The following is a 72,089-nucleotide window of genomic DNA, read 5'->3' as shown; positions in this document are numbered from 1 at the left end:
TACTTAATGCACGTAATTGTTAACAAATGGAAAACTTTAAGTTTTGATTTCCATTGTAGAAGGCAATAAATTGTGTATTCCAAAGAAATTGTTATGGCATTAAATTATATTTGGCGAGGTCTACAAAAGCATTAAATTTTACTTTTAAAATGGTACAAGAACCCTGTGTTTGTAAATAATTATTTCTTGTATGTATTTTAATTTGTTTTTCTTCTGATATGGACCCATTAGTCTGAAATAATAATAAGGAGGTTTGCAATTCATAGGCCAAAGAAAATAGCTTGTCAGTCCTTAAAACAAACACATGAACTTAGTGTATTTATTGCTCAAATACATTACAGATATGCATATTACAAAATAAAGCTTAAAATAATTTCAAAAGTGCCATTCATCACAATCAAAAATGACTCCCGGAACAAACAAAAAAACATTACACTTGCATATTTGAACGGCTATTTATCCAAATGTAAAACACAGATGCTTCAAACTTAAACATCTACTGCTGGCAAAGGTTTGGAGTGTTAAGGTCCTCTTTTCATTAAGAACAGAAATACACTATTATAGTGGCACAATCCAAAGAAGTGTTGTTCATAAACCATGTATAAACACAAATTTCTAAGCAAATTACTGTTTATAATATGTTCATTACCTACATTCCTGCACAAATTTAAACAATTGGTTAATTATTAGCATCTGTATTAATTGGCTAAATGAAACCATTAAATGACACATCCAACCTCTGATCAAAAAACATATTTCAAAGCCAATCACTGTTTCTAATCTGTTTATTAGTCACAATCCCTGCACACATTTAGACAGTTGGATAATTAAGAACATCTTTAATTAGCTAAATCAAACAAATTAGTGAAGGGTCCAACCTCTGATAAAAGCCCAACAAACCATTTAAAATTTTTCAGTTTAATTGGCAAAATGGACAGATCAACTTACCAGTTGCTTTTGATTGGAAAAAGTCTGGAAAGGTTCCTGGTGGTTTATCAAAAAACAAAAAAAGAGTACTCATAAGAAAGGCAAAGCAGTATGTCATCAAAGGTGAATGGTGCAAATTTGGTGAAGTACCCATGTACAGTTTGGTTGGATGAGTTATCTGGTCTTTAAAGATTTCTTAATGAACACAACGTATTGGTTTTTGATGACTCATTGTACTACATTAGAAGAAAGGAAGAGGGTTGTTTAGCCAAAGTGTTGTGCTGAAGTGAGGCCCAAGAGGTGTTCACAGAATTCCACACCAATGCCATCGGGGCCCACTGTGGCATTGTAAAAAGTACTGATGCCATCAGCCGTCGATTTTATTGATTTTAATGTCGATGAGTGTGGACATTAGAAATTGGGTAAGTAATCAATGAATACTGTTTGATGTGGACATGCATACCATTACAACATGAATCTCTTTTTAGGTCAAACACTGTGCAGCCTGCCAAGCAAACCAAGCTGACAATAAAAAAAACATGCAGATTATACACCAATTGAGGTAAGTTTCTGTAAATGACATGCTGGTGTTATTTTCTGCTTAAAGCAACCACATTGAACAGGTCACTTTTTTTCACAGGTGGTTGAGCCATGGGAGATTGTGGGAATGGATTTAGTGGGAAAGCTCACACCAACAAAAGATGGGTACCAGTATATCTGTGTTATGGTGGACTATCTAACGAAGTGTTGTGAGCCTTTCCCACTAAAGACCAAAAGTGCTGAGGAGGTCACAGAGTGTATTGTGAAACTGTTCTACAAATTTGGCGCCCCCAAAAGGCTATTAACTGACCAGGGCAAAGAATTTGTGAACAAGGTAGGATTACACTTCATTTACTTGTTGGAAATTGTTTATGAAATTGAAAAGTATAATTTGAGTCTGTTTTGTATGTGTATGTAGGTCAATATGGGTGTCTGTCAGCTGCTGGGAATCAAAAGGTCTAGTTGAAAGGCTGAATGGCACAATACAGAGGTAACTTACATTTAAATAAGAAGAATTATAAAAACAGTGGTTAGATTATAAATAAACTTAAAAATGTAGTTAAAATAAATACTTGCCTAGTGTATAGTTGGTAAATGAAGAATGCCTCGGTCTTGTCTCCACCATTCACAGCTCGCAGATAGATTTGTCAGAATTTCCATATAAATGTTATACTACTGTGACTCTTCTCTTATTTAAAGGTCTTTAAGCAAGCTGGTGGGAAAGCAGCCACACAAGTGGGCTGATTATTTGGAGGCCACAATGTTTGGTCTCCGCACCAAAAAACAAGTCACCACCAAGTATTCTCCATATTACTTGATGTTTGGCCGGGAGGCAAGGTATCCATTTGAGGTACCTGACAAATATGAGGTCAGTTTTTAACTTTGCTTTGTTTTGCGTTTTATATTTATTAATTTTAAGACTGAACTATGCAACATTTTATTTATAGATCAACGAATCTGTGGAGGACATTCTGGCTGAGGAGTGCATCTCAGAATTCATTAAAGGTCAAGACAGGATCTTCCAAACAGTTCGGGACAATATTAGTTGTGCCCAACAGAAGGCCAAAAAAAGGAAGCTGGAACAGGGATTGTCTTTAGACATTAAGGTTGGTGACAGGGTTTTGCAGAAAAATATATGAAGAAGGCAGAGAAAGGGAGGTAAACTGGACCCAGACTGCATTGGTCCATACACCATGACAAATGTAGGCGGCAAGTCTGTAGATTTAAGGGACACAAAGGAGACACATTACCCAAAATTAACAAGGACCATTTAGTTCACTTTTTGGAGGAACATGCTGGTCCTGCCACCCAGCCACCAGTCTGTGCCTCGGCCTCCCAGCCACCAGTCTGTGCCTCGACCACCCAGCCACCAGTCTGTGCCTCGACCACCCAGCCACCAGTCTGTGCCTCGGCCTCCCAGCCACCAGTCTGTGCCTCGGCCTCCCAGCCACCTGTCTGTGCCTCGGCCTCCCAGCCACCAGTCTGTGCCTCGGCCTCCCAGCCACCAGTCTGTGCCTCGGCCTCCCAGCCACCAGTCTGTGCCTCGGCCTCCTAGCCACCAGTCTTTGCCTCGGCCTCCCAGCCACCAGTCTGTGCCTCGGCCTCCCAGCCACCAGTCTGTGCCTCGGCCTCCTAGCCACCAGTCTTTGCCTCGGCCTCCCAGCCACCAGTCTGTGCCTCGGCCTCCCAGCCACCAGTCTGTGCCTCGGCCTCCCAGCCACCAGTCTGTGCCTCGGCCTCCCAGCCACCTGTCTGTGCCGCGGCCTCCCAGCCAAACAGTGCAATCTGTATGTATTGTTTTGCTGACATGCATGTACATCTTTATATGAATTACAGAAATGTTACTTTCAATGTAGACAAATGGATTGGAAATTAATGTTTCATTTGCACACAGTATTGCAAGACTATGGGCCAAAAGAAAAGGTGGTGTATTGTGTAGTAAAATTGGCCCATACAAAATGTTCACGTGGGATGTAGATCGCCTCAGACCTGGAGAAAGGCTTGAAAGTGAAGTAGGTGATGCTAGTCATACCTGTTTCTACATTGTTAAAAAGATAGTAAATAACTGAACTTTGTTCTCTTTTGTTTAGGTAATCAATGCATATCTGACTTTGCTGACAAAAAACTATGTAGGCAAGGCATATGTCATTCATTCCTTTCAGGCCACACAGCAAAAACACCAGTGTACATTTTACTCAAATTGAGTCAAATTTAACACTTCAAAAGTGTATATATGACTCCCTCCATTTTGGAGTTAAAATAACACTTTTGAAAGTGTTAAATATGTACACTACTCCAAGAGTAAATTTGTACACCTAGAGTGTTTATTTTTACATCCAACAGCAGTCTGTGGATAACCCTTAAAAGTGTTATCTTCTCCGACTAGTGTTAAAATGTACACCCATGTAAGATTAAATGCACACCAACAGAGAGTTTTTTTACCCAAAAGTAGTGTATGTATATCCCGTCGGTGTTATCTTCTCTGAAAAGTGTTAAAATGTACACCATTGTAAGATTAAATACACACCAATAGTGATATTTTTTGCATCCAAAAGTATTGTATTTATATCCCATTAAAGCGTTTTCTTCTCCCACTAGTGTTAAAATGAACACCCTTGTAAGATTAAATACACACCAGCAGTATTAATTACTCATGCACTAATATTAATTGTGTGTGTTAATTAAGTGATATTGATTACTTTTACTGTACTCATTTTATGTGATAAGCACACAATGATGAAACAAACATATATAAAATTCTTTTTATTTCTGAAAGTGTTTTTTTTTGTCGTTTGTTGAAAGAACAGTAATCATTTCAAAGACATGTATTGAATACATTAAAGACAGGTATTGAATGCAAAAGGAACTTCCTTTTCTGAATAATCAGTAATAAGTGCAAGAACATAAAACAATATGTAAAACTGCACTGTAAACTACATTTTAAAACAAATTTAATTCAGTACAAGTTTGCAACTCATTGCTAAACTCATTTAAATGTAAAAACTTTCTTTAATATTCTTTCTTAACATTGTACGCATGACCATACCATTATAAAAATAACAATACTACTCTTTCACCCTTAAAAGCATTCAAGTATCAATACAATTGGACTGTATTTGTTATTACATTTTACAGGTATAGAAACATTTTCCAACAAATGTAAAGTGCAGTATTAAACATCTTCACTTACAAAACAATGCACTGGAACAACATACAAATATGGTTCTTCAAAACCGTAGGATGCTTGTAAATCAAATGGTCTGAAAAAAGGAATATCCTCTACTCTTAACAGACCAAAAACATTCTGTTCTCTAACATGGTAAGCATGAAGATGCTCCACAAACCCTACAGTTTCAAAGTCTTTAGTCACCAAAACGTTTTGGTCATCTATTAAAACAATTTCAGCAATTTTACTAAAAATTGGTAGGTCCTTCTCAATTTTAGTGCAAACCAGTAGATCACTATTATATTCAGTTCCAGAATATTTTAACCATGAAGTTACTGTAATGTCACAATCTGAATAATTTGGATATTTGTTAAGAATAATGTCACTGTATGGCAAATCCTCAAGCTCTAGAGTTTTTAAGGGCCCATACTCAACATTTTTAAAGGGCAAACTTTCCCAGTGGTAAGCAATTGCATATTGATGTTTTAACGCAAGAGACTTTGTGATGTTTTTAAAAATTTTTACACTGTTTTTAAAAAACTTATGTTTAGCCTCGAACCGCATGGTCCATACATGTACTAATGGACCAATCTTGCGTATGCAACGCGGATAATGTAACATGTAATGGTGTTTCGGAATTAAATTCTTGTGTGGATATAACTCTTTAAAAAGACAATGATGATCCACAATAAGATGTTTTAGATAGTAGGTCATTCCTTCTGTGATTACAGGACAAAACACTATGTTTATAATCTGCAACAACAGAAGTAGTAAATGCCAGTGCTTATTTCCCTCATCAACAATGTCACCAAATATTAACGGAATATTCCGAATCAAACAGAATGTCTGAATGGCATTTAGTCCAATACCATTCCCTGCCTGGTCTAGATTTAATCTAGTCGGACGATTTTTTCGTTCCAAGTATCCATAATTAAATGAATAAACTCTGTTACATATGTCTTGTCTGGATATATTGCCAGATAGATACTCAAGAAGTAATTTTATTTCATATTGCCCAACGCCCTCCAGGATATCATGCATTATATCCGGAGCGTAATTGTCACAAATATGAAAATATTTCAAGTCATTGAGCAGACATGTGCGTTTAACACCAAAAGATGTAGTAATGGTAGGGTCAGCTAACAAATCTGCATAGTGCTGTTCTTGTAAAGCTTTGTTTCGTAATACAACATTAGTGTCATCTTCACTGAAGACAGACTGTGATGATTTCTTGTCCATTAAACAGAACCGACAGAAATAATGGCCACTAAAGGATTCTACAAACCCAAGAAGTGTATGCATCCCTAAATTATCCCCTGTAACCTGGGCAATTGTGCCAAACAAGGGCTCTTTGGAGAAAGGAACTTGAATTCCTGAACTTTCAAGTACTTTTAAATCTTTAACAAGGGGCTGTAAAATGGCATCAAATCCATAATTCTTAACATCTTGTGCATGAAATAATGACAATAAATGAATATTCATTAAAATTGAATTCAGTTTTGGTGGGAAGTTTCTGAGAATAAAGTAAATGGCTCCGATTTTGTGGATGCCATGTTTGGAGCCCAGGGGATTAGCAGATTCAAATTCATCATAAAATAACTGTATCTGGAGTGCATTTTGTTGTTTACTGAACAGTGGGTGGTTTTTATAATAACTTCCATCACAAAAATCCTTATAGACACTATTGCTACTCTTATTTGAATTTGACATGTGTGTCCATATCTTAGAATTCCTAAAAATAAACTGCAAGGTTTCCAACAGGGGAATGTAAATGAATTTGTCAGTTACAGGGATTTGATCATACGTCCGTGTCACCCGATTCAGTCTACTATCATATCTTACCCCTAATTTGATCTCTGTAGGGTCAACAACAGCCCATTTCTCTTTGAAGTATTTTTTCCATTTGTTTTCTGTACTCAGTTTTGAAAATGGATTATCAAGATTATCAAAACAATCATCTATTTTGGATGCTGTTTCAATATCATCTGCACGAAGCAGATTCATCACATTACTTTTGATATTTGAATGAATTTCATGGACAAGTTCTTCCATATCCGATACTACAGATGTTACAACACTAGTTGCTACTCCACTGTTTTGCAATCTAGCAATAATAGATGCACACATTTCTTGGGTTTGAGTAACCATCCTTTTGTCATTGAAAGTCTCTGTTGATTCAACATCGATATTTAAATCTGACATTATGTGATCATTATCTCTGTCAGTTTGATTTTCTGTTACAATTTGGTCATTTCTTAAATCTGGCATTATCTCCATCTGTTCATCCTCTCCGTCAGTTTGATTTTCAGTCACAATTTGGTCTATAAAGTCATTTCTATGTACACTACTCAAGTGTTTTCGAAAACCAGCATAGGTCATAAAGCTATGTTTACAATTGCTCTGTGCACATTTTAAGTTCAGTTTTTTTCCTGGATAGTAAGCATGAATAAGTTTCAAATGACGAACAAGGTCATTGACATTGGACAGTATCAGTTTGCAAACAAAGCAGCGAAACATTTTTGCAACTAGAAACTAGTTCAAAAGTTTAGCTCGTAGGTCCTTAACTCTAGGGGTTTCACGAACTGTACCAACATCTATCTTGTAGATTGTTGTCTGGATGAATGTATACATTGCATTCAAGCAGTGGGGATATGACACACCAAAGACAAAGTAGGCTTTAAAAAGTTCATCAAAAGCAGAAAGGGAAGACTTTGCCTGACATGGAAGAAGTTTTCCATCCAGAACGACGTAGAAATCATGGATGACATTCTTCGCTGAGCCAACTGCAAGGAGATGTGGTTGAAGGCCTTCAGTCGTCTTAATGTGTTCAGCTAGACTGCGGCAAGACTGAAATGAGAGAGAGAAAAAAAAATCAGAAAACACATAACCCAACACATGATCCATAACGTTTCACAAATGTGTCCATGCCAACCTTGTGGAACTGCAAAATATGGTCCACTGCCTCTCTGATGCTTATCTTTGTGGATTTGTTCCTACCACCACCAGCAGGTGGCAAAAGGTAGGCCAGGAGTAAAACAGAGGACATCTCACTGTCCCATCCTGCAAAAAAAGGGGAATTAACAGAAATTGACAAAATGCAAGTAGCAGACAAAGTTTTGTCATCATCTTTACAAAAAACATTACCTTGGCATTCGGAATCATCTTGTCCTTTACACTCGGCAGCTGAAATCAGGCTGTTCAGATGCAAGGTCGAAGTAAGTGTTTTTGCTTCAGCTATAATCTTGGGCTTTAGACTGTCCCACTGTTCAAGAAGTCTGGAAGCGGTCTCTGTTCCAAATTTGATGTCAAAATCTTGAAGTATCTGTAACAAATTGAAGTAAAACCTATAAACAAGAGAGATCCTAGACACCACAGTTTTATCATGAGATAATGTTTCTCTTCTCATTGAACTTATATATATATAGTATCTTACCAATCCTTTAGTGTCAAGAAATCTTGGAAAAACTGAAAGCACTGTATTGGACTTCTCTGCATCATGAATAAGCTGCTGCCTGTGTTTGAACGTTGCTTTCATCTTCTCAAAAATCTGCTCCCTTTCTGCACAATGATTCATGAAAGATATTGCTTCTTTGCACTGGTCACCCTCCAACTGCAGTACCGAGTGATTCAAAGTTTCTCTACGAGCTGTGGGCCCTCCACTGCCGTCACTGTCTGATGTTCCACTTGACTTAGCACCCTGTTTGCTGTGGTGTCCGCTTTGCCGCGAAACGGTTTTCAGCCGCCAAGATATGTATCCTTGGTTGCTCTTTGGGTCATAAAAATGTTCCTTTACATAAAAACAAAGATTAAAGGGAAGATAAAATAAAATAATTAAATAGAGAGATCAAATTAAATGTCTTAACTTGCCACTATTCTGGGTGTCAATGAGAAAGTACAGTGTTTAAAACCATAAACATTCCATTTTGATTTTTCTATTAGGTATTTCTTAACAATAAATAAAAATTATAAGTACTCACATATCCAGTTCTTGAGTATGGATCCTTTAGTGATGGGAACAGTGTTACAATTCCTAAAGCACAGCGGGTTTTTGTTTCTTTGGATGGGACACGCCTTAGAAAAAAAACAATAAAAATTTTGAAAAATCTACTAAACCAGTTTTTTCACAAAAGTTTAAATTATGACTTACCCTTCTTTGCCTGTAATGTGCGCAACCACAATGTTGACTAAGTGCCGTCGGGTTGAGTCTGTGAATTTTCCTTGTTCTGAATATTGAGCCAAAATGGCAGGTCCTCCTGCATTTTCTTCTAAAATGCCTCTTATATACTATATATAAAAAAAACTTTGGCTGTAATGTGTTCATAATATAAAAATGCAAAAAATAAAAAAAATAAATCTAGCTAGTAAATTTTACCTGTTTTGCCTCAAAAGCCTCATCAAAACAAGGTCTCTTGGAGCTTGGTCCGGCACTGTCGTCAGTCTCAGATGACAGTGAAAGTGTGTCAGTTTGTGAGCTACAGGACGAATCGAGGACTGGGCATTCTGGAAGCAAAATAAATTGACACTTCAACAAAAATATACAAAATAATTACATTTAGTTAATGAAATGCTAGTTTTAAATAAATTTAATGAGCCAAATTAAATGTTTGGATAATTAAATTGTGTTTAATAACAACAAAACTACATTTACTTTACAATAAGATTGTATTTGTTATCATTAGCTAATGCTAAAGCTAACATAAACTAACAACGATCAATACTTATACAGCATTTATTAATTTTTGTTCATGTTAATTTAGGAATTTAGTAATATTATTAAAATCAAACGTTTAAACTGTTAACATTAGTTAATGCACCATGAACTAACATTTTTTTCAATAATTAAATCAAATGGCTAAGGGTGTTTGTATATCACAGACACACTTACCAGAATCTTTGTCAACAACTTTCCATAGTATATCATCTGATCTCTCCTCCAGCAGGTCAGTGAATACATCCTCATCCACCTCCACGCCAGTATCATCTTGTAGTATCAGATCTTTGTCACTGATTGAAAATTTCCTCTTGACTTTATGGATAAGATGAGAGAGACAAATGAGCAACAAAACCACCATGATAATAAAATATTTAAATTAATTTAAAATGAATACCTTCAGTCATTAAACTGGTGTAATCTGCCCCATCAACTTTAATCAATTTCTTCTTTCCTTCATATAAAACTTTGAAGAGCATTGTTACTGAAAACAAAAACAAACAAGTAAATGAAGATAACATATTTGCAAGTTTAAGGATCAAATAATACACATGGTTTCCTAAGGTTTGTTTGATGAAGCAATAGGCCTACTTTTTATTAACTATTTCTCCGCCAGCTTTATTAAAAAAAGTTGCCATCCAGCCCCAGCACGTTTTGCAGGAAACAAACTCGTAAAAACGCCTAGGAAGTGTTAACTTTGATACAAAAACTGACATGTATTCCATAAGCTATCCATATGCTTACAAAGCGCAAAGGTTTTCAGTGAGAACAACGTCTGTTCACCTCAGAGAAGGCGCATAGATTTAGCCAAAGACAGTGAAATTGGCTGCACGATACTATACCTCAATGTATTTAAATACGTTTACAAAACTCCCGTTGTGATACTACAACTGTAAAAGTAAAACTGTATCAACAGGTAATATGGTTTGATTAAACACTAAACCCCTGGTCAGAGCCTGACTCCACCCACTGGCAATATCTGAAAATGGCAAGAAATGTGGGCAGATCCCAACAGAGATAGAGGGGACGAACTAAGCTCGTACCAAGTGTGTGGTAAGATCGTAACAAGGGCGTGGTGAGCTTGAACATGCTTTAGTCCATGGGCCCAGGTCAAAATTTTCACTAATTGGTACCACTCAAGGTGGCAAATTCTAGTTTGATTTTTTTTTTAGTCCATATCTCTAGATGATATTTCAACATGATAACCTTTTGTAACTGGTAGCTTTGTCACAGAAATCAGCCTTCAATGACACTAACCGTTGAGCCAAAGAATTAAGTCATTTAACTTTATTTGAACAGAACATGTCATACAAAGAAAAACAAAATAATTCTACATGGTTCATGAACTTATTTGGTCATTGCAAACTGTTTCTGTTTATTCATTATCATCGTCGTCATCATCATCATCTTCAACCAGTTTCATGGCATCAGTATCCTCCTCCCTTTGATTGCTGCAGGTTTGTAGCTTGCACATTTCTGTGCACTTTAATTTATTGGCAAGACAGGAACAGTCAGGAAGCTTGCAGGTCCGTGAACACTTGCAGGCCATAAGCTCCAGAACAGCCATTGGTGCTGGTGGTCCCCGCATCCAGTCTAACATCAGCATACCTGTACAAATAAGTATGAGATATTATTCATTATTGGAAAATGTATTTATTGTGTTTGTTATAAGCATACCTTTGTCATCAGTTGTCCATCCATGTCCTTTTGGTTCGGGTATGTCTGGCTGTCCTTCCAGACAGTGCCTCCAGACAGCTGCCTGGTAATTGGCACGCTGAGTATGCAGCTTTAAGCAGTCCCTGCAAGGGGGAAGTAGGCTGGACTCCACTTCACCCTTTTTGGTACAGAATAGCAGGTAACGTAGTTCATTGACATCACATGCACTAGATGATGGTGCATACATCCTGCAGACAAATGATTCCATGTTGCTGTATAATTCCTCTGATATATCCCAGGAAGTTCCCAGGGATTTGAAGGATTCTTGAAATGTCCTGTTTCCTTTCACAAGTTTAAGAGCGGTAAGTTTTCCTCGTCCCGCAAAAGCACTTACGCTATCACAACCCGTAAAGGCATGTACCCCTATAAGAGCATCACAAATGTCATCTCCAAGGAGCTGAGCAAGGTTGCTGATGTTGATGTACCTTGTTCGATTCTGAGTGCCAGATTTCTGATAAAGGGGGCAGTTAATCTTCTTACTATATCCAAGACAAAGGATCATGACATCCGTATCCTCACTCACAATAACTGTGGTTTGATAGCCATTCTGGCTGGCATGATTTGCATGTAGGAGCATACGGGTATCCGCCTCCTCATGGGAAGATTTCAGCTCTTCAACAACATTCCAGTCTTTTTGGGTCAGACAATAGCATCTCTCTCCACAGGTTGCAAATAGCTGCTTGTCCTGAAGCTTTACCCGGTTCTCTGCTAGCTTCCACTGGTCCACAATGAATGTTATCAAGGCTGTTTTACTGTCTCCATTACTTAACAGCTTTCTCCACTGCACTACATTGTGTCCCGGGGCAATGTTTTTCCATTGAGTGCTACTTGCTGAACCACGATTGTATCTCTCAGCATTCTTGATTGATGTTTTCCAGTACACATCAAAGACCACATCTATCCGCTCACTGTTTCTTCCTTCGTGCAATATTAGGTTCAGCACAGAACCAGCAATCTCTCCAAAGGTCTTGCCATCACCTTTTAGTTTCTGAACAAGGCTCATTCCATCAATGATGCATGCAGAGTGTTCTCCAATATCTTCAACTGATGATGCTGATTTCTCTAACTCTCTTGCAAGAGCAGCCTTATTAGTTTTCCGCAATGAGCCATCTGGATTTGAGAGTGCCCAAGGCAATGGACCAAGTGGATGAGCCAGGACATCTTTAATGTGAAGTTCTCTACTTTGCGAAGCAATTATCATATGCCCAAAGAGATTTCTGTCAGCTTTCAAGACCACCTCTTTCTTCTGTGCTTGTTTTACTCTAGCACTTGTCTTGATGCTTGAGAATGTCTTCAGATTCTGTTTTCTCATTTTGTCGTGAAACCTGGTTGAAGGTGACTCTTTCTCTAAACGTTCACTTCTGAACGTTTGATATGCCTGCTCTCCAGTCCGTTGAGCTTGCAGAAGATCACTGGCTATGTCTGGTGACACAGCCATTCCTGTGGAAAGACTAATGATATCGGACTGATCTGGACCTAGAGGGTTGACCCAGCTTCTCTCCATAAGTTCTACAAAGGCATTTACATCTGCCATATCCTTCTCTATCCTAGGCTTCTGTAAATCTTGATGACTGAAACACTCTGTATACTCATTCCCTGTCATGTTCCTGAGTTGCCTCAGATACTGACTTCTGTTTTCTGAAGTGAGATAGTATCTGGTGACTGCTCCAGATTTTAGGCTGAAACCCTTGGTTCCACCAGCAGTCTGGGTGTCCTTGTTTACGGTCTCCTCAATTGTCTGGTCTACCGGAATCTTTCCAAAGGGATTGTTCCTTCCCAACTGGACAGAAAAGCCACCTTTTATAAAGTGTGCATGAACACCAGGATGATCCACCTCCAGGCGAGACATTTGAGCATAGTAGTATGTCAGATATCTGGCATAGTTTAGCTTATCATAAGCAAAACACCATGGAAGGATTGCTCTAATTGCTGCAAGATGCATCATCCACTTTCCCTCTCTTGATGCTCGAATAAGACTGAGCAAAATCTCAACCATGTCCACATAAGACATCCAGAAGGCAGACAGGGGACCATTGTTTTCTCTAAGGTATCTGAGGAAGTCATTGAATCGTGTCAGAATGTGTTTACATGAATCTTGCTCGAGGATTCCCTCAAATTGGGTCTGAGATATTTCTTCACACAGGTTTTCGACTGCTTGCAGAGTTGCTTCCAAGTGAATAAGATCTTCCTGATGATTCTGTTCTAACCATGGATGAAAACCTTTCCATGCTAGTCTCAGAAAAGCCTCATAGAGCAGCTTGTGGAGCCTTACTGCTCTATTATACCTGTGACCATCAATAACCCCTGAGATTGAGCCATCAGCTATCACTCCTGCCTCTACACAAAGGTCTCTTAGACCAGCATCTGCAAACCGTTTTCCAATTGTTGCCATGAAAGTACAGGTGGTATGGAAGACCCCCATTCTAAGGATGATGTTCTTGAATAGTTCCTGGTGTTTCCAGGTAATTTCTGCAGCTTTGGCATATAATGCCTGGTCAAAAACAACAACAATGTTGTTGAGCTGCAGAGACTTCATGATGCTTATTGACTGGTGAAGTACCTCATATACTGTTGATAACTGTGTAGCAGGAGCATTGATTTTGGGCAAATAGCCTACACTATCTTCTTGTACACTTGTATCGCTGTGGGTGAGGATGTTGAACCCAGTCCAGCTGCAAACATTTTGTTTGGAAAGACGAGCCATTAGCCACATGTAGTTTCTGTCAGCTGCATCCTGTAGAAAGGAGGCATGATCAGTATCAATTGTCTGTATAACAGAAGGATTAGCACGTTCTCCTGCATTGTAAATGGGAAGTACCATCTCTACTGCTTCAATGCTTCTCTTCTTGGTTTTGGGGATGCAAGGCAAAGCTCTGGTCTCAGCAGGATGATCAGCAATAGGCTTTGTTTGCACAGCAATTCCATTCACTCTATGTGATGTCCCTTCACCACTGATTGTCTCCTCTAGTCTGTCTATATTGTCCCATGCCAATGTTGTGAAAAGACCAGGCTTGATGTTTTGTGGTAGTGGGATGTCATCTCCACTTGCTGCTTGCTTCTGAAGGCAAAGGGCTGTGTCAATTTCTTCTACCTGAGAATATGAAACACCATGGCCGAGTTTATTCAGTATCTTTATCAGTTCAACATTTCCAGTAAGTGATTTGACAGCAAAGGGCAACACAATATGTTTTGTAGGCTTGACTTTGCCACAAGTAACAGCATAAACTAGGTCTTGGCTGAATGAAGCTGTGAGCCTTTGCACCCTCTGGGATGGGTTATTACCTACTTTGGATGAACCTGTTAGAAGTGTCTGAAGAAACTCCACTAGAGAGGGAGGAGTGCTGTTCATCATCTCAAGATCTGACGCATGTGGTGGCCATGCTTGAGTAATATCTTGGTTTTGAATATCACCTCTGATCTTCAGTGCCACTTGTGATATGATGTCTTCGCTAATGCTTGATTTGTGCTCCTTCAGTTCATCTTTTAGTTTTTGGCAAACCTTTACAAGTTCATCCATTGTCAAATTGTCAGGGTATACCAACAGCTTTCCTTTGTCATTTGGTATGATGTGTAAAGATTTACCAAATTCAGCTTCAATCTTGCGACGTAGGTGTTTCTTTGTAGAAGATGCCACTTGTGTTACACCACTTTCTGCCATTTCTGTAACCAGTTTAGAGGTCAGGTCTGTGAATGGAACTACTGTAGGATGTTCAATCAGTCCTTCCCTAATGTATGCAAAAACGTTATAAAGCGCCATTCTTTCTGCTGCTTCATAATGACATTCTGCTTGGTCCAAGTTAATTTCACCTTTGTCTATGTCTGTATTTGTATCCTTTGTGTATGCCCTGTAGCAGGATCTGTGATAATGACCTTCAGCTGCTACTAGTTCACGGCTGACTATGGCTAGCATTCTGCTGTCACCTTTCCTGACAGCCGCTCTCCTGATTGTATCATCAGCTCTCAACTCTGTGCATTTTGTCAGGCTCTCTTTTGTCCTTTGACCTTTCAAATACTTGCTACATTTATCACAAAATATACATTTGGCCTCATACACCCTTGATGCCAGTGAACCTTGTCTAGTGGATTTTCTTACGACTTCTGTAAGAGATATTTCTGCAGGACTTTCTTTTGCAAGGATGCTGTCAAGCAGTTTCTTCATAGTGAAGATGCTACGACATTTCCTATGATACAATACTGATGGTATGCTACCTTCAGGTAGGTCTTTAGCAAGATCAAGGATGGGGCTATAGCCTCTTATTTTAGCTGCTTTGAGTAGTGTGTTCCATGAATCTATATTAGTAGGTGCGACAAGGTTAGAGTCATCATCCGAACAGTGTATTAAACACTCTGGCTGTGTGCTACTTGCTCTTTGTTCTGCCATACTTCTCTATTCTGTGATGTACATTGCTCTGAAAATAACAGAAATACTGGTATATCAAGAACAAGGAACATTTAAATATGTGTTGCTAAAAATAGCATCAGGACTAGCTAGTCTTTGCAATAAAGTATTGTGAAGTAATCTGATTTTGTAAAATGCATTAAAAAATACATTTAACTACTTCCATCTCCACACACTTATCAATCTTTTCTTGTATAAAACAGTTATCAAATGAAAAAGTATGGACCTACTTCACAGTGACACAAGTATCTTGCTTGTAGAACAAAGATGGTCTGAGTAATCTTGATTTGAAAATGCTTCAATTTAAACAAAGTTGCAATCATTGGTAATTTCTTAACTCATTTAAACACAGCTTATTCAGTCATAATGAATAAGTCACAAAGTGCTAGTAGGCTACAAGGGTAACACATATCAAAATAAACAGTAGGACTCACCTTTTTATGATTCTAGTGGCTTAAATGTACGATGAGGTATGGTGGAGTTATCTAAAACTTTTGAAATTAGCACCAATCATTGTTGTTGGATAATATACAATTTCATATACAGTACATAGATATTTTTTTTAAATTGCTAGGTCATGGATTGTCCCACCTTCATGGTTCTGATATCACCAGATTACAGACAGTCTTGTCTCTCCATATCTGAAATGATATCCCCCTTAACACCAATATCTTTTGAGATAAGATTTACAAATATAGCAATTTAAAAGATGCAAAAAAGTTTTCTTTAATATGAAGCTTAATATAAAACTTATACAACCAATAGCATGTCAAATGATAGCAGATCTGGACAGCTCTGACTGTCCTGAAAAAATTAACATACAGCATGTATGGTTACGTCTTACAAAAGACTTTATACAAACCTGCTGTGCAGATAGTGTAGGACTATACTGGCAAAAATAATGATTGTCCCAAAAGATTAGTAAAGCTACTCATTTAAAATGGTTATCATGCTTTAAATAACTTATATGGACTCTACAAACAAACTGGTACCAAATATATTTTGCCACCTTGAGTGGTACCAAATTCTGGCTTGGCCCATGGACTACTTGTCACGAGTTAATTTTTGGACCCAACATTCAATAGGAAAATTCAACTGCAGTAGCCACCGTTCAACCGGAAGAGGGCAGCACTCAGACGTTTTTACACCATTTATATCCAAATATCAAAAAACTTACTAATATCAATGAAAAGCCCGAATCTTACAGATCATTAACTAAAAGAAAAGTTGGTTTAGGGCTTAGCTACTCTTTAAAATAAACCTTTAACAATCTTTTGCAAATGTTTGCAACCACTGTTTCATATGAGTAACGTTACTGATGTGTTCACAACACAGACCTTATAAAAAATACGTGTATAAATATAATGTAATATTTGAAACTAATCCATGTGCCAATTCATTTAGGCTTACCTTGTGCATGTGGTGGTCACACAAACAAGCTCGTGTATATAAATACATTAATAATCCGCGTTTTCCTCAGGTTTAGTGCGGAGAACCGATATAAATAAAGAGCTCTCCTTAACGTGCAAATGATACGCAGTTGTGGCGCGTGCACATGATGCGCATTCAATAAACTAAAGAGGTTAACAGTGTGTATTATATACACGAAAAATGTAACTTCTGCGGATAATTATCACGGCAAATACAAACAAAGTCTGTTGCGTCGTTAACGCGATTTGACAGACTTTTAAACATAGTTAACTTACAGGTTAAGTTAAGGATTTTCTTTTTGAACAACGTCATTTCACTTCGAACACGCGGCTTGTTTGAGAAGTCGCGTCTTTTCGGACAAAACTCCGCCATGTCAACCACGACAATATGTTTAAACACATTTACAAAACTCCACTGAGAGACTGAAACTATAAAATTAAAACTATCAAGGGAAAATACTGCTGGATTAAACAAATACACCGTGATTTACAAAAACGATCTTCCCCAAATGCTTGCAACCAATGTGTAACATCACAAATATGTACAAATACATCCACAACAATTATTTAAAAGATAATGACTTATGTATAATGTAATGTTTGAAGGTAATTCACGTGCAAATTAGGCTTACCTGAGATGCACGTGGTGCTTCATCAAGCGAACTCAGAATCAGCAGCCACTTTATTAAAATATGTAAAACAAATTCAGATTGTTTGCATATAATCATATATAAACAATATATGTTAAATTGTTAAATTATTTCATTTTTAACCACACAACTCATTAAAAGACAACACGTACCGTTGAAGAGCGCGCTCATCTCCTCGTGGCTTCCCAACTGAAAATAGCCGTAAAGGATTCTGGGAATTGCACTGCTTATAGAGTTAAAAGTTTAACACTGAAAAGGAACTCCTTTTCTAGATGCAGTTTTACACTTGCAGATAAAAATGTACTCCGGTTTTAACACTGGGCAACACCAAAAAAAATAACACCAGAAATGTAACACCAGAAAATTTGCTGTGCACAAACATCTGGAAGAGCAATGGCAGTTCTATGAAGAGGGTAAATTTTCTGAATACTGCAATTAAATCTTTCATGTCATCTGAGATGTAGTATAATGAGCTTTAACAGCATTTTATGTATCTGTACTGCAGCTGAATCCAGATGAATACCATGTACTGATTGGGTCCAGTAATGAGAACCACCACTGGACACTTCTGGTCTGTTTCTTTCCATTCTGAACTCATAAAATTGTAGAAACATCAGTGAAAGAATTTAGGGCCTGATTCATTCTTTAACATTTTACAGGTGATATATCCTAACGAATGACGTATTTTATACATTAACTCATTGGGGGAAAACCGGACTAAATTGCTTCAGTGTGAAAAGGCTGTAAGGTCAGCTAAAATATGCCAGCAATGTCATTATTTCTTATTTGTTGGTCTGAGTGTTAACTTGTATTGACATTATAAATACTTTTGAACCCAACAAAGCAAATTTATGGACACAAGGGGAAAGGTTGGAAAGTGGAAATGTTCCACTGTACCGCATGCTTCCAACAGGACGGCAATTCATGTGGTGTATTTGTCTGTAAAGTAAGTTGCTGTTATGCATAGTCTGTAATATTTCACATGTGAATTAATGTGTTTAAGTTTTCTTGGCCTTATGTTTTAGTTTGCAGAAACTATTCTCACAGGAGGCAGTTTCCAGTTTGCAAGCACAGCAGACAACATTTCTTTGCTACGCCAACAGATAGGCCTCTGTCTGCTACAAGAAAGTGGTATATATTACACACACACACTTAATATTCTAACATTATGTGCATCACATTGATGCCTTCTATTCCACAGATGATCTGTCCGAATTATGTTTGTCATGTGGAGATCAACATTCTTTCACAGATGACATTGAGGACTGTTGGGTGTGTTAATAAGCAGTATGCTGTATACATTTTTACCTTGCATTAAAACATGTTGTCATGTGTGTTTTTTCTTTTTCAGATTCAGTGTGACTGTTGCAGTAGTTGGATCCACTGGGAATGTGTAAACCAACCCAGTCTGTCTAATGTATTTGTTTGTCACGGATGCCGATTTTGAATTTGGTTTAATTGTATTTTTGTTAGTCATTTTGGTTTGTAATGGATTGGCAACTTTTGAAATTACGTTAAGCTTAACTCTTTCCCCGCCATTGACGAGATATCTCGTCAATCTGCAATACCGCTATTATCCACCAGGTGGCGCTATTCCGCAACTTATAAAAACCGGAAGTATTGCCCTAGGGCAAACAGCTGTATGTCCGTGTATGTTTTAAAGATCGCTCTGCATCTGATCTCTATCAAAAGTCCTTCAGAAAAATGGAATTATCTCAGCTTTTTGCTCAAAAATTGGTGTTTTTGATGAAACCTACACATATTTGAGAGGTGATAAAAACAGAACACATGAAGGTAGGATGAAACGGATTTTTTTGTTTGAAAGCAGAGGGTCTGTTCTTTTATTTCATATATTGTATGTTTATATACTTAAAAAGGAGCATTTTCTGGAAGGCATTAAACTTTTGTGAAAATCATGAAAAATGCTGGCGGTGAAAGAGTTAATGTATATATGTTATGTATTTAAGCAATAAATACAATACTAAAGTTCATTTGTGTGTGTTTGTTTTAAGGACTGACAAGCTATTTTGTTTGGCCTATGAATTGTAAATGTCCTTATATAACTGGTATACCTTTTTGGTCTGTCTCATCCTATTTTCATAGCACACAGGTATATACTTTGACAAAAATATTTCAGCTGTTCAGAAAAACATGGGTCTTGCATTTAGATAAGCTTTTCAAATATGTGTCTAAAACTTTTCATTTCATTAACATGTTTTATTTCACCAGGAAAACATGAGTACACAGACTATGTCATGAAAATCTGTCCTTCATACGTGATTTTATGTTGTTGACCATGATAAGATGCTATTGCAAATCTGAATGCATTACAATAACTGCAACGGCTTATTTGTGACAGGCCCTTTAAAGTGAAACTGCGTTTAAAAACTGACAATAAGCAACACAACAACAGAGAACATTTCAAAGTGTGTATTTGATCATTCAGTTTTCTTTACTGCAGATCATTCTTGTGAAAGTTATGATGCATTAAAATACACTACAGCTTAGGAGAACTTCAAAAGACAGGACAAAGACAAACGAGGAACAAGAGAAATGTGCTCGATCTGTGCACTTATCACACGCGTAAGTTAAACAGCATAAACGATGTTTTGTAGCCATGACAAAGCGTTCTGATAAAATTTTTTGCCCAAAGCGCATTAGCCTAAATTGTAAAAAAAAAAAACATTTGTACATCTAAATGGAACGTATGACAATTCGGCTTCATTAGAGAACTAATCCATCAAACAAGAGTTGAAACAAAAATAATGACCATTCCATGCGATCGCTCGCAGTACAAAATCCGCGCCCATCTCGTGAAGCAACCTCATGAATATGCATGTGTGCTCCGCCCATTGGGACAGTTTTTACGGGGACAGAATTTCACACAACACCGGAGCGAACGAAAAAACATAAACTACATAACAGACTGCTCGGCTGGCATATGAATATCTTCTCTGTTTAGTTTGGCATGTTTTTGTGAAGAAAGACAACCAAATTTAGTCTACCTGCTCCGGTGAAAGCCTGTTCTTCTGACTACAATAATGCTGGGCTGCAAAGAAAACTCTGCTCTGCGGTGGTTATCCGGTAAAAACAACAGACGGATCTAACAAGAATATCTGAATTTAACATTATTTTACAAATAACGTAAGCTGGCTTGATACCCTATTGCTGACTGTGCAAAGTTACGAGCTTAATTTAACAACACAAAGACGGGCTATATTGTCTGCTTTTAAACAGCCATGTTCAGTTATCCAGTTCATTTTCGAAAGAGCACCACATATAATAAATGTTCTCCGTTTCATTTCGTACTCTGTGTCTGTCTCGTTATTAACAAAATTAAGTAGACTATATAGCAGGAAGCTTACAAACCTCTCATGATGCGCTGATGCGGGCCGCGGCGAAGCACCTCTAAGGCTGCGTTTACACTTGGCATTAACATGCGACATGTAGCCGGATGTTGTCCACATACACATTGAAAAGACAAGTGTAAACGCGTCTGTGATCGGAATGTTATCCGAGGAGGTTGTCGGTAGTCGAGGAGGCTTTGTGATCGGATCTCAGTGTAATGTAAACGCAATCCAGCCATCGTATCTGCATTTACAGGTCAACGTCACACAAAACCCCGCCCACTATCATCTCCTCTCACTGACAGCTGTCAAAAATAAAGGACGTTAGGTCATGGAGCGCAGGTGAGAGACGCATAAATTCATATTTGTGGAGCAATGCTAGCTACGCTTAAAAGTATCTTAATAAATCGATTAGGGGTGGGCGGATCGATCTAAATATCGATAGTATCGATGCCAACACTGGTATTGGTATCAGATCGTTACAATTGCAATTGAATCGATACTTCAATTTAAATATCTCTCCTCTACATTATACTTTGCTCGTGTCTTCTACCTCTACAATCCTGAGCAAACGCTTCTTTCACATCCTGGCCCACTTTGCTACTCCTCCCCCTCCTTCTGCTCTGCTGTGATTCGTTGTTGTGTCGTCATGTGACTCACTGACACAACGCGCCGAGGAGCAGCGAACTGAGTGAGAGATCAGGATGGCCGAGAGGAAGAGAAGAGTTGTGTGGAGCTATTTTACGGCTCTAAATAATAATACTATAACTTGAAACGTGTAAAAAGTAATAATTGTGTGCACTTTATTTCATTTGCTTTTAAAACCAGAAATAAGGGAGAGAATTTTGTTATTCTTTTTTTTTTTAAAAAAAGGTTGTAACAAATTAATTCTACAGTTCCTAATAACTAATAATTTTGTGGACTTCAACAGTTAATAAAAAAGCCTAAAGAATTTATCATTCATTTATCTCAGAAATAATGACATACTGCTCTCCCCTACACAAAAGTATTTTTTTAAGTAAAATTATCGGATTGGTATCGGAATCGGCAATACTGACCCTATATGTATTTTTAGTATCGGATCGATACCAAATTTTGCAGTATCGCCCACCACTAAAATCGATATACAAAAGCATTTTAACACTGCTGACTGTATTTACGTTATTCAGGCATATGTTATATGTTACAACTATTCATAGTGAGATTTAATATTTAACTCATTCACCGCCATTGACGAGTTATCTCGTCATTTATAAGTTCATATTTAACTAATAAACGTGCCTTTCTGGACGAATTTCAAAGTGAAAGTGTAATACCGCTTTTATCCACCAGATGGCGCCAAAACGAATTTATCAAAAACGGAAGTTAAAAAGAGATTATGATTTATTTTAACTGCATTTATGTTTGATAGTCATTCTGAGTCTGATCTCTAAAATAAATTTCTTTACAAAAACGCAATTTTTTAAGCTTTTTGGTCAAAATGTTGTATTTTTGAAGAGAAATATCCATATTTCAGTGGTAAATTAAGTAGAAAAAGTAAATATATAATGAAACGTTTTTTCCCCATTTTGTTTGTTTGTTTATTGTTTGTTTGAAAGCAGAGGGTGTGTTCTTTAATTTGATATAATTTGTATGTTTATATATTTATAGAAAATAACTTTTCCTGCAAGGAATTTTGTGAAAATTTTGTTAAAATCACAAAAATGCAGGTGGGCAACTTTTCTCAAGAAGGCTGGCGGTGAATGAGTTAATGGCAGAATTCAGGATCGTCTTTATAATGTTGGAGTTTCCATGGCGACAAATCAACGTGAATGTTGCGCTTCTTTCTGGTCAATCGGCTGTTTCTGTCTCATTTAACACATTTTAACACAAGAAGCCACTTTGATGTGGACAAATGTAAACGCGCCGTGTCCTGATATACGGATGATCGGATCAGCGTGAACGGATCACCGAGATCGTATGTTAATGCAAAATGTAAACGCAGCCTAAATAACACGTGAGCCGGTGGACAAAACGGACAACCCGGAGTTAAAACTAAATACTTAAATTCGTCTGCATTCTGAATTGCCAAACAATCAGAAATACATATAAATAAATGTACATGTATATTTTACATTAAAGTCTGTAAAAGACAGTATAGATGAATTAAAAAAGCATCAAATAAGTTGTAACCCTTCGGTGGCACATTAAAAACAAACATTCAAATAGCATTTATTAAATTCGAATTATTATTGCAGATCGAATATTCAAAAATGTGAATATTCGTGCCAATCCCTAGTTAAAAGTAACACTGCTTTTAAGTGACCTGACCCAGTACAAGTCTTATGTAAAGTCTTTAACCTGTATGAGTTTTCTGGTGTTTCACCAAATGTCCATGTTGACCGAAACTCTTCCCACAAACACTACAGTGATGAGGATTTTCTGCAGCGTGAACTCTCTGATGAACTACCAAATGAGTTGAAGTAGTGAATCTCTTCCCACAGATCAAGCAGTGATGAGGTTTCTCTCCAGTGTGAACTCTCTCGTGGACTCTAAAATAACTTGAAGTAGAGAAGCTCTTACCACATTGAGAGCAGACGTAAGGTTTCACTCCAGTGTGAGTTCTCTCATGAACTCTAAAAGAACTTGAAGTATTGAAGCTCTTTCCACAGTGAGAGCAGACGTAAGGTTTTACTCCAGTGTGACTTCTCTCATGGATTTTGAAGTGACCAGACTTAGCAAAAGTCTTCTCACACTGAGAGCATTTGTAAGGTCTTTCACCTGTATGAGTTCTCTGGTGTATCACTAAATTGTAATGTTGATCAAAACTCTTCCCACAAACACTACAGTAATGAGGTTTCTCTCCAGTGTGAACTCTCTGATGAAGTCTCAAACGAGATGTTTCAGAGAATCTCTTACCACATTGAGAGCAGATGTAAGGTTTCTCTCCAGTGTGAACTCTCTGATGGGATTTTAAGTGACCTGACCGAGCAAAAGTCTTCTCACATTGAGAGCATTTGTAAGGTTTTTCACCTGTATGAGTTCTCTGGTGTGACACTAAACTGCCATGTTGACTAAAACTCTTCCCACAAACACTACAGTGGTAAGGTTTCTCTCCAGTATGAGTTCTCTGGTGTGTCACTAAATTGGCATGTTGATTAAAACTCTTACCACAAACACTACAGTGATGAGGTTTCTCTCCAGTGTGAACTCTCTGATGAACAACAAGACTGGGCTTGGTGCTGCAGTAGAAAGACTTTTTATCCCTGTGTTCCCTCATGTGGTGTTTTAGATTAGATAAGAATGTTGACGACTTCTTATCTGTGTGCTCTTCTGAACAAAGTTGTTTCTTCTTCTTCACAGTGTGCTCTTCTGAATGAAGTTTCTTCTTCTTCTCTGTGTGATCTTCTGAATGAAGTTTCTTCTTCTTCACAGTGTGCTCTTCTGAATGAAGTTTCTTCTTCTTCTCTGTGTGATCTTCTGAATGAAGTTTCTTCTTCTTCTCAGTGTGCTCTTCTGAATGAAGTTTCTTCTCTTGTAAGGTAGTAAAGCTGATCTCAGATCTGGTGAAAAGTTTCTGTTCTGCGTGTTTTCTCTCATGTCTCTCTAAATGTCTCTGTGAGCTGAATGTCTTTCCACAGGTGATGCAGGAAAGAGTTTGTGTTGTCAGTCGCTCCTCTAAAGTTGAGGATGTTTCTCCATCAGAACATGATTCACTCTTCTCATCTGAAAAAAACATAATAAAAAAATTAAATTCTCTTTTCACCCTTTACTCTTTCGATGCCAATAACGGGCAATCTGTAATACCACTCTTCTTATGAAACATTTGAAAGCAGAGGGTCTGTTCTTTCATGCAATATTTTATATGTTTATATATTTTAAGAATAAAAATTTCTGGAAGGCATTAAACTTTTGTGAAAATCATAAAAACCGCTGGCACTGGTTGGCAACTTTTTTTTAAAAACGCTGGCGGGGAAAGAGTTAAGTTCTATTCAGACGGTAATTGTTTCTCATGGGGACGTGAAATATTTTAAACATTTACAGAGAGTAGTCAATGATTTTATTGCCGTCCGAATCCAGAATGTCAGCATTTTTCTCTGACCATGCATAATCCACATCTTTGATTTTATAAAAGAGGATCAATTCAAAAGTCATTCTGAAAGCACAGTATGGTCACAGGCTTCCAGTTTATTAGCATTTATATAGCGTTTTTTCTGATCTCAAATCTGATTGGCCAAGACCTCTTCCCAGCCAACTACTGGTAATTTTAGAATTAGTGAGGGAGGCTTCTTTTAACATTTGAGCCTTGCACTCACATACACTACATTGCCTTTATATGCATATGAACTTGAATGACATCCCATTCTTAATCCATAGAGTTTAATATGGTGTTGGTCCAGCCTTTGCAGCTACAACAGCTTCAACTCTTCTTGGAAGACTTCCTACAAGATTTGGGAGTGTGTTTATGGGGATTTTTGACTATTCTTCAAAAAGCACATTTGTAAAGTCAAACACTGATATTGGACGAGAAGGACTCGCATGTAGTCTCTGCTCTAATTCATCCCAAAGATTTTCTATTGGGTTCAGGTCAGGACTTGGATTGCCAGACAGAGAAGTGAGATTTGTAGCTCCAGAGAACACATTGCCACTGTTGTAGAGTCCAGTTGAGGGCGTGCTTTACACCACTGCATTGGACATCGGCATTGAACTTGGTGATGAAAGGCTTAGATGCAGCTGCTCAGCTATGGAAACTCATTCCATGAAGCTCTCTACACACTGTTCTTGAGTTATTCTGAAGGCCACATGAAGCTTGGAGGTCTGTTGTTATTGACACTGCAGAAAGTGCTGACTTCTGCGCACTTTAGCATGCTGTTGTTTCAAATTGCTTCCAATTTGTTATAATATTACTATCAGTTGACCGTGGAATATTCAGTAGTGAGGACATTTTTAACAAAGGGACTTATTGCACAGGTGGCAACCTACGGTGGGGCAAAAAGGTATTTAGTCAGCCACCAATTGTGCAAGTTCTCCCACTTAAAAGATGAGAGAGGCCTGTAGTATTCATCATAGGTACACTTCAACTATGAGAGACAAAATAAGAAAAGAAATCCAGAAAATCACATTGTCTGATTTTTTAAGAATTTATTTGCAACTTATGGTAGAAAATAAGTATTTGGTCAATAACAAAAAAGCAAGATTTCTGGCTCTCACAGACCTGTAAGAGGATCATCTGTCCTCCACTTGTTACCTGTATTAATGGCACCTGTTTGAACTTGTTAGCAGAATAAAAGACCCCTGTCCACCACCTCAAACAGTCAGACTCCAAACTCAACTATGGCCAAGATCAAAGAGCTGTCAAAGGACACCAGAAACAAAATTGTAGACCTGCACCAGGCTGGGAAGACTGAATTTGCAATAGGTAAGCAGCTTGGTGTGAAGAAATCAACTGTGGGAGCAATTATTAGAAAATGGAAGACATACAAGACCACTGATAATCTCCCTTGATCTGGGGCTCCAAGCAAGATCTCACCCTGTGGGGTAAAAATGATCACAAGAATGATGAGCAAAAATCCCAGAACCACACAGGGGGACCTAGTGAATGAACTGCAGAGAGCTGGGACCAAAGTAACAAAGGCTACCATCAGTAACACACCACGCCCCCGAGGGACTCAAATCCTGCAGTGCCAAACGTGTCCGGACCCGTCTGAAGTTTGCTAGAGAGCATTTGGATGATCCAGAAGAGGATTGGGAGAATGTTGTATGGTCAGATTAAACTTTTTGGTAGAAACTCAACTTCTCGTGTTCGAGGAGAAAGATGCTGAGTTGCATTCAAAGAACACCATACCTACTGTGAAGAATGGGGGTGGAAACATCATGCTTTGGGGCTGTTTTTCTGCCAAGGGACCAGGACGACTGATCCGTGGACGACTGATCCGTGTAAAGGAAAGAATGAATGGGGCCATGTATCCTGAGATTTTGACTGAAAACCTCCTTTCATCAGCAAAGGCATTGAAGATGAAACGTGGCTGGGTCTTACAGCATGACAATGATCCCAAACATACCGCCCGAGCAACGAAGGAGTGGCTTCGTAAGAAGCATTTCAAGGTCCTGAAGTGGCCTAGCCAGTCTCCAGATCTCAACCCCATAGAAAATCTTTGGAGGGAGTTGAAAATCCTTGTTGCCCAGCGACAGCCCCAAAACATCACTATTCTAGAGGAGATAGGCATGGAGGAATGGGCCAAACTACCAGCAACAGAGTGTAAAAACCTTGTGGAGACTTACAGAAAACGTTTGATCTCTGTCATTACCAACAAAGAGTATATAACAAAGTATTGACATGAACTTTTGTTGTTGACCAAATGCTTATTTTTCGCCGTAATTTGGAAATAAATTATTTTTTAAAAATCAGACAATGTGATTTTCTGGATTTTTCTCATTTTGTACCTCATAGTTGAAGCGTACCCATGACGAAAACCACAGGCCTCTCCCATCTTCCCAAGTGGGAGAACCTGCACCACCGGTGGCTGATAGAGCTGGGTCCGAGTCCACCTTTGTCGAGTACGAGTCAAGACCAAGTCATTAAACATCAAGTCCAAGTCCGAGTCCAAAAGGGTCCGAGTTGGACTTAAGTCCGAGTTCTTAAAGGCCGAGTCCAAGTCGAGTCCGCCCGAGTCCAGAAAGTAATTCAATTGAAAAAAGATACAAAATTTGTATTGTAAATTGTTACTTTCTATTAATACTTTAACCTTTCAACCCATTAAACCAATGGGAATATAAAAATGTAATAAAAATACCTCAATTGCATATTATCATTGCACATTTTTATTTTATGTCAACTAGTTTCCTATCAAAAATGATTTCAAAGAAAAGAAAGGGATATAGAGGTATCTTCTTTTTACCAGATGTCTTGCAAATAAATTCTCTATGATTTTCGTAAGTAAAACAAATTATTGCTGACTTTAAGGACATCGTGGTAGCCAGGCATTGTGTGTGATTTGCGTGTTTGTCTGCACGTATGATGCGACTGGCTGCTGCCTGCCAGTGTGTTGCAGTAAAATAACAGGACTATCTAGTAGTTAATCAAGTGTTTAAACGTACATCATAAACAGATCTCTCTTCTGAAAAAATTAATTCTTAGAAGGGGAAAAAGTCTTCTGTATGTGCGGTTCAGAAAATGACAGGCACGAGGTTTGCTGAAGTGTTGCCTGATCTTGCACTAAAAAACAGCGAACAAGAAAAATCCAATAATAAACCAAAATAAATCTAAATGCTTTACTTCAAAGATCAAAATATTGGGACCGGCACCTTCACACTTTATTAACACCAAAAACTTGATCGCTTCATGAGCCAAAAGCCATAAACGATTAAGCGCCAAAATGATACTTACGTACAAAAAAGCCGAGGACCTGGCAACACTGCAAGACCGCGCGCTGTGAAGCAGCCTCACAAAAGAAGCGTAATACACAACGCCAAGACGCAGGTTTATTGCAAAACACAATGCTGTTAGATTATTTTGATCAAAGCTGTGAGTGATAAGCACGTGAGACGTTGCTACGGTTATTTCTGTGTCAATCATCACATTTTTGGGAGTGAGTCTTGTTCCGTACAGACATGAAACGAACATTTAGGGGATTCACTCCCGCATTTAAATGCGGTTGTCACCCCCGAAAGTTTGCTGTGTGTATGAGACAGTGAGACATTAATTAATTTCTCATCTCAAGTTTATGCTGGTTTTATTGTTACACATGACGCGGACTCGACTGTACTCGGGATATTTTCCGAGTCCAAAATGTCCAAGTCCGTGTCAAGTCTGAGTACAAATTCACCCGAGTGCGTGACAAGTCCGAGTTCATTCAAATTTGGACTCGAGTCCGGACTCAAGTCCGAGTCCAAGTTCGAGTACCCAAATTCTAGCGGCTGACTAAATACTTTTTTGCCCCACTGTATCACTGTACCACACTTGAATTCACTGAGCTCCTAAGAATTACCCATTCTTTAACAAATGTTTGTAAAAGTTGTCTGCAAGCTTAGGTGAGGCCATGGAAAGGATTGGAACACCTGAATTCAATTCAATTCTTTTGGCAACATAGTGTATCTGTGACTGGAAAAAGCTGCCACCAGAGTGGATGGTGACACACACACACACTAAATAAATTCACTAGCTCTTGAATCAGTCTGTGAATCCCAATCGAAAATGATTATCCCTATGCCCTAATCCCTTCAAAGATCAGAACTCCTGGATGTAATCTTTCAAGGGAGTAGCCCAATAATGTAACATGGCCAGAGCCATCTCTATGCCGTCTCTGCTTTTTTGTGATGTTTGCCACAAGCCGTCTCCTGCTGGGACCTTGTATTCCAAGTCTGACAGGGAGCTCCAAAGGGACTGCCCAGAGAATCCTTGGTAGCCTACCTCCAGTGGCAAGTTCCATGCCCGCTATCCCAACTGTTGCCACTGTTGGGTGAGTGGTTGGTACTTCATCTTTGTTTTTAAATTGAAAAATAGATTGAACAAATGTTAAGGGTATTTCTGTGAACGATTTATGCTAACAGCTGTTTATAACTCTCTTACAGGTCTGCATCCCTCTCATCCGTACAAAACCATGAAATGGAAAGACATATTCACACTTTTAACGTCACTAAGCCCACGTTACATTTGTTAATGTTAATGTCAATACAGTTGTTCATGTTAATTCATGGTACAGTAATTAATGTTAATGGATATTACTTTTGTGTTAGTAAATGCTAAAGGTACCATGAACTAAGATGAAAAAAATGCTGTATAAAGCACTATGCGGACAGGATTAGGTTTCAAAACGACGTTTGAGTTTCTTTTTTCGTTCTTTCTTTTTTTTAACGCCATACCAGCTTCTAAGGCTATATTCATGGCGAGAATAAAGTATAATTAAATCAAAGGAAGATTAAAAAAGATGTTTAAAATTTATTTCCTCTAGAAATCTTAAAATCATGTTTGGGCTCACTTGCGTTTGAGTTTCAACGTGTCCCCAAGGACGTCTGTGATTTTATGTACCGATTCGGACGGGATTAAAATGCTCAGGCTATTCTAGAGATGGGAGTGTCTGTTTCATACATTTGGCCGTTGCAGAAGATCACTTGCTCTGGATGCACATGTTTGTAATGTTTAATATTTTGCTTTAAATGTAAAATTATTACAGAACATGTAATTTATTAATTTAATTTTAACAAATCAAATAAAATATACAAATCCTACTAAAGTAACATTGGCCTATAACTGGCTGCCTATAATAAACCCAAAGAAATGAAGAAATAATTATAACAATTTATTATCTTTATTAATTAACATTACCATTCCGGAGTTTCATTATTTACATTTTTATGGATAAAGATATCACACCTCTTATAATGTTGTCAAGTATGTCGCCATTACTATAATTACAAACCTAACGTTACATATTTACAGACACGCATGCATACCTGTATTTTAAAATAAGATTATTAATTATTCTTTAAAATATTGTGTATATAGTTTAATGGCACATTAGGTAGATGAACGCTTTATTTGTAATTACTTAGTAAACTTTACTGCTTATTGATCTGATATTGTCTTGTCATGAGATCGCTCATGTGCAGCCAACATAAACTTCAAAAGTAACACCACAGATGGAGCAAACATCTCTATCTTCTCATCTTGGCTTTTCAAACGGCCGCCTCAGTTATTTTCATTATGTTTGTTGTATGATGATTCAATCTAACTCCCGTGACCCGTCTCCTGTCAGATTAAAGTGACTTCCTCACGGTAAAACAGGTGGAGTTGTGTGACGTTAGATCCAGGTAGGCATATTAAGGCCGGGGTTTTCTGAAGCGCTATTGGCCTGACAATGCAAACACGTCTTGATTTTGGCAACGCAGCTGGAGGTCGGAGGCCATTGGCTCCGTGAGGCCCATTTGAAGCCCTGGCTCGCTCAGGCCCGATAGTGGAAAAGTGAATGAGTGGAGCAGAGCTAGTACGGAACATAACAATATCTGGAGAGCACATGTGACTAAACAGCATTTTGGTAACATTCAGGTTACTTCATCTGGAGGTGAGGATCCAAATACATTAAAATATTGATGTCCTGCTGTTTTTTATATAATCCATAAACTTTATCTGCCTTTAACTCGTTCCTCTTTCAGCATGTTTGCTTGTGTTGTACAGTGTTAAACTTCCCTTCTGAAAAGTGTTTATTTTTATATCTACGTTAAAACTTGTGATTCATTATCGTATCAGACCAGTAAATTAATGATCATCTTCTCCAATTGGTTTTGGTCTCTAATAGCTACAACAAGATGGCCTTGTAATAATTATTAATACCAGCCTAAAATATTTTGTTTTTCATTCTAAGAACATTTTTATATGGAAAAATGCAGCTTTTTATATCAACAACTATGCAAATTAGCGTTAATTCATGTTCATCTTTTTAATTAAAAACATTTACCCCATTAAATTACTGTAATGTTAGCTATCAATAGTTGTCAGATAAATATCTATTGAAAGGGTCTATTGAAACATTTTCTCCTTTCATGCATGTGTTAGTCATGGTGTGAAGATTGTAAACAGTTTAAAAACATCCGAGTAAACTTGGGACCTTAGTTAGATGCTGGTCAACACTAAACCAGTCTAAAAATCAGTCCAGTCTACCCAGCTGTAAATGCCATTAGGTGTTATAGTCTTTTCTTGCCTATAATAAACTTAACTGACATGATGATAAATTTAAATTACATGAACTTACATACTATATATGTATTTGTAAATTTATTGCTGCTTATGAGGTGTCGCTCTGGGACGAGTGAGTGTAAGGGTGAAAGGGAAAAACCACAGTATACTCACTTTAAACACCTAAACTACAGCACTGGATTTCATTGTCTCTTAAAGTCACATGTAGAACAGTTAGCAAAATTTGCATCCTGTGGCGCCACTGTTTCTTAGCCGTTTTTATTAGACTACAACCAGAAAATACAGCAATTTTGTATGCTATACTGCCCTCCAAAGGCTTAGTGCAGTAACTACACAAACATTGAAACTGAAAAGAATGGCTTTAAAGTTTTTACACCAGCCAGTCAAACATGTTGTGAGTAGATTACTGGTTATGCATTCATGTAATGCCTTTTAAGGAAGACATTTTTTATAGATAAAACCATGACCATCATGATGTGATCTTTGACCCCTAAAATGCAGATACTGCACTCTGCCTTTGGATGACCGTAAACAACTAAAACACTATTGCAAAAGCAAAGTACAGTATCTACGAACTAGATGTGTTTATCCAACTTTTTTCATGCTTCTTAATACATTTTGATTGTTTTGTTTTTTTTAGTTTTATTGATGTTTTTTTCTTTTTTGTTTTATTGATGTTTGCATGTTGTGAATGCGAAAAATGCTCCTTTTAACACAAAAAGTATTTTACTAATTTATTTAAAAAACTTACATTAGATACATTTTGCTTTAAAACAGTAGTTAAAAATTGACACAATTTAAAAACAGAAGAACATGTTTGTACAATTAATTTAATTCACGTTCTTCTAAAACTAACAGTGGATTTGGGTAGACCACATTTCATCTCAACAAAAACAATAGAACAACAAGTGGGTAATTAAGATACATTAAGGCAGCGGTCTTCACTATTTTTTTATGAGAGCCACACTGATAGGCCAGGGTCAATAGAAGAGCCGCCTTTACCGCAAAGTATCAAAAGTTACATCCAGTCATAAATAGCATGTCTGCTTATCAATCTGTTGCAATGCAATAAATACAAGGGCAAATCATTCTTTATCATTTACCAGTCAAATTTGAACTGAAACAATATGATTTTTCTTAATGACCAAAACAGGATTTTAAATGCACGCATTCTTATAATATGCCCATGCAGTGCCCCCCAAACCACCAGGGGGCCACCTTTCTCGTAATTTCATGCGGCGCTGCACAGAACGGTTGGCGAGTGACCATTACTGTGCCGCGAGAGCAATTCGAAAGCATAACAAGCAGTCTTATCTCACGGTACTTTGATGTCATATGACGATCGCTTTGTGCAAGCCCTGCATGCGATTGTGCAACGTGCATCTTGATCTAATAGGTATGGTTTTCTAACAAAGTTAGCGTCCGGAGCAGAAAAGACAGAATCATATCACTGTATTATTTACTGCCACAAATTTAAGCTTGCCGAGCCGCATGCGGCTCGCGAACCGCGCAATGAAGAACACTGCATTAAAGTGTGTGTGTGTGTGTGTGTGTTCAGTCTCAAAAATTTTCATTTCTCCTCAGCCAGGTTCTCCCAAAACGGACGGCGGTTGAAGGGCATCATATGGCAGAGTTTGGAAATTATATCCAACTTCTTCTCCCTCTTTATCCCCTTATTACCAGGTCTCAGTTCTTTTGGATACTTCAGTGTCGTCTAGTGTCAACCTGAATTTACATTTTATTGCTAGTTGTACACCATAATAAATCTGTAAGTGACAAAAAATACTCTTATTCTCTCTTCATGAGAAAGTCCAACTTTGTAAACTCCTCTTCATTATGTGAGTGTTTAAAAAACAGCTGAATCCTCAGTCGAATAACAGCCATTCCAGACAAATTTGGAGCCTTTTTTAACTTAACCTGTGAGTGGCCAGCCCTCCATGCCAGGATGTTTGAACTCTTAAGCTCCACCACATTGACTTTTCCAGAGTTGGAGGAGGCAATGACGTTCTTAAAATCTTCAAAATCCAGGACAGCACCTCCAGGCCGCTTTCTCATCTCTTTCTCCACCCCATGGTGGAAACTGTCTGCACTCATGAAGGTGTGCCCTGGTTCATAGTACTTTAAAAGAATATCCTCAAGTGGGACATTGGGTTATTCACCACACTGACTAAAGTTGTAAGGAGACACCAGTTTTTGTTCTGTGCAGTGCAATTGTCAACCCAGAAAATGGCATGTTTTACATCCCGCTCCTTATTTAGTGCTGTGACAAAAGCAGACGCCACCTCCTCTGTCTTCCTTCCACCAATGCCTTCATGCCATATTACTGAAATGCTATTCTTCTTGGAAGATGACTTTTCCCCCACACTGGCGAAGGTTTCATGAAAGGCTGAGATGCGTCTGGTCAAGACTGCAGTCTTTACCCCAGGCATTCGGGGCAGCATGATGACTTTCTGGAGGTCAACCCTGCGGATTGAGAGGTCATTAAACTCTTCCCTTTCTGCATCCAACCTGATGCCTTCCACTCTCTGCTCTCCTCTTGTGCTCCTCCCACTTTTGACAGGAGTGACATTCCTGAATGGCAGTTTCATTCTGGTGCTCTGCTTTTATGTGGACATCTTGCCTCAAGCAACTTTCACACTCCTCTTCACCCAACTTAGTGAAGCTAATGTTCCTCTCCTTTACGGCCTTCCTATATGTTTCATAGGAACATTTGAAAGCATTGTTTTCCTTGTAATCTTGGAACATGGACTGAATGCTGACATCACTTGGCAGGTACCTCCTATGTGGAGCATGCTCAGGTCTGTAATGGCTGGAAGTGGGATTAAATGATTCAATGTGTTCAAATATTGAAGCCATGTCAATTTTATTGATGGGAGTGTGTCTTCCTCTGCGTTCTTGTGGTGGTGCTAGACTTGAGGAGACTGTATTTCCAAAGACAGTGACAATGAGTCTATCATTTTTTGGATGATAGCCCAAAGTTGTTAAAAATGTTGTTTTACAGACTTCCTGTTGCTGGCCAAGGTCATCATTCAGATAGTACCTGAGTGTCCTGGTTCGTCTGCTAGGAACAGCTGTGGTGTGGCGCATGGTCTGGCACTGTGAAACCATGTGGAAAATAAAGCTCTTTTTCTCACTATAGGACATATTCCAATATGCCCTAAATAACTGTCTCCTCTGATCCTCTGTTATTTTTGTAGTGCATTTCTTCTTACACTTTGGACCACAAGGCTTCCCCATCTGTGGAATCTTACTTTGTTCACTAGCTCCAGACTGCTCTTGAAAAACAATGTTGCTGCTATTGACATCATCATCTTCATCATTATCACCCTCATCCTCTGGTACATAGGTAGCATCCCTCACATCATACTCCTCACCATCTTCCTCATTACTGACATCAGCCCTCATCACCCTGCCCTCATCCTGGTTGTTCCATTGTGTTACAGATTCTTGATGACATATTAATATATTATTATTAGTTTCTACCTCCTCAGTGTTACTGCCTGTATCTGCATCCACTAAGGCAACCAACTCCTCCAGATGTAGTTTTCTCATCCTCTCCTCTTCACTATCTGCTTCTGCTCTAGGATTCTTTGAAATAGTTTCCCCATAATGTCCTGCAATAAATAATAAGTAGTCTCATCAAGTAACCTATTTATTTAGTTTATTTATTTGAATATGTGACCCGACACGGAAACCAGTGACACAAGTCGGCAGCACAAGTTTCGAGATAATGAGAAATTTTAATTATTAATTTTAATAATGAGAAAAATGTGTGATTTTTAATTTATTGCAGAATCTGTTAGTTGAGATCACGAAGAAGCCTCTTCATGTTTGAGATAGCAGTTTTTGTACATTTAAAAGAGTAAACTTTGCGGTTGAAATCGGCTTGTTTTTCCGGAAATTCTAGCGTGCAGCGCGGGGGGGGGGGGGGGGGTGTCATTGCCTGTGTGTATTTACTGGATAAGCGGCTTGTGTTTTCGCCCCCGCCCCCAAAGGGAACAGCATGACTACTAAATAAGGATAGTTCACCCCAAAATGAAACTAATGTAATTAATGACTCACCCTTATGTCGTTCTAAACTCAAAAGACCTCCGTTCATCTTCAGAACACAGTTTAGGATGTTTTAACGTTAGATTTAGTCCGAGAGCTTTCTGTCCCCTTCATTGAAAATCTATGTACGGTTTCCATGTCCAGCAAGGTAATAAAAACATCATCAAAGTAGTCCATGTGACATCAGTGGGTCTGTTAAAATCTGTTGAAGCATCAAAAATACATTTTGGTCCAAAAATAGCAAGAATTACGACTTTATTCAGCATTGTCTTCTCTTCCAGCTCTGTTGTGAGCCGCGTGCAGTCACGTGACTGTAGTGACGCGGCCGAACTGTTCCTCAGACATGTTTGCTAAGTTTTTTTTACAAATGTATAGCGTGCGTCTCCCCAGACTGTAAATGAAGCTCGGGCGCACAAAACAAAAGAAAAATAAAAGAAGCTGAGGGGCAGAACAGATAACAGTCAGCAGCGTCGTACGTCAGACACGTCACTGACTTTATGTGGCGCCGCATTCGGATGACGTCAAAGTACCGCGAGAGCTCTTCAAGAAATCTTAGGAAGTAGTTTAATTTCGACTCGATCTCGCTGTACTTTGATGTCATCTGTCTTTCAGTTCTTGCAGCGCAGCATGAAGTCAAACACACACACAAAAAGTCACAGAGATCATTGAATTCGTTATATAATTGGCTACATGTTTTGTCTATCAATATTTTCCATGAAGTCATTGGCTGATGGAGGAATTGAAGGTCTGGCTAAGCGAGACTATCCAGACTTCTGTCACAAAATACTACATATGATGCTAGAACATCTATATCTCAAAACGGCTTTACAGGGGGGGTATGGCTTAGCTAAATGAGATGTAAATGAGCCCTATTGTCTCTCCAGGCAGGGAAAGTGTTCACTTTTATTTCTCAATTTTCTCGGCATTCTCTTTCTTGAATGTGTTATATTCAAATGGCCACAACTTCTCCAAATCTTATCAGATTTCCATGTGTTACACATCGTTGGAAATCTTAGAAACTGCACTTTCATAATCTGTGAATAACTCAAAATGCCCAAGATCCGACTTGTGTCCCTACTTTCCGTGACTGGTCACATATGTTAAAGGTATCGCTCACAATAAATAAATAAAAAATTCTGTCATGATTTCCTCCCCCTCAAGTTGTTCCAAACCTGAATGAATTTCCTTGTTCTGCTGAACACAAAGAAAGTTATTTTGAAGAGTGACAGTAACCCAAATGTCAGTAACCTTGAGGGAGAGTAAATTATTGAATTATACCTTTAATATGGCCATACATAATTTCCTAGAATTAGAGGTTAATTTATATGCTTTTTCTCCCTTAGCTTAATTTCTAAGCTATTCTCATACATGTAAATGTTCCTATTTATGCTATCTACACCTTTAAAGCTATAATTAAAATAGATCATTATGTATCCTTAGCTAGCCTGTAAGCTATCTGTAAAATAAAAAAAACTGATTGGCAAGACTGACTCTGACAACTGAAAAGCAGATCATTATTCTTGACCTAATATGACAGGACATAAATTAAACAGCTGACAGCTTATTTCAAAACTGACCAGATGAAAAAAGTACACTTCGTGAAACTCAAAGTGCTTTATTTCCACACACTAATTTTGTACTTAATATACAAAAAATCTTCTTTACTAATCCTAAGAATATAAATATTGAATACTATTTTGAGAACTAAGATAACAGGGCTCAACATATAGGCCTGTCCGGTGGCCCGGGGAAAGCGTGAGAGACGTTCGGGCCAGTAAACAGTATTGTCACTTGCCCGATCAGGCCAGTGCTTCACCCTCAGTCACTAAAATATATTTTCATCAATGTATATTATTTAACATCTTGGAAGCAGACATTTACTTGGATAAAACACGACGAAAGAAACAATGCAAAATTTTGCACAATTTGCAGTCAACAGTTTACAGGTAAAGCAGAAAAGTTGGGAGCTTTTTTCGTTGGAACATGTCTGTAGTATACATTTATATTTGACTTTTAAATTATTATTTATAATTGTGACACTGACATTTTTTTATTGGGGCCAGTGAAAATTTTGGCAGGGCAAGTGAAAACCTGAACCACTGGCCCGACTGGGCCAGTTGAAAAAAATATTTAGGTTGAGCCCTGGATAAGCTTTTATTTATGCTAAATTTATATTTTTAAGTATGTAAACATAATCATTTTAGAACACATAGTATGGACAAAAAGGAAAACGACATAGGATAAGATAAGGTAAAACGAAAAACAAAAACGAAAAAAATATTAAATATTTAATAAATGGTATTAAAGAATACATTTTATTATTGATTTTTTTAGTATAACCCATTCAGATCTTTAATCTTTCTAAATAAATTATAAATGTAATGTGATAAAAATGCTATAAGAAACACATAGAGGGAAGAGACAAAACACAACGCCGACCCGGCTGCGCTCGTCAGGATGTCACTTGCTGACTGGGCCCTGCTAACTTTGCCTAACAATATAACTTTACCAGACCCAGCTTATTTTTGAAGGAGAAACCCCTGTCAATAAAACTGAATTAGCTGTCTAAAAAGTGGAGATGTTGAATCAACAAACACCAATGCGACTGAATCGGATTATATCATTATTGTCAGAGCAGGGCCGGCGTCAAGGGGGGCATTCGCGTGCAGTGCCCCCCCGAACAGGTTGTTGTGCCCCCCCTACAAAGTTTTTTATTACTTTAATATATATCAAGAATAATTAAAATAAATTAAACATTGAATGTTTCATGACTTGTAATGTAATCAAATGAGGAAAATATAGTTGATATATGTTTTCTTTAATTAAAATAGACCAGTTTCTCTGATTGGATGTATTGCGGCGTCTCACCCGTCTTACATCTTTAGCATATTTGTGACTTGATACTAGCAACGTGTTTTTTCGCGGCATTTTACGGATCGTGTAAAATATGGATATTAGAACATTTAGAACGAACCAGCACCGCCTGCTTCATCTTCATGCAAACACAGACTGGCTCAAACTCAGAGGTCGAGGTGGAATTTACAAATCTACAGGACACTGTTTTAAGGAAGTTTAATGTTCTTACGCGCCGTCTTCAGCTATTTTAAAGGTAAGTTAGCGTTGTTTTAAATTACGTAAGCTTAAATGTGAAGTGTGGCTATAGACCGTTAACAGCATTACGACGTGATTATGGTAAAGTGGCTTTTTTAAAGCTAGGACGCAGTGTGCGCTGCGCTATGAAACCCATTCATTTCAATGGCTTACGCCACGCGAGGGCGGTTTGTTTGTTGTTGCGTCGAGCCAAGCGCAAGCGCAGCGGAGCTCAGCTTGTGCTCACGCCGTGGTCGAAGTTCAATAGTTTTGCGCATAGTTTGTGGTCTTTTGCACTTTATACGGGAAATGAGCTGACAGTCTGTACTAGTTGTATGAGTGTGTGCTTGCTGTATTTGTTTTTTTAATGTCTTGTTTTTGCAAGTTATTGTTGCTATTGCGTGCCCCCCGTTGGAAGCCGAGTGCCCCCCTGTTAGTTATGGTCTGGCGCCGGCTCTGTGTCAGAGGATGTTGCATTCAATTGAGCAGACAGGTAGGACAAAATTTGGTAGTGGCTGGCTAGTCAATGTTAACTGATTATAAAGCTGTCATTTGCCTAACTATGAGTTATTATTTTGCTATACTCCTTACCCGTATTTGGATATTTGCGTTTTAACACAAGCTCAACCATAATTTGGCCGGGGAATTGTGCCATGGTTTGTTTGTTGTTTCTGTGTGCGGCAAACCACATACGGGTCATTCTACTACAAAAAAGGTGGAATTCGGGTGATGGAAATTTGCTTAAATGAACTTCTTTCAACATATCCAAAACTTCTTTAATAGCATTAATTAACTTGTCAAATCTATGAATCCGCAAAATGGGGAGCTTAATCTATTTTTAACTTAATACATTTTAATAAAGAAGCTTGTGTACATAGTTAAAGGTTAAGTAGATGAATGATAACAGCAAGAAAAATAAATTATTAATATTTGTTTAATTAAATTCTTCATCTTTACCCAGTATTGGATGAAATTATTTGATTCTCAGTTTGACTTTTTTCTTTAAAACCAACAAAAACAAAAATATTCAACCAAAAAGGCTTTGATGCAAAGTCTGAATTATCAACAATGACTTGCATCCCATATCAACAACAAAATATTACTACAGAGTACAAGAAAATACATTCATAACACCAAAACTTGGTTTAACACCAATGACACAATGTAACACCAATGACACAATTAGAATATAATAATAGATAATGAAAAAACTTGATAAAACTTATAAGCTTTCATAAAATTTTCTATCTTGTTTTGTTTTTATGCTTTTATGTTGGTTAGTTAAAGGAATAGTGCTTAGGAAGTACTCCATAGAGAAGTAACACTAATGATGATAACACCAATGATGGTAACACCAATGACAATTTACAGAAATAAACTAATATTTTAACAAAATGGCTGCCATTAACCATGTGCCATTTCATCAGAGATGTAACAATCACATACTTATTCAGTATAATGTATTTTTATGTAAAGATCTTAACACTCCCAGCTATAAAAAAAAAGAGTAACACTAATGACATCCAAAAAATCTTCTCTCAAAATTCTTAGATATCATGATATTTTAGACAAATAAGGCAAGACATCTCAAAAACCTTGTGCCTTCCTCCACTGCACTTCTTTCACTGACCTCTTGACCCATGAAAAACTTCAAAGAGCTGATGCATTGTTTCAAAATAAAAGTGCTTTGGGTAGGGTAACATCAATGACATAAATTTGGGGGACAAATATAAACAAATATTTATTTGATATTACTCATATTAATAGTGTATTTTTCAATGTTGTAGTAAATTCATACAGGGTTAAAGGTAAATTTGATTTGTTTTACAAAAAACATGGTTTTAAATAATAAGTACACAGTGATCAAAGGGACAGGGCAATTTTCAGGACCAGACATTTAAAAAAAAAAAAAAAAAAAAAATTTAAATAAAAAAACCTCTCATCATTTTAAGGACAGTCTATATTTATTAAATAAATATCATTTTGGGATTATTGGGTAAAATTAAATGAATTAAGGGGTCTGCAAAAGCAAGGGACGAGCATTTCCACCTTTTTTTTGTAGAATGACCCATACAATCCCGTTCGTGAGAAGGCTACCAAGGCAGACCGCAGTATCTGCGTTGTCTAAGCCGGGAAAACAAAGCCAGAATCTTAGGGGTGTGACGAGATCTCGTGCGACGAGATCTCGCGAGATTAAATATGTATCGCGAGATTAAGTGTGTCTCGCGAGATTTCTTGTGTAGGTGCAATTCTGGCCGTTTCTCAAATAAAAAACTGCATCCTTCGGAGGTCGCATTTTTAAACTGCATTATCTTCATAAAGACTGTCTTATTAGAGACTACTAACAATTATAAAGTTTACTAATAATTTAGTTAATCGCAAATTGTTGTAATATGCTCACGACTTGAGAATGTAATGCTCAGTTAATGATCTGAAATAAACCTTAATGACGTATGAAGCCTGCATATGCGACCTCCGGAGGATGCAGCTTTCTGTTTGACCCTTTTAGGGCCCAGTTACACCAAAAGCGTTTATGGCAGTTGCAGGCGCCTTTTTTAAATGATATTCTATGGGCATGGAGCGTTTGCGCGCTATTTATGCGCGCTGAGCGCCTTGCGGTTCTTGCCGGCGGCCGCAGCACGCGCCTTTGAAGGAGCGCTGAGAGCGGAGAAGCGCCCGACGTCATTCGCGTCTTTCCATTGTCCACTCGAATGAGGGGAGATGCGGGCCTCACGTTGTGGTGAGGGAAGTTTACAGTTGCTTTGAAGAACCGGACTCCACTCGCTCACTCTCACCTGCGTGTTTGTGCACCTCTCACCATCAAACAAGGTCAGAGCAAGCGCCCTCTTTTTAAAGTTTCTGCTAATATGACAGTTAACAGCAAAAGAGCGCACACTTCAATATTTGATTGACAAGACAGCTGACTAGGTGGTTATTAAAAGCTGCGTCGACTCGCACTGCTCTTTTTTAAAAAAAGGTAGTGCGTCGCGCCTTGCGTTTCCAAGCGTTTAAAGCGTGGTTGGTGTAATTAGCCTCTTACAGTGCATGCATTATATTCTATCTTTTACTGCATTTGCTTTTTTGTTTGGGTTTCCAATAATGTTCGTCTGGGAGCTCGTATGAAGTGTGAGACGTGTTGTGTTTGTCTGTTGATCAGTGTCAGATGTGAAGTCTCAGCAGATTAAACCATCACAGAGTTTACATGATTTAATGTCTGCATTTTCATTTCTATTGTAAAGAAATGGACGTATATTAAATATTCAAATGGATTTAAACATTGTTTGGCTAAAAATAAGCGTTTCTCTCCGTCTAAAGTGAAAGTGAAGACAGCGTCCGTGAGACGAGTCAACTATCACCCCCTGCAGGCATTTGTTATAATATATACATAATGCTTTTTATTTATAGACCACAAATGTAATGTGTTTGTTAATGTAATGTTGTTTAATGTAACTTGGTTTTAATACTTTATTTGAACCAATTATTATTGCATCTTCGTTATTATGTCATTTTAAAGGCTACTGCTCACTTGGGTCTATTTTTATTACCCAAAAATAACAAATAACTTCATTATTAGTTAGTAAAATAATTGTTAGGGCCAGTCCTTGATTAGTTAAAACATTTAAAAATAACATGATTTCAATTTCTTATTCATTTATTTTATCATCGAGGGTTTCTTAAAAAGTGTAAAAATATCGTCTCGTCTCGTTCTCGTGAACCCAATCTCGTGTCTCGTCTCGTGGATTAAGTGTCTCGTCACACCCCTACAGAATGCAGTAACGTGACTTACTGCGGTTTGCCTTGGTATTAGCATGAATTTTGTAGTTACTGCAATTTTGACACCCTCGTTTCTCTGAAACGGGACAGAACCAGGAGACTTTGTCACAAGACAGATCAGATGTCATAAAGCTCATTTCAAGCCTTAACTCAATTTCGACCAAGTGTGTAGTTACTGCGCTTTGCCTTTGGACGGCAGTATACTGCAGTAATGTCAAGTATTTCATGTGATCTCCTCTTACACTTCACAGGAAGATGCAGGATCTTTTAAATATAAATTAATTTTAATGACTTCAAGACTTCAGTAGATGTGTTTAGAGACAAGAAAGGTCACATTAAATACTGACTTTTATCTAAAGGAACGTATAGATGTATTTACCCCTAATCTTATGCTAACGTTTACCGAACCAGAAACACATGTTCTCTTAAAGGAACCGTATGTAGGATGGTGGCCAGAAATGGTACTCCAATTACTTTCAAATTACTGTAGAGCGGTGTATCTCATTCCCCTCCCCCCTGACTCAAGGTTGCAGGATCCAACAGGAACGTACTGGTTATTACAAGAAGCTTCCAATGGCAAGTGACGAGTCCTACACATTACGTTTTTTTCTTTTAAACCGACCGTGCCACGCTGGCGGGCCCGACGAGTCTTTGTTTACAAACTATTAAGCTGACAATGTATCATATTAATGAAGAAGGGTATTAATCTTGTCATGCCATATATCATTACAAAGGGTTTAAATGTTATTTCGAAGTGCTGTTTTATAAAACAAATGCTCTAGCAAAATTAATAATACATTTAATGCACCAAGGTCATATCGGAAAGTGTTCATTCATAAAATGACATCATACCTTTATTATGAAACAGCACGTCCATCCAGACTCGCGCTGCTCCATGCCAAGCAAGCATTCACAATATACAATAACATCCATTTGCAGTTTGGGTTCACAAACGTATTACATATGAGAAATATTGATCATCCGACATCAGACTTTACATAAAATAACCCTCGATCCAGGTTGTTTTTTAATAATTGTGCACGCAGCGCGCTTCTACTATGGAGAAGGCATTACGCGATCAAGGCAATCTCTACGCCAAGCGTTCACAATATAACATCCATTTGCAGTTTGGGTCCACAAACGTATTACATATGAGAAATATTGATATTCCATCGGATTTTGTATAAAATAATCCTCAATCATATTGTTTTTCAATAGTTGTGCACGCAGCGCGATTCTACTATAGAGAAGGCATAACGTTACGCGATCAGGCCAATCTCCATGCAAAGCGTTCACAATATAACATCCATTTGCAGTTTGTGTCCACAAACATATTACATATGAGAAATATTCATATTCCATCGGATTTTGTATAAAATAACCCTCAATCCATGTTGTTTTTTAAAGCAACACTATGTAGTTTCCAAATGACTTACAGCTCCCCCATGTGGTTGAAAAGCGCAACAGTGCCTGGTATCAGACACTCTTCTGCAGGCAGGGGGAGGGGCGGGGCTGTGTGCTCTACCCTCCACCACCACTTTCAGAGTGTGCTTGTAGCAGCTAGGAGGCTGCTCAGGTTGCAGCAACAGTACAATTTGTCCAGTTAAAGGTTGTTCTATCACTGAAATAATTTTAGAGACATTATTTAAAGGTAAAAAAGCTACATAGTGTTGCTTTAATAATTGTGCACGCAGAGCTTCTACTATGGAGAAGGCATAAAGTTACGCGATCAAGGCAATCTCCATGCCAAGCATTCACAATTAGGGCTGCAACTAACGACTATTTTAATAGTCGACTAGTCACCGACTATTGAAACGATTAGTCGACTAATCGAAATATAAATATTTTTCTAAAATGTAGCATGAGATTGCTTTAATTCTGTGGAAAATGATAGTAAACAAGAAAGAAGGGGGTAGTTCAATGAACATTTTTTACATTTAATGAAAACAAGTTTTACATTTTTAATAATTGCAGCTACTATGATTTTACCAAAACAAAGTTATGTATTTCAGCAATTTAAATATATATTTATTAGGGCTGTCAATAAATTATTTTTATCTGTTCTAAATTTACCTAAATGTAACACTTTTCAAGTTTTTAATGCTCTAATCAGCATTGATTTGGTCAATATATATGCTATATGAAAATGTATGTCTACAACAGGCTGTTTACATTTTCAAAAATTAGTCATTTATATTTTAACATTCTCTATTAAAAAACTTCAAAACCATTGGAACAATTGTTGGAATCTGATAAAGCATGACAGAACTACACCTGTTTACGCAGAGCAAAAACAATATCAATATATGTTACATATATGTTTTTCTTTCATTGTTTAATTTTGACATTGAGACAGACCGCTTTAAGATTCTGTAGGCTAATGCAAGGGTTTAACATAACTTAACATAATTTAAGGAAAAGATACTTTTCCTTAACAGTTAACCAAACATTCACTTCAGATATAACAGATTATAGGTCATAGCTGCGTGAATTCTTGTCAAAACAGATATTTTTAAAACTGTAAAATTTTGTGTAAGATGTCTATATATATCTGGGTCGCGCACTCGCATGTTTGTGTGCATGCGCTTCAGACGTCTGCGTCAGACATCGCTTTTGAGCCTTGTCACTCTTAATAAATCTTTTAACATCAATCAGGTCCCGAACTTTATCTCTCTTAAAGGAATAGTCTACTCATTTTCAATATTAAAATATGTTATTACCTTAACTAAGAACTGTTGAATCATCCCTCTATCATCTGTGTGTGTGCACGTAAGCGCTGGAGCGCGCTGCGACGCTACGATAGCATTTAGCTTAGCCCCATTCATTCAATGGTACCATTTAGAGATAAAGTTAGAAGTGACCAAACACATCAACGTTTTTCCTATTTAAGACGAGTAGTTATACGAGCAAGTTTGGTGGTACAAAATAAAACATAGCGCTTTTCTAAGCGGATTTAAAAGAGGAACTATATTTTATGGCGTAATAGCACTTTTGTGAGTACTTGGACTCGACGCAGTAACACTCTCCCTCTCCCATTATGAGAGTGAGAAGGGGAGCGGACTTTTCAGGCGAGTCGAAGTACTCCCAAAAGTGCTATTACGCCATAAAATATAGTTCCTCTTTTAAATCCACTTAGAAAAGCGCTACGTTTTATTTTCTACCACCAAACTTGCTCGTATAACTACTCGTCTTAAATAGGAAAAACGTTGATGTGTTTGGTCACTTCTAACTTTATCTCTAAATGGCAGCATTGAATGAATGGGGCTAAGCTAAATGCTATCGTAGCATCGCAGAGCGCTCCAGCGCTTACGTGCACACACACAGATGATAGAGGGATGATTCAACAGTTCTTAGTTAAGGTAATAACATATTTTAATATTGAAAATGAGTAGACTATTCCTTTAATAATTATTTTAACATCAAGCAAGTCCTGCAGTCTATTTTCTATCATTTCTGAATGCTTTAAAAACGAAACTAAAAAGTGAAAGACGACGCATCTTTGCTTTATATGGATTTGGGACGGGACACCTCTCAGGAAATGTGCAGATAAAGATAATTTTAGATGTTTAATGACCATTTAGAGCATTGGATTCGCTAGACGAGAGCTTAATGTTCTTATTTTTATGAAAAGCTCCGATCTAGACAGCGCCGGTTACTTGCTGCTTCTCAATTCATCCAGCTGTGGGTCAAACAGAAATTGCGTGTTGCGTTAACCGCGCGTTAATAAAATTAGTGCCGTTAAAATGAATTTGCGTTAACGCGTTTATTTTGACAGCCCTAATATTTATATATATATAAATATATATATGCTGTATTTTTAAAGTTTTGAAGGTTTAAATCAAAACAAACCAACAGCAGTTGGATTGATATTAATTTGAATGCACAACCAAAAAACTAGATTTCTGAAAAATAAAAAAAAACAGATTTATATATATATATATTACAATATATATAGGGCATTCGCCTGTTGTGGGGTGCACGTCTGCTTCTTTTGCAGAAAGGCGTCCGTGGCTCTCTTCTTCAGACTGCATGCATTTAATTTAAAATTTTGTCAGGCACAGTCGGGCATAACGTTAAATCCTTTATTTATTTATTTATTTTAAAGCAAAAATACGCATATAAAATGTACAATGTACATCCAAAACAAAACGTATTGGCTTCCATGTTATTTAAAATCTTACCGAGGCGAGTCAAACTCAACTGTCCGACGTGCTTTCTCTTTAAATGCATGACCGAGGTGCTGCCGTGAAATGCAAAGACGGCTCTGAAAACCATGCAGGTAATCTTTGTATTCGCCGTATCCAGGCTAAAATGCTCCCAAACCTCAGATGTTTTGGTACGCGCAGCTGCTACGTTGGACGCTGCCATTTCTGTGTGTTATCGCTGAGCAGAGAAGCTAATGCGCATGTGCGACTCTCGGCAGAGATTGTAATGGAGATGCCTCACTCGGTCGAAAAAAAAACATGTCTGGCGATAACGTCGACAATGATATTCATTGTCGACTATTTCTATTATCGATTTTTGTCCACACAAACCTATTACATATGAGAATTATTGATATCCCATCAGACTTTGTATAAAATAACGCTCAATCCAGGTTGCTTTTTAATAATTGTGCACGCAGCGAGATTCTACTATGGAGAAGGCATAACTTACGCGATCAGGGCAGATTCAAATTCTTCTCCGTTTTCAGCTGTGTCCATCTTTTAAAGGCATCTCTTATACAAATCCTTGTTTTATTTAAGACTTTCACGACGCATTTCGGATTCATAACATTAGAGATTTTTTATCCGACACGTTCGTAGCTGCAGCTGCTGTGGTAATTAGAGCAGAGTTGGCAACCTGTATGCCAAAACATTACTGACTTCGTGATTGGTAGATAGAAGGAGGGTGGCGCATCAGACCAAAACACTACATGACAACATAAACACCAGTTGAGGGCTGCAACTCCACTTTTTAAATGATAATATCTTGGCCGGACCACTGTTGACAGTGATATAAGTATTTGAAATGAACATGATTTGATGTCTAGTGACATAGCAGGGCCATTTTATGATTAATTGATATATTTTTCTTACATACTGTTCCTTTAACGTTCCCCTAACTTAATCACGTGAGCACCACACTGCATGTCTATTAGTGTTTTTGTCAATCATACATCTTTCTAAAATAAGTAAAACACATTTACATATCATATAATGAGGAGAATTAAACCAATATATTTAATTAAAATGTTCTATACAACAGAAGAAACATACCTGAAGGAATAAAATCATGATCGTCGTCGTCAAAATCATCACAGCTGTCATCTTTATCAGTGGGATCTTCCTCTTCTGTGGGTTCAGTTTTCATTTCTGTAGGTTCAGTTTTTATTTCTGTAGGTTCAGTTTTTATTTCTGTATGTTCGGTTCTTATTTCTGTAGGTTCGGTTTTGATCTTCATCATTAGTGCTCTGCAGTCGATGAGTTTGACTGAACACATCTTGAGTTTGGTCTGCAGTATCTGCTGCTGTTCTCCACCATTACAGACAAAATCCAGAGACTCTGTGGAGGTTTGATCAATAGATTCATCATCCTGTAAACCCTCATCAGTTTCTACTGATTTACTGCACATCACATCCATCTCATCTCAAAACAAACACAAAATAAAACTGATGTAAACACACAGCGGCTGATGTTCGTCTCTCTTCCCCTTCTTCCTCTATGGATTTATAGGTGGGTCGCATATAAACTTTTTGGTGCATACCGCCACCACCTGTTCTGGAGTATGAAGTGATTTGAGTCTAGTCTAGTTAGTTTAGTCCAGGGGTCTTCAACTACTTTTCTTCGAGGGCCAGATTTTAAAATTGTAAATATGACGCGGGCCAAACTTTTACCCCTATTTTTACTTTTGATATATTTTTTACTTTTACCATATATGTGTGTGTGTTGTTGTCGTTTTTGTTACTTTTGTTGTAGTATATTTGAAAAAAAACATATTAAAAACATGCATTTTCAAAAAAAAATTGAAATTTAAAAGCCTTACTGAAAACTCATATTTTTTTTATTAATATTTAAAAACAATTGCAGTTTAACATGTTAGAGCCAAATGTTAATAGTAAAAGTGTAAGAGATCAACACTCCTAAACATATTTTGTTTATAAATGTTTACTTTCATTAATTGTTACATGTCAACTACTCATAGCCAGTCTTCTCCTAATGACTAAAATTGCACTACATGTTTTCTTTTTTAATAGATATATAGGTTAAACAGCCTTTCCATTGTCCATTACATACAGATATAACTGTCGGGAGTTCGCCCCCTAGTGGCGTAATGAAAATGTAGTTTAATCGTAAATCTGTCATGGGAGAAAACCTTTAATCTACGAAAATATGCATAGTTAATAATTTACTTACCAGTAATTAAAGTATTTAAGTGTTACTTATAAAGTAAAACAAACAATAATTAATAATTTTAACTTTGCACACAGTTTTGATTGGAACACACTGAAATACATCACTTCCGGTCGCCGCGTCACATGCGGTGTAGTCGCATAAGTTTATTTTCTTTAATGCATCCAAAGCTCGAATTGGATCAGATAATTACGCACCAGCAGAGGATTGGCACCCCACTCAGCCCCTTTCTGTGTTGTCTTGTACAGTGGTAAGGTAAAAGTAACCACGCTGAATTTAAATCAGACTATAGTCGTTTCTCAATAAGGCTGCATACGTCATCAAGTCTTATTTCAGAATTTTAACAATTATAAAGTTGACTATTATTCTTAGTTAATCGTAAATTGTTGTAATATGCTTATGATTTGTGAATGTAATGCTCAGTTAACTTAATCTTGATGACGTATGCAGTCTGCATATGCGACCTCCGGAGGCTGCGTTTCTTCCGATTGAGAAACGGCCAAAGGTGACCGGCAGGCCGAATAAAGATGATTGGCGGGCCGCCAGTTGACTAGCCCTGGTTTAGTCTATGTTAAAGGGGACAGAGAATGAAAAACCATTTTTTCCTTGTGTAGCACTTATGTCACTGCAATCGTAATAACTATGCTACTGTACCAGTTCTAGGTTCGTTGAGTGGTGTATGTTATATTAGAAAAGACACATGAGACATGAAAACTTATATAATTAGCAGTTTACTGAACAGGAATAAGAATGGAATAGGTAAGTTAGTAAGATGAATAGAATAATTAAATAAATATATAAATATAAATTATTCAATAAATGTATTGATAAATATTTACCCCACAAAATGTAGATCAATAAATAATCAATAAATATTTACAGTAAAAGATGTGTCAATAAATAATCAATGTAGATCAATAAATAATCAATAAATATTTATAGTAAAAGATGTATGTCAATAAATAATCAATAAATATTTACAGTACGATATGTAAAATAAATAATTTTAAATCCTTTATATTTAATCTTTTCTTATTTAAATAAGTTTAAATGGATTTAACTGGTTTAAGTATGGGTTTATTCTGGTTAGTTTTGTTCTTAGACCGGTCTATTAAATTTTAATCAGCTCTTTTAGAACAGTTGCTTTAACTATTTTTAAGCTATTTGTTTCTAGTTTTCTTTTGAGTTAACTCTTCTTTAAGGGAACAGGTAAGTATTTTAGTGTGCTTATGTTAGTGTGATTGTTTCACTTTACAGGGTCTAACTCTTTCTTTGCAGGTAAAATGTAAGGATTTAAATGTTTCTTTTGTTTGTGCAATTGCTACACTTTGGAGTCTCAATTTAACAGAAAACATAAAAGAAAAAAATACAATACATCAACCAATTTACGTTCATACATTCACCTATTCACAAATTTCTCTATTCAATAAATCTTAATTATTGTGTTGCAATTTCAGAATTTCAGTTCAGAGGATCCGTCCAATTCGATGTGTTCAAAAGTCAATATCCAATGTGATTAAAAGAATATAGCTCAGTGGTTCACTTTGTTCAGGTCAAACCGTGTAAGCCAGTGCTTCTCAAATAGTGGGGCGGGACCCCCAGGGGGGGCTCGAAGCGACAACAGGGGGGGCGCGTGAGACCCCGGGGAAAATACTTTTTCAGGAAGTGATTTTTTGCACCGTCACTTAAAGACACTACACCCCAAACATGCTGATAAGCCGCTTGATTTTTTTTATTATTATTTATTGATTATATTTACTTTAATTTTTCAGTATCAAATGGTCAAAAAATTTACCGTAAATAAGGATTGATTTTTTTATTTCAGGCAAATTGATGCATTTGAAGTCTTTTCTGTTACAGACTAAAAAACAATGTTAATAAAGTTATTCTTGGTTGTAAGTTGATTGATATTTCTTTTTTTGTGTTTTCTTTAATGTTAACAAGGATACAATGCTTTGCAGATGTGTCATTTTATAGACAAATTATACTATTTACAGTCGCGGCGGAGAGTTGGGGGGGCGCGAAATGTTTACTTCTTCCTAGGGGGGGCGTGACAGAAAATAATTGAGAAGCACTGGTGTAAGCGATCAGAGTGCGGTGTTTCAGTTCTTGCAGGTTAGAGATCCTTGGGTTGGTTCGCCATCTAGTATCCAGTTGAAATATCTGTTCATTCGTATGCTGTCTCGCAATACGCTGATTATCCAAAGGTCCGATCCGGCGTCGAGCTGTCCACAAACTTTTCCGTATAGGGGAAAAAAACCTGGCCTGCACAGCAGGCCATAAAGAAAATGTCAAATAAATAAATGAAATAAATTATCTCAACAGTAACAACTGCTTATTCTCATATTTAACGCTGATAACGGAGGATTGCGATTCCTCTCGTTACTGACTGTCACCATGGTAACATCAAACAACTTGCTTTGCCGTTTCCCAAAATACAAATAAATCAATATACAATGTCAAAGTATAAGGGAATAATCTTAATATTACATACATTTCCCTTTTTAACATAAAACATTCATAAGCTGATACACATATAACTTGTTACACTGTAATATATTGAACTCAATACACATTAAAACACAGTCAAACTCACCAAAGCCGTCTTCAAAACACTCCTCATAACCACCGCTAAGATGTTATAGGGTTGACTCTTGATGAACAAAATATTAGAAGTGTTAAATAAGCCTAATTTTGGAGTTTAGTTTAAGGTGTCTGGATTCCGTGTGTATCTTATCGATTTCCGTTAGCGTCTGCCATTAATGTTAAAAAACAAAACAGCTCCTGCATAACTGTGAAAGTGTCTTAAAGGGGCAGAGTGATATTAAACTAAAGGGATGGTTCAACATCATTAAAAGAATTGAAACTTTTACAAAATCAATATTTTAATATATCGTGTGGTTTCTAAATAACGTATTTATCTATTTATTGCTATTTATTAATTATATTATATATTATTATATATTATTTATTTCACTAATATTATTTATGGTTCTATTTGAACTGTGGGTTACACTTGTCTTTGTTGAATAATGGTAGTCTATCCACATTCACAAACATACAAAAAGTGCTAAACATCTCAGTCTCATAGAAATTCCTCTTTTAGAAATGTCAGCCAGAAAACAGCCCAATCTGAAAAACTGATGCTTATGACATCACAGGCATCTAACTGCCCTTCCACTTTAAAATAATTGGCTACATTTTTTGAGTGGCAGCAAAGTCAGCCAATCAGTGATGAGATTGCAAGTTAAGCTAGTAGGGGGAGCCAAATAGGTGCAAAACCAAAAAAAATCCCCCACCCTTATAGAGCTATCTGAGAGAGGTTTTTAGGAAGCTTTTAAGGCATTACAGACCCAAACAAAAATTTTTTGTCTACATGTCACATCACAGAACATGGATAAATACTCCGTTCAACCATTCTATGTCACCTTTAAAAGATGTCTGTATTCTAATCCTAAGACCTCTATACTTAAAGGAACAGTATGTAAGAAATTAATATCAATTAATCATAAAATGGCTCTGATATGTCACTAGACATTAAGAAATCATGTTCATTTCAAATACTTATATCAATGACAGCAGTGGTCCGGCCAGGATATTGCCATTTAAAAAGTGGAGTTGCAGCCCTCAACTGATGTTTATGTTGTCATTTTGTGTTTTGGCCTGATGCGCCACCCTCCATCTATCAACCAATCACGAAGTCAGAAGTGTTTCGGCATACAGGTTGCCAGCTCTGCTTTAGCGTCCACAGGTGCAGCTAAGTTACGAACGTGTCAGATAGAAAATGTCTAACGTTACCGTTACGAAACCTAAAAGACCTCGGTATGGAAGCGAAATACGTCGTGACAAAGTCCGAAATAGAACAAGGATTTGTATTGGAGATGCATTTGAAAGATGGAGACTGCTGAAAACGGAGAACAATTTGAAGACAGACGCCGTCGTTGCTAATTTTCTCCTGGACAGGTAAGATTAATCTATGTTTGGCTACTTGTACTTACTGTTAATGGACTTTTCAAATGTCCAGGACAGTCAAACAAAGTTATGCATGTTTGTGCATCGTAACGTTACGTTTGCGCATATGGAGGAGGCAATGCATTATTAGAGCCCGTGTCTCTCTCTGTCATTATGCTGAGACGCAATGTGAAACGTAATTGAGAAATGTGTAACGTAATTGCAGCAAGTGAAACGTAATTGAGAAATGTGAAACGTAATTGAAACGTTACCTCGGTAATAATTATTCTTCGTTCGTTATTTGCGTATACTGTGTACTACACATACCGCATCCTGGGGTGCGTTTCCCAAAAGCATCGTTGCTAACCTGTTAGGTAGTTAGTTGGTTGTGAATGGGAAATTGCATTGCATTGCAACCAACAAAGTTCCTCACTTAGTTAGCAACGATGATTTTTGGGAAACGCACCCCTTTATGACCATTGCTAATGTTATTTAGTTACTCTCAATCTTTTCTAATAGGACTGCAAACAACCCTGTGATAGCCATTGGTGTTATTGAACGTCGACATTTTGTTATTTACCCCACGTTATACTCACTGTGGCAGATGTACTATTGGTTATTTATTTGTTAGCCTTATTGTGACAAATGCTTGTCTCTTCAGCTATTATGGCCCCTGCACCTCAACCCCAAGTAAGAGACCGTGGAAGAAGCCCCACCTGACTGCACCGTCACTTTCCAGTATTGAATGTGCATCATCTAAAACACTTTCAAATCGGTCAGTACCACATTGTTTTAATTTCGAATACCATTGCATATTTCGAAACATTTTTGGTCTAAAACAACTACACCATTTACAGAGAGGACCTGCCACCTATTGAGGAAAGACTGGAAGATGAGCGTACCATGGATGCCTCTGAGGTTCTTGAGGAAAGGTAGATAAAGCCTCTCAAGCTTCCTAATATGCCTAATGATAATAAATGATGTTGAACATGTAGTTTAAAATTTTTTTGATTGTGACTGCTGAATTGTTTTCTTTTAGTCTACACAGAACATGAGCATGCAGGATGCTGAATCCCAGCTCATGAATGAGCAGGAAACAGTGGTGTCAAAAGTATTCATATTCATTACTCAAGTAGAAGTATAGATACTAGGGTTTAAAAAGACTTTTGTAGAAGTTGAAGTATCAACTCAAGCTTTTTACTCAAGTAAAAGTGAAAAAGTACTCGTTTCAAAACTACTTAAAGTATAAAAGTAAAAGTAATTTAAGGAAAAAATGTCATTACGGAAAAAAGCCTAGGCTGCACCACAGGGGCCTTTTGTGCACTACCCTATCTCCTCAAAAAAATGTTTCTAAAGGCCATAATAACTATAGTGTTGTATTAAAAATGTTAATGTTAAAAAATTTGGGATGCACTAAGGCCTGGGGTAGGCAACGTCAGTCCTGGTGTGTCGATGTCCTGCAGATTTTAGCTCCAACCCTTATAAAACCTTGGCTACCTGTAGTTTCAGGTGACTTTTTAGACCTTTATTAGTTTGTTCAGGTCTGCTTGATTAGACCTGGAGCTAAACACTGCAGGACATCGGCACTCCATGTTGCCTATCTGTTTCAACCACATATGGTATACCCATTAAAAATGAATGCATTTCAATACAATGCAAACAAATACATATAGGGGTGGTTTCCCGGACAAGGATTAGCTTAATCCAGGACTAGGCCTTAGTTTAATTAGGAAATATAACTAGTTTTAACAAACATGCCTTACTAAAAAACATTGCCTGTGTGCATTTTGAGGCAAAACAAAGAACACTGCTTTATTTTAAGATATGTCAGTGCAAGTTCTTTTCAGTTTGGACAGCTCTTAAAAAATTTTAAGTCTAGGACTAGTCTAATCCCTGTCCGGGAAACCACCCCTAAAGCAGTGGTTCTCAAACTGGGGGCCGCCAGATGGTGCCAGGGGCCCCAGTTTTATAATATATTATGAAATACATTACTTTGGCTGAATCCGAAATCGCATACTTACTGTGTAGGTACTGAATTTCACTGGGTACCTACTTAACGTGCGCTAAGGCAGTATGTACGTTCGCGTTAAGTATGGACAGCATTCGCCATGTTGACGTTATCATGTGACATATGACGTAGTAGACTTGTTCGAGTTCATGCGGAACCACAAGAACCGACAAGAGATTGACATCACAATACCGCGAGAGCAACTCAAAATCAGACTTCTCCGTATGATTTCTGGAATCGCTCTCACGGTACTTTGATGTCATCCAGCTGTTGGTTCTTACAGCGGTGCATAAACTCGAACAAACCTAATAATAGACATGAAAACGTATGCGTGTGTATGAGGGACAGGTGCACTAACACCTGATTGCATCAGTAACTTTATCTGTAACAGTGTTACAGATATATTACACATTATTTTGTAGTGGACAAAATAAGTAAAACAAGCAGATTGTAATTTAATATCGATTGTCAGATGACAGCTGTGCTTGAATACAAACTAGACAATGCAGGCAATGTGATTATATACATTTTAGTGAAGCAATCTCTTGTATTTACTTAAAACAACAGGAAACATGAATAAAAAATAAATAAATAAAACCACCACAATAAATGAAAACGTATAGAAGTGAATACCATATGAAGCAAAACTTTATTCAAATGTATTTTTCTAACAAACCATCACATATTTACTGTCATCTCAACACAGCTGTGACAATTTAACAACTTTATTTTCATGAATCAGCTGAGCACTTTGTGGTATACCCTGACCGGTCTGTGCGTGAAGTCAGGGTTCTGAGGAACAGTCCTAACGTATCGAAATCACCCGATTGGCTGGTATCCGGTCGATTGCTTTGCTTTCCCGTGGCATCATGGGAAAGCTGGGATAGAAGTGTCCATCCGATGCACGCTTCAGAATCTGGGCGGACTCAGTAGGGCATCCGGGGATTTCTCGCCTAATGATTTTATGGATACTGAGGATTCCGACGTACTACTCTGTTCACGTGCTGTTTCCCCTACTACATTTTCAGTAAGTAGGCGGTTTCGGACAATACTTAAGTACACGTTCCTCTGAATCTCGCAAGAAATAGTCCAAAATCCCGCTCATTCTCGCCTACCCTTTTACGTATACTGAGGTTTCGGACATACTATTCGCTCGCCTACTGCTTTTTGCCTACTATATAGTATGGCAGTATGCGGTTTCGGATTCAGCCTTTATTATAAATTCTGTGTAATTAAACCTCAGAAAAATAAGGGTACTAAACAAAAGCAATACATTATAATTGAATATGTTTTGTTTAATTCAATTTTTAAGTTTTAGAATGTTTATGTCATACATTTTCTTGGGGGGGGGGCGCGAAGGAATCCACTGTACACAAGGGAGGCCGCAAAAAAAAAATGTTTGATAACCACTGCATTAAAGAACCATATATGTGTACTACTGAGCATTAACATGTGTTCTATAGAGAGGAAGATATAATGACTAGTTGCCAATAAATATTGTAATGGTGCAAAAAGTCAAACTTCAGAACAGGGCAGCTGCTGGCCAAACTTTTACAGTGGTGCCCTCTTTAGTTAAAAAACAAAAAAATCACGCACAACTATAGTATGTGTGAGAATACAAATATGCTATTGTTATCATTTATAATTGTATTTTGACAGCAACACAAACTACAAATATGCAATTATATATTATAGCCTATATTTCTGCATCAGTACTTGTGTAGCTAATGGACTTTAGTAAACTTTACTTTAGTCAGTATAAATCCAAGCAATTTTGGAGATTTACTAAATGTCTTTATTGTAAGTAAATTAAAAGTCAGGTTGAAGGAAACAGCTGATGTCTATTAACAAAAGCAAAAGTTGGTATGTATGGTTATGTGTTTCATTGATTTATCACTCAAGCATTCAGCTAAGTAGGTTTTGTTAATGCAAATAAAATTGAGGGTAGTTATTAGCATATACAAAACAACGTCTTTAGCATAGATATCTTTGCCATGCTTCAAAACGCAACGCAGCACAATCATGTCATTTAAGTTGAACAACTGAAGTTACATGATATAAATTGGTATTGTTACACTATTTAAATCACACAGATGAGTTGGTGTCAGCAGCCAGTTATACATTTACACAGGCTTGTGAATGTGAACTGACCTGAAAGTGATGCGCGAGTTTTATTTCCTACTTTTCCATTTAAAGACAGAATGCCGCGTTCTGTTACTGTACAAACGGATGGCGGATGATATCAAAGCATCGCGAGAGCAAACTGCTCCGCATGCTTTCTAATCGCTCTCGCGGTTCTTTTATGTTTATCTTTGCAGCGCAATCGAACAAACTTTTCATGATCTGCAGTCAGCTTGGGGGGGGGCGGGAATTGCGTACAAACCAATAGGGAGTCGGAATGGTGTATGTTTATACTTCTCATCCAACCACAATCGAATTCCTCTGTATGATGCAATTTATCAAGATGTAAAAAAAGAAAACAAGCCGAAATTAATAGAAGTAACGAGGCGATTTTTAAAATGTAAGGAGTAGAAAGTACAGATAATTGCGTGAAAATGTAAGGAGTAGAAGTAAAAAGTCGTCTGAAAAATAATTACTCCAGTAAAGTATAGATACCCAAAATATCTACTTAAGTAAGGTAACGAAGTATTTGTACTTCGTTACTTGACACCTCTGGCAGGAGATAAATGACCTAAAGAACAGTCTGTGAGTTACACTGGATTTGACTGTATATTGTGTAACAAGATTTTCTGCTGTGTATTAACCAATATAATTTTCTATCAAATTTGCCAGAATTGATTGGAGTGACAGTGAAGGTGTTCTTAATGATGAGAATATTGAAGCAGATGACAGTGAATATGAGGACCCTCGTATTTGTATTCGGTATGTTACCAATAGATCCTCACAGATTATTGACAATACATAGTCGGTCGGACACTCATTCAATGAAATATGTAAACAAATAAAGATTATAGATGTGAGAAAGACTCTTGAGTTTACAGAATGTAACCTGCTCACGACCAGGTTAGGTTCAAAGAGTAAGTTACCCTGGAAAAAGACTCGTAGTATAAGTTACCTCTTTTTCTGAAACAGGCTTGACTTACACAGCTGATGAGTTTCCCCCATTTCAGGGTTAACATACTCTGAGTTTTCCCTTAAAGGGATAGTTAACGCAAAAATGAAAATTCTGTCATCATTTCCTCATCCTCATGTTGTTACAAACCTGTATAAATATCTTTGTTCTGATGAACACAAAGGAAGATATTTAGAGGAATGTTTGTAACCAAACCGTTTGTGGACCCTATTGACTTCCATAGTGAGGAAAAAGAATACTATGTAAGCAAATAGGGACCACGAACGGACTGGTTACAAACATTTATCAAAATATCTTCAGTCGTGTTCATCAGAACAAAGATATTTATAACAGGTTTGTAACAACATGAGGGTGAGGAAATGATGACAGAATTTTCAATTTTGGGTGAACTATCCCTTTAACCACCTCTCTGAACCTTCAAGATAGTACCTTCAAGATAGTACCTTCAAGATAGCCCCCTCTCTGTATTTGTCATTTTTATTTTATTCATCTGATTGGCTTTCTATCTGTAATTGAGAAATATATCTTTCATGTCTTTAGGTTGGGTGGAGCATTGCAGGCACCACCATGCCTTGACAATCTGCCTGTGATAGATGCCAGTGAGACAATACATGACATCCCGGATGTAGATCCTCCATCAGTCACCTTACCACCACTTGAACAACCTGAACAACCTGACTTTCCTGATACACTGGATGTCATGACTGAAGATGACCTTATCGGGAAACCAGCATCCATCACTTATGAGGTCTGTTTAAAGCAGCTTGCAACATTCCTTGTGCTTCCGGTCCAAAAGTGCCCATACACATGTGACGTCACCCAAGTGGAGTGTCAGTGTCGTCCTCCATTTGAAGTTTCTATTACATGCAGGGGCACTGCAAGCATCATGGAATGGGTAGGCATTATTATCATACTACATTGCAAATAAGTGTAGATTAGTATTGGAGGCAATGGTAATACATTGACAGTGGTTTTCTGAAACTCAATTAACCTTACAGAGTTGTAGTTTGACATAGTGGAATCAATCAATGCTTGTATTTGATAATGCTAAATAGACAAAGTTGTGTCCCATTTATTGTCAGACCTGCCCGATTGGCCACTCTGTGTGGAGATGGACCTCACAGCCCACTGTGAAGTATGGGATGCTGGCAGGGGACTTCATGTTGGCAAACAACATCCTACTCTCAGGAAGCAACTACGCCAAAGTCTCACTTCTGTTTAAGTTTATGAACATGGGGATGGTGGACCGTAGTTCCTTTTTCACAATTCAGGACACGTACAGTGTAGACACTGTGAAGGAGTTTTGGGAGGAGAGGAGGACTGAGGCAATACATCGCCTAAAAGACAAAGAAGTGGTAATAGTAGGTAATGTACACGTTTTATTCATTTAGCTCCAGTAGTATGTTGATATGTCAATTTGATGTTCTGTGAAAATCATTGATTCTTCTTTACAAATTGAATAGCGGATGGAAGAATGGACAGCCCTGGACATTGCGCCCAGTACTGTACATACACTGCCATGGAGAACGATTCCAGGGAAATAATCTCTGTCATCACTGTGGACAAAAGGGAGACTGGGCGAAATTCTGTGATCATGGAGAGAGAGGCATTTGTGCGGACGGTCGACAGTCTTTTGAATGAAGTGAGACTAGTGGAGGTCTGCACTGATGCCCATGTCCAGATCTCTGCCCTAATGAGTAAGTTGGCACTGAAATTGTGTGTTACTTGTATAATTATAAAAACTTTTTTGGGGGGCCATTAGTTTACTAATTGTTCATGTTATTTTTCCAAATAAGACAAAGGAAAATACAAACACCTTGGGCTGCAGCACAGCTAGGGGTGTAACGGTACGTGTATTCGAACCGGACCGTTTCGGTTCAGGGCTTTCGGCACGGTGCACACGTGCACCGAAAGGCCGAATGCATTTTGTGTGCGCCTGTGCGGAACATAATACGTGCGTTTCCGCACGAACATATTAAGTGGCGGAAGTCTCCGCGTTCAGCGCAAGTCTTCTGTCAAACATATAACATAATTCGGCCCGCAGAAAGATTTTTATTTACTTAGTTGTATATCCGTTTGATTGTTGATGTAAACGTTTACGTGTCGTATCTAAAAGCGCATGTTAAACGCGTGTCAACGCGCTGCTTTGTTCTTTCAAAAGTGCGTGAGAGGATGCGCGTCTTTCGTTGCTACGCAATCATGAGACGCGCTTTCTGTGACAGCGAGAATAAGGAATGCGTGATCAGATTTTTCATCTGCACCTCATGTCAATCATATCATTGTCACAATGCGATCAGCTGGTCGGGACAGAGAAGAGCTGTAACCCGGGGTTACTTAGCTGTCACTCAGCTGCGGAGGGGTTCGTAAGTAAAGTCACAGCTTACATTGATGACACAAGCAGAGATTAGGAGAAATGTGCAAAAGATCAAAGATGGCTATGTATGCAGCTCACTAATCTCAAAATGAGTGTATAATAAGTATATCATCATGTTGCTTGCTATGCAGTTACACATAGAGCAGTAATATTATTTTTATACAGAGATGGTACATAACCAATTCAATTCTGTGAGTTAAACAATCCAAAATAAATCAAAACACAAAATTTTTGGTGGCAAAAATGTAGGCTAATAGTTTATAAATGTATTCAGGAATTGAATTTGTTAGTTCAAGGTTTTAGTAGAAAAAGTTTAAGAGAAGGTTAAGAAAAGAGTTACCTTCTGTTATAAAATAATGTAAAAAAGAACTTTGCAGTAGTATTTTATTTATTATTTTTTTATTTTATATATATTTTATATGTTATATTTTAATAAAAAGTGTTTAAAAAGTGTAAACAAATTGTAAAAAAATGTTTATAGTAATAAACAACCTGCAGTTTAATGTTTGCATTTCTCCCTTACTGTACCGAAAATGAACCGAACCGTGGCTTCAAAACCGGGGTTCGCACCGAACCGTGATTTTTGCGTACCGTTACACCCCTAAGCACAGCTTGGATATGTGGCATGGGGCCAAGAATTTGGCAAAAAGGATCCATGCTGTAAGTTCAGCTGCTATTGCAATGGCTTGATTTTCAGCATGACGATCTACCTAATTTGAGTTATGTAATAATGATGACTGTTATGTCTACCCCAGGCTGTCAGGAATTGTCAAGAAAGTTCAGGAATCAGAGTCTCAAATGCGGGATCAAAAAGTTTATTAATGAAAATAACACTGAGTCTGTAGGGATACGCTTGAAGACGAAGCACCCGACAAATTTCAGATAGACAGAAAATATAAATCCACACTAGTCCACAATCCACAGGGGAAAGAGTCTCTCACACTGCACCGCCGAAGAAGTCCAATAGTGACGAGGAGGTCCACCCACTTCCGATGACGTCACACTATAGGAAGCCGAAGACAGCTGGTATACGCTTGAAGACGAAGCAACCAACTGCGCGAAAACTCAGGAAACTAGACACACTGACAGTAATCCACTGACCAAACACACAGGATCGAGAATCCTGGACAGAGACAAGAGTCCGGATGTCGGCGATTGAACCTGGGGCGAGAGCAGAGATGGTGAGATAAATAACAGCGGACTGATCTACCTGGACAGGGAGCGAGACAGTAACCAACCGGGAACAATGAGCGCGTGACAAAGGACAAAACGCAAGACTATAAAAAGACCAAAAGGAATAGGACACGTCTGGGAAACAATCAGAGAAACGAATGGGAGGAGCGAGTGCACACGTGAGGAACCAACATCAAAGGTAAACAAACAGACACACATACACTGCCGATCACCCAGGTGCCATGACAGTACCCCCCCCCAGGGCCGGCACCGGACGGACCTGGAGGAGGCTCACCTCGTCGCCGACGGAAATCCTCGATCAGACCAGGATCCAGCACATCCCGAGCCGGAACCCAACACCTCTCCTCCGGACCGTAGCCCTCCCAGTCCACTAAATACTGAAAACCTCTGCCCCTGCGACGAACATCTAGTAATCTCCTAACCGTATAGGCAGGAGCACCATCCACTAGACGGGGGGCGGGAGGGTTGGGGGCAGAGACAGGGGAAAAATTACTGGCAAAAATCACAGGTTTAACCTTGGATACATGAAAAACAGGGTGAACCCGACCAAGAGTAAGTGGTAACTTGAGCTTCACTGCTACCGGACTAATGACCTTAACAATACTGTATGGCCCAATGAAACGCGGAGCCAGCTTTCGAGAAGGCTCACGGAGAGGCAAATCTTTGGTAGAAAGCCATACCTTTTGTCCACACATATAACGAGGTGGAGGTCGTCGGTGGCGGTCAGCCGCAACTTTGGTCCGTCTGGAGGATTGTAATAAAAGGTCTTTAGCTCTTTTCCACGTGCGTTTGCACCTGCGGACAAAAGCTAATGCAGACGGAACCGCTGCATCGGGTTCCTGTGATGGGAAAAGGGGAGGTTGATAACCGATAGATAGTTCAAACGGTGACATACTAGTAGAAGCGACAGGAAGAGAATTTTTGGAGTACTCAACCCACGGGAGCTGTTGGCACCAAGAATTCGGATATTGTGACGACAGACAGCGAAGCGTTTGACCGAGATCCTGATTAGCCCGTTCACATTGCCCATTGGTCTGTGGATGATAACCAGAAGACAAGCTGGCAGTGGCGCCGATCTGTCTACAAAACTCCTGCCAAAACCGGGAAATAAACTGAGGACCCCTATCTGAAACCACATCAGTCGGAAGACCATGTAAACGAAAAACGTGGTTGATCAGAACCTGAGCCATCTCCTTGGCAGAAGGAAGTTTAGGTAAGGGAATAAAATGAACCGCTTTGGAGAAACGATCCACCACAGTCAAAACGACAGTGTTACCATCAGATGCCGGTAAGCCGGTGACAAAATCAAGGGCTATATGTGACCAGGGGCGGGAAGGGATGGGCAAAGAATTGAGCAGACCAGCGGGAGGCTGATTAGATGCTTTGCTACGAGCACACGTAGAACAGGCTAATACAAACTGTCTGATGTCTGTAGCCATAGAAGGCCACCAAAAACGTTGGCGGACGGCAGCCAACGTTCTCCGAATACCTGGATGGCCGACAAATCTGGATTCATGGCCCCACCGGATGACATCGGAACGTAAATACTCAGGAACCCACAGACACCCCGCTGGACACCCATCCGGCCTTTCCTCCTCTCGTCCGGCCTCTCTCACCCGCTGCTCGATTCCCCAAACGAGGGCACCGACCACCCTGCCCTTAGGAAGAATGGTTTCGGTCCGCTCAGACTCGGAATGACCGAACAGACGGGAGAGAGCATCAGGTTTAGTATTTTTGGAGCCAGGCCGGTACGAGAGGGTGAAATTAAAACGGTCAAAGAAAAGTGCCCAACGAGCCTGCCTAGATGTTAACCTTCTGGCCGAACGGATATATTCTAAGTTCTTATGATCCGTCCAGACCAGAAAGGGCTCCGAGGTTCCCTCCAACCAGTGACGCCACTCACCCAGCGCGAGTCTAACCGCCAGCAGCTCCCTATTACCTATGTCATAATTTCGTTCCGCTGGGTTTAACCGGTGAGAGAAAAAAGCACACGGATGTACTTTCCCGTCAATGGACGACCGCTGTGATAGAACGGCACCTACCCCGACATCAGAAGCATCTACCTCCACTATAAATTGTTTTGCCGGGTCAGGAATAGAGAGGACCGGAGCAGAAATGAAACAGGACTTTAATTCATCAAAGGACTCCTGAGCCTCCTTATTCCAGCGGAAACACACTTTAGAGGAGGTGAGAGCAGTGAGAGGTTTAGCGATCTGACCAAAGTTTCTGATGAAACGCCGGTAAAAATTGGCGAACCCCAGAAAACGCTGAAGCTCTTTACGAGTGTCGGGCACTGGCCATTCGGTGACCGCTTTAACTTTAGCGGGATCGGGGCGAATCTCTCCCTCAGCAATAACGAAACCCAGAAACGAAACTGACACCCTGTGGAACTCGCACTTCTCCGCCTTAACAAAAAGTTGGTTCTCTAAAAGCCGTTGTAAAACTTGGCGAACATGCTGAGTGTGTATCTGCATGGAGGGAGAAAAGATGAGAATGTCATCAAGATACACAAAGACAAAATTATTAATCATGTCTCCCAGCACTTCATTTACCATAGTTTGGAAAACAGCCGGTGCGTTACAAAGACCAAATGGTAAAACGCAGTATTCCCAGTGTCCTGATGGTGTATTGAAAGCTGTCTTCCACTCATCGCCCTCCTTAATACGTACCAAATGATAAGCGTTACGCAAATCTAATTTGGTAAACACGCGTGCTCCCTGAAGTAATTCAAAAGCTGATGACATTAAAGGCAAGGGGTACTTGTTCTTAACAGTAATGTCATTAAGCCCTCTATAATCAATGCACGGACGAAGAGAACCGTCTTTCTTTTTAACAAAGAAAAATCCAGCACCGGCTGGAGACGAGGAGCGGCGAATGAGACCGGCATTAAGCGCTTCATTAATGTACTTATCCATAGCCTCTCTTTCAGGTTTAGAAAGGGAAAAAACACGACCCTTAGGCGGAAAAGTACCTGGGAGGAGATCGATAGAACAATCGTACGACCGGTGAGGAGGTAAAGAGGTGGCCCGAGCCTTGCTGAACACCTGGTGCAGATCTGAATACTCCGCCGGGACCCCCGAGAGATCGGCAGCAGGAATCTGAAAAGTAGAACAAACAGAAGCAGAAGGAGCAGGACCAAGACACGAAACATGACACGAAGACTTCCAAGACAAGACAATATTGTTCTGCCAATCAACGTGAGGATTATGTTTAGTTAACCAGTCATGCCCCAAAATAATGGGAGAATTACATGACTGTAACAGATAGAATTCAATGTCCTCACGATGATTGCCAGAAACATACAGACCTACAGGGGGAGTGCGATGGGTGATTACTGCCATATGCTGACCCTTTAACGTCCAGGCAGAGAGAGAAGAGGTTAAAGGGATAGCAGGAATACCCCAAGATTCAGCCAACCTGGCATCCAAGAAACTTGCCTCCGCACCAGAATCCAGCAATGCCTGTGAATTAAAATCAGAGTGGTTATATTTCAAAATTACAGGCAATAAGGTGCGGTTTACGGGAGAATCAAAGGATGAAACGCCCACCGATACTCCCGGGTTTATCGGCGGGCACCCCCTTTTACTGGACACGCAGCGACTAAATGCCCCGCCTTACCGCAGTAGAGGCACAATCCATTATTCAAGCGACGTTGTCGTTCGCTGCCGGTAAGGCGGAGCCTACCCAATTGCATGGGTTCCTCAAGTTCAGACGGTGAAACAGGTGTAACAGGTGAAACCGAAGACTCAAATGCCACAGTAAAGCGACGAAATGACTGGCGAAGGTCTCGTTGACGCTGACGAGTCTCTATGCGTAATGCCATGTCAATCGCAGCCTCCAATGACGTAGGTGGGTCCCGTGCAGCGACTTCATCCTGGATGTGCGGGTTGAGACCCTCAAGGAACTGAGCTCGGAGAGCAGCATCATTCCATCCACAAGTGACAGCCAAGGTCTTAAAGGTGATAGCGTAGTCAGTGACGGAAGAATCTCGTTGTAATAATCGCACTAATTCAGCTGCTGCCATGTCACCTTGTAGAGATCGATCGAAAAGTCTCAGCATTTCGTCCTTGAGGGCCTCGAACGAAGCCGTGCACGGGGCCTGGACCTCCCAAACAGCCATTCCCCAGTCTCTCGCCCTCCCCGTGAGCAGCGTGAGAACAAACGCCACTCTGGAAACAGACGCTGCAAACCTCCGGGGCTGGAGAGCGAAGACCAGGGAGCACTGCTGAAGGAAGGCCCGGCAGGTGTTAGGGTCGCCGTCATACGTAGGCGGTGTGGCCGCGTGTGGCTCGCGATCTGTGCTGGATGGTGTAACAGCGGGAACAGGAAGATGAGATTCTCCGACCGGTGGGCTGATCTGATCTAAACGGTTGGTTAGCTCCGTGAGCCGATCGGAGAGAAGGCGGAAATCTCTGGAGGCTGCATTCAGGAGAGAGGAATGCCGATCGATGACTGCCCCCTGCTGGTTAAGTGCGGTCTGTACAGGGTCCAAAGCCTCCGCGCCCGCAGACTCCATATCTGACGCGCTCATTTGTCAGGAATTGTCAAGAAAGTTCAGGAATCAGAGTCTCAAATGCGGGATCAAAAAGTTTATTAATGAAAATAACACTGAGTCTGTAGGGATACGCTTGAAGACGAAGCACCCGACAAATTTCAGATAGACAGAAAATATAAATCCACACTAGTCCACAATCCACAGGGGAAAGAGTCTCTCACACTGCACCGCCGAATAAGTCCAATAGACGAGGAGGTCCACCCACTTCCGATGACGTCACACTATAGGAAGCCGAAGACAGCTGGTATACGCTTGAAGACGAAGCAACCAACTGCGCGAAAACTCAGGAAACTAGACACACTGACAGTAATCCACTGACCAAACACACAGGATCGAGAATCCTGGACAGAGACAAGAGTCCGGATGTCGGCGATTGAACCTGGGGCGAGAGCAGAGATGGTGAGATAAATAACAGCGGACTGATCTACCTGGACAGGGAGCGAGACAGTAACCAACCGGGAACAATGAGCGCGTGACAAAGGACAAAACGCAAGACTATAAAAAGACCAAAAGGAATAGGACACGTCTGGGAAACAATCAGAGAAACGAATGGGAGGAGCGAGTGCACACGTGAGGAACCAACACCAAAGGTAAACAAACAGACACACATACACTGCCGATCACCCAGGTGCCATGACACAGGCTTCACAGGTCAAGGGGCAGTCCAGTTTGAGCAGTTGGCTGAAAGATGTTGTCAACCACTTTTGGTGGTGCTGCAAAACAGCTGATACTTACCAGGAGTTCCTTGTAAGATGTTATGGTTTGAAAATTAGTTGTCATTTAAAAAGAATATTGTCTGACAGTAACATGCATTCTTATTAGACATACCTTGTTGGCAAAGAGAATAAGTAAGGATGGTTCCTTGATGTTGGAAATTGGCTTATTCAGTAGTTAGCTTCTCAGAGGTGTCATTGTGGTCAATCATGTGACCCACTTTAAGGAACATGCCCAGATTTTCGAAATTTAGGTTATTCACTGTATCCCCCAGAGTTAGATAAGTCCATACATACCTTTCTCATCTCCGTGCGTGCTATAACTCTGTCTGACAAAAATGCAAAAAAAAATTCTATTTATATGTTGTGATTTCTATAGTCACATCGTGTACAAATAACAAGGTCATATAAGACACAGAGATCTTTTAACAGAATACATACTGGGAACTATATTCTCAGAAAGCAAAGCACTGCTACTTGGGCGGAGTGATTTGCTCACAGCACCCGAGAATCCCCTGGTGAGGAGCAGAGAGTTCGGTCAGAGTTGTGCAAATCACTCCGCCCAAGTAGGAGTGCTTCGTCTTCAGAGAATATAGTTCCCAGTATGTATACTGTTAAAAGATGTCTGTGTCTCATATCACCTTGTTATTTGTACATGGTGTGACTTTACAAATCACAACACATAAATAGGAAAATGTTGCGTTATTTTGTCACTTATTGGGAGCAGTTATGATAGCTGGAGCCATTCACTTCCAGTCTTTGTGCTAAGCTAAGCTAGCGGTGGGTGCATCAGACAGAGTTACAGCACGCACGGAGATGATAAAGGTATGTATGGACTTATCTAACTCTGAGGAATACGGTGAATAAGCTAAATTCCCAAAATCTGGTCGTGTTCCTTTTAAAGGGATAGTTCACCCTAAACCAGTGCTTCTCAAATAGTGGGGCGGGACCCCCGGGGGGGCTCGAAGCGACACCAGGGGGGGCGCCCGAGACCCCGGGGAAAATACTTTCAGGAAGTGATTTTTTTGCACTGTCACTTAAAGACATTACACCCCAATCACGCTGATAAGCCGCTTGAGTTTTTATTATTATTTATTGATTATATATAAAGTTATTCTTTGTTGTAAGTTGATCGATATTTCTATTTTTGTGTTTTCTTTAATGTTAATATGTTTTGCAGATGTGTCATTTTATAGACAAATTATACTATTTACAGTCGCAGCGGAGAGTTGGGGGGCGCGAAATGTTTACTTCTTCCTGGGGGGGGCGTGACAGAAAGTAATTGAGAAGCACTGCCCTAAACTGAAAATTCTATCATCATTTAATCATCCTCCTGTAGTTCTAAACCTGTATGCCATTCTTTTTTCTGATGAAAACAAAAGAAGATATTTTAAGGAATGATGGTAAACGCACAGCATATAGTCTCCATTGACTTCCATAGCAGAAAAATAAATCTAAGTATTGTGATAAATGGGGAAGATAGTTTTATAAATTATGGTTAGCACACAGTTGGTGTACTTAAAAAATTTACATCAAGTTTTTCATTCCTACTATGGAAGTCGATGGACACCATATGCTGTGCGTTTACCATCATTCCTTAAAATACCTTCTTTTGTGTTCATGAGAACAAAGAAATTCATACATTTAAATGATGAGTACATGATGACAGAATTTTCATTTTTGGGTGAACTATCCCTTTAAATTACAGTACTTACAAACAGCATCATCATTAGTAATGAATTATGTACAATGTGCATGCTTGTTTTTGTCTGTACATTATATTTTTATATTATGTCTAGGAGCTATGGCTTGGGCTCCTACATCATGTGACAAATGAACACAGTTGGGTGCTGGGAGGCTGCCAGCATGCAGACTTAGAATCTGGTGGAACGCAACAGTGGCTTGAGCGAGGCTCCAGAGCACACGAGGCCCTGAAGAGCATCGTTAGAAACAAGCGGTGGTTAAATGAGGTCCACAAATACCTAAACTTTAGGTAATTTAATGAGAATGTATATATGCTGTAACTAAAAAGTGATTTTCCAAATCCTACAAAATGTTACTTCTCATCCACCTCCCACAGGTCCACTGCTGATCTGGAGTCCTTTCAAAACCATATTTTAATGTACGCTAGCAAGCGCACAGCATTTAGCCCTCCTGTCTTTGAGGCCAGGATGCTCCTTGCAGCGATGGACTATAATTACCACAAGGACCGTCCAGAATTCTGCAAATCTGATGGAAGCAATCTGTCACTTGCTCATTTCTACATAGGGTGGTCAAGGTCAAGGCCACTTTATTATCCCCGAGGGGCAATTTGGAGTACAGCACGCAGTAACACATATACAAATATACAAATCAACTTCAATAAATAGACAAATAACAATTAACATCACCACAGTACTACATAATTTAAAGGATGCTGTTAACAATAGGGATAACAGACGGGATGAATGACTTCCTCAGTCTATTTGTTTTGCATCTCATCAGACTATATCTGCGCCCAGAGGGTAGGATCTGGCCTTATGCAGATAATTTAGGTCATCTAATGGTGTACCCGCAATTTTGCTGCAAACCTTCACAATACCTTGCATGCGGGTTTTCTGTTTAGTAGAAAGTGACCCGTGCCAAAAAATAAAAGAGAAAGTAAGAACTGATTCAATAAAACAAGAATAAAACATTTTCATAAAAACAGTATCAACATTAAACCTACGAAGCGTACGCAGAAAATATATACGCTGATGTGCTTTTTTACACACACCCTCAACTTGTGACTCAAAGCACAGTTTATTGTCGATCAACGTCCCGAGGGATTTATACTGCTGTACGAGCTCAATTGGTTGATTGTCCATTACAACTGGGGGAAAGACAGGAGAGTTCCTTCTGAAATCAATGCTCATCTCTTTAGTTTTTGCCACATTAATGTGTTATGCTGGGTACACACCAGAAGATTTTTTACATCTTATAAGATTTTAAAAATGTGATGGACCACAAACTTGAGGATAAAAAATCCTAGATTTATCCGTTTTGCTCTTAAAGTGTGTGGTGTGCCATTATGTGTTAAAGACAGCACACCACACACAAACAGATTTTTAATCAGAGTCTCGACTGTGAACACAGGAAATCCCACAAAATCTCGCAAGACTTCAAAACAAGCATGGCGGACGATATGCAGGAAGACATTTCAATGATAGTGCTTGGAATAATTTTTACAAGACACGTTGTATAAACATTCGTGCTGTTGCCACAAATCAACAAGCTGATCCTCCATCTCTGCTGTCCACATCAACTTCACTTTGGCCGTTTCTCAATCCGAAGGCTGTAGCCTGCTGAGGTCGCATATGCAGGCTGCATACGTCATGAAACCTGGTTTATTCAAGTTAACTGAGCATTACATTCACAAGTCATAAGTTTATTAAAACAATATACAATGAACAACGAATAATAGCCAATTTTATATATTCTGAAATAAGACAGTCTTGATGATGTATATACAGCCTGGAAATGAGACCTACGGATTGAGAAGCGGCCTTTGTGGTGCATCATGACTGCTTCCGTCTTCCCTCATCTCGCTTTCTGATTGGATATGGTTTCGTTTCACGTGATAATCTCAATAGCGTGCTTGCGTTTGTCCTCGGGATTCCCCACACACATCAGGATTTCGCGATCGGCGCGGCTCTGACGTTCTTCCGAGCAGGTTCGGACACTCTTAACACACCTCACATGAAGGGACAATCTGATAAGATAATCTGTGAAACCTTCGCACTACTCGGGACATAGCTAGGATTGTCGGAAGGGGGGAAATCGGCCCAAAATCAGCCCGATTATCTTTTGGTGTGTACCCGGCTTAAAAAGAAGATTTACACCAATCAAAAAACTTGTCTGTTATAGGGCCGTGTTCAGGGTCGTCACTACTAAGGAGGGACACAATAACAGTATCATCCGCAAATTTAATAATATGACGACGTTCATAGTGACTTTGGCATGCATTAGTGTATAAAACAAATAAAAGAGGGGAGAGGACACAGCCCTGAGGAGACCCGGTAGAAGATAAAAGGGCATCTGATAAAACAATGTTCACTCTCACCCTTTGTGACCTTGTTGTTAAAAAATCCATCAGCCAGCAGATCAGTCCATTGTCAATGTTAAAAATATTCTTTAGCCTGTCTGCTAAAACATAAGGCTGAATGCTGTTAAAAGCAGAGGAGAAATCAATAAATAGTAAACGAACAAAGGACCTAGCCTCCTCAAGATGTTTTAAAACCATATTTAAAAGCTTGCCTGTTGCGTCATCCACACCTCTGCCCAACCTATAAGCAAACTGGAGAGGGTCTAACTTATCCTGTACAGCATCCATAAGTGCATCCTTCACTAGCCTTTCAAAACTTCATAACAAGATATGTAAGTGCTACTGGTCTAAAGTCATTGAGGGTCCTGGGAGTATTGGTCTTAGGCACAGGAACAATTATTGAATCCTTTCAAAGACAGGGGACCATATGCAGCTGTAAGGACAACTTGAAGATAAAACAAAAAATGTCTGACAGCTGAACAGCACAGTTCTTCAAAACCCTACCCCCAATCCCATCAGGACCTGGGCTTTTCCGTGCTTTAATACCACGAAAGAGTTTCGAGACTATACAGTTATCAATGTGCACAATATTACTTACAGGAATTCAATCAGCATTTTTCTCCTCACTAAAATCATAAACATTAAAACGATTATAAAAAACATTCAATTCATTAGAAAAATCAAGGTCAGTTTTCCCAGCTAGAGAAATGGAACATTGTTTGGATTGCAACCTATAATGGTTTTCACGCCCTCCCATGCAGGACGTGAATTCCCATCACGCAACAAGTTTTCCACTTTATATGCACACTTAGCAAGCTTAAGTTCCTTCTTCACCTGTTTTGAAAGTGCTCTGTGCTGTATCATGTCGCCCTGAATAAAGCTAATATTCCTCTGATTAATTATACTTTTGACTGATTTGGAGACCCAAGGTTTATTATTTGGATAAATGGTGAAGGATTTCTGTGGAATAATTGTTTCCTCACAAAAAGATATATAGGCAGACACCGTTTCTGTCAGTTCATTTAAATCCAGGCAGGCATTTTTAAACACATCCCAATCAGTGATAGTAAAACAGTCTTGGAGGCACTGAATAGAGTCTTCTGACCATACCTGAACAGATCTTCGTTCCGTTTTGAGTCTCTTCAGGACCGATTTATACGTAGGAACCAAATAAACAACATTATGGTCTGACGATTCAAGAGGAGGTCTGCGAAAAGATTTGTAAGCCCCTTTAACCGTCCCATAACAGAGGTCCAAACACTTTGAATAACGG

General features: G+C 38.7%; 2 protein-coding genes and 2 long non-coding RNA genes across 6 annotated transcripts; 3 read left to right on the top strand and 1 right to left on the bottom strand.

Annotated features, from left to right (window-relative positions):
• Positions 1–1,295: 1,295 nt before the first annotated feature.
• Positions 1,296–1,924, top strand: LOC129446102 (uncharacterized). Its single transcript, XR_012372679.1, has 3 exons — positions 1,296–1,489; positions 1,568–1,801; positions 1,886–1,924. It is a non-coding gene; the product is annotated as an uncharacterized lncRNA (long non-coding RNA).
• A 16,119-nt stretch (positions 1,925–18,043) lies between these two features.
• On the top strand, positions 18,044–19,030 carry LOC141369122 (uncharacterized). Of its 2 annotated transcripts, none has more exons than XR_012372678.1 (5): positions 18,044–18,110; positions 18,199–18,287; positions 18,384–18,485; positions 18,565–18,670; positions 18,891–19,030. It is a non-coding gene; the product is annotated as an uncharacterized lncRNA (long non-coding RNA). The 2 variants fall into 2 exon arrangements; XR_012372677.1 differs by having other exon boundaries at positions 18,565–18,811.
• Positions 19,031–21,849: 2,819 nt separating this feature from the next.
• LOC129446097 (uncharacterized) lies at positions 21,850–48,489 on the bottom strand. 2 transcript variants are annotated; one of them, XM_055207056.2, is made up of 2 exons: positions 47,731–48,480; positions 21,850–24,591 (listed from the first exon to the last, which is right to left on the bottom strand). In XM_055207056.2, exons 1-2 carry the CDS (start codon positions 48,092–48,094, stop codon positions 23,222–23,224), a joined length of 1,734 nt encoding a protein of 577 aa, XP_055063031.2. In that variant the 5' UTR covers positions 48,095–48,480; the 3' UTR covers positions 21,850–23,221. The 2 variants fall into 2 exon arrangements, with proteins under 2 accessions (XP_055063031.2, XP_073729859.1); XM_073873758.1 differs by lacking the exon at positions 21,850–24,591 and adding an exon at positions 32,279–35,172 and having other exon boundaries at positions 47,731–48,489.
• Positions 48,490–53,866: 5,377 nt separating this feature from the next.
• Positions 53,867–69,449, top strand: LOC129431721 (uncharacterized). Its single transcript, XM_073874678.1, has 11 exons — positions 53,867–53,926; positions 57,504–57,529; positions 57,617–57,706; positions 58,458–58,812; positions 59,000–59,282; positions 59,381–59,614; positions 59,714–59,752; positions 60,905–60,951; positions 66,683–66,787; positions 68,553–68,746; positions 68,834–69,449. The coding sequence occupies exons 1-11, from the start codon at positions 53,867–53,869 to the stop codon at positions 69,120–69,122; spliced, it is 1,722 nt and encodes a 573-aa protein (XP_073730779.1). The 3' UTR covers positions 69,123–69,449.
• Positions 69,450–72,089: the final 2,640 nt, after the last annotated feature.

Source organism: Misgurnus anguillicaudatus, chromosome 12, assembly GCF_027580225.2.
Source record: "Misgurnus anguillicaudatus chromosome 12, ASM2758022v2, whole genome shotgun sequence".
Lineage (NCBI taxonomy): Eukaryota > Metazoa > Chordata > Actinopteri > Cypriniformes > Cobitidae > Misgurnus > Misgurnus anguillicaudatus.
The sequence above is the reverse complement of the archived record's forward strand: the minus strand, read 5'-3'. Positions and strand labels throughout refer to the sequence as shown.

Excerpts from the sequence above, each read along its gene's own strand:
- LOC129446097 (XM_055207056.2), bottom strand. The coding sequence starts at position 48,094 with ATGGATGTGATGTGCAGTAAATCAGTAGAAACTGATGAGGGTTTACAG. Across the intron at positions 24,592-47,730 it reads TCATGATTTTATTCCTTCAG|ATGAGAAGAGTGAATCATGT; the intron begins GTATGTTTCTTC and ends TGTTTTTTTCAG.
- LOC129431721 (XM_073874678.1), top strand. The coding sequence starts at position 53,867 with ATGAGCATGCAGGATGCTGAATCCCAGCTCATGAATGAGCAGGAAACA. Across the intron at positions 58,813-58,999 it reads CTGCAAGCATCATGGAATGG|ACCTGCCCGATTGGCCACTC; the intron begins GTAGGCATTATT and ends ATTTATTGTCAG. Across the intron at positions 60,952-66,682 it reads TGGCAAAAAGGATCCATGCT|GCTTCACAGGTCAAGGGGCA; the intron begins GTAAGTTCAGCT and ends GCCATGACACAG.